The sequence below is a fragment of the Nicotiana sylvestris genome, chromosome 9 (assembly GCF_000393655.2).
Source record: "Nicotiana sylvestris chromosome 9, ASM39365v2, whole genome shotgun sequence".
NCBI lineage: Eukaryota > Viridiplantae > Streptophyta > Magnoliopsida > Solanales > Solanaceae > Nicotiana > Nicotiana sylvestris.
The window spans coordinates 37,567,328-37,639,416 of NC_091065.1; the positions used below are offsets into that span (position 1 = coordinate 37,567,328).

General features: G+C 38.3%; 1 protein-coding gene and 1 pseudogene across 1 annotated transcript; one reads left to right on the forward strand and one right to left on the reverse strand.

Moving 5' to 3' along the window:
- Positions 1 to 33,370: 33,370 nt before the first annotated feature.
- LOC104243816 (syntaxin-132-like) lies at positions 33,371 to 52,052 on the forward strand. The gene is made up of 13 exons (XM_009799077.2): positions 33,371 to 33,510; positions 36,960 to 37,079; positions 37,245 to 37,301; positions 40,041 to 40,089; positions 46,585 to 46,673; positions 46,790 to 46,863; positions 47,541 to 47,583; positions 47,664 to 47,724; positions 47,813 to 47,838; positions 47,932 to 48,009; positions 50,194 to 50,274; positions 50,969 to 51,034; positions 51,352 to 52,052. Exons 1-13 carry the CDS (start codon positions 33,493 to 33,495, stop codon positions 51,523 to 51,525), a joined length of 936 nt encoding a protein of 311 aa, XP_009797379.1. The 5' UTR covers positions 33,371 to 33,492; the 3' UTR covers positions 51,526 to 52,052.
- LOC138876920 (uncharacterized mitochondrial protein AtMg00810-like) lies at positions 41,845 to 42,874 on the reverse strand (annotated as a pseudogene).
- Positions 52,053 to 72,089: the final 20,037 nt, after the last annotated feature.

Consider the following 72,089-nt stretch of genomic DNA (forward strand, 5'->3'; position numbering starts at 1 on the left):
CATTCTGTTGTTTTACTTACAGTTTTTTTTATAAATATTGTTAAATTGTGTAAATTTTAGTTTGTAGTTCAATAGAGAATACTTTAGTAAGTTTGTACTTAATTGAAGCTTATGCTGATCTAAAATCGCGATATGTGATTCATTTAAGTGGTATATAGGATGTAACTATAAATCATAGAATATGCAACCATTTAGTATAATTGTTAATTCAAACTCGTTCTCTAGCATGCTTTGAATATGTAGGGTGGATGGCTTTCAAATCTCGCCAAATACAATACAGTTTTACATTCTCGAGTTTCAACTTCGTCAGGCAGTATGTAGGATCATGTTCGAATCCCATTAGTAACATTCTGGTAGTTTAACTCCCTTAATCTAGTTTAAATAAGTTTAGTTAAATTCAACTCAAGAAATGTTTGGAGTAAGTGTAGCGTTTCATGAGCTTGTACGTAATTTTTATCAAATTAAAAGCATGTTCTACGAGGTATAGCATCCTTCATCACGTAAACAACTAATCAGATGATTAACAGGAATCCGGAGTGGGCCAAAGCATGCAATTGAATTAAGCACGTATCCTTTTTCTTCTGTTTTTTTAGAAACAAACATAATAGAAATGTAGTCACTTTAGGATATCCCTTTTAAAAAATAATGAGACGAGCCTCGTCAAATAAAGATGCACGTTGCGGGGCCCTCAATAATTGATAATAGTAAATACTTAGAATCTGGGAGGGACTGTTTAGTGAATTTCACGGTCTTTCCCCAAAAAAAAAAATAACGCGTTAGACTTTTTAGGCGCGAATTAATTAAATTACATTCTTAAATTTGGGTGCGCATTTATGTGACCCAAATTCAAATCTCAACGGAGTCGAAATATGTTAACAACCACGGGCGCATTGATTGTGACGTGGTTCGAGATGCATTTTCACGACGTTGCAATTCTATAAAAATAAATGATAATAAAAGTGGTTTTAAATTCAATAAAAGCACATAAGTCACAACATGCACTTAAATCAGATATTTAGCCATTATAACAATTTAAGCGACCGTGCTAGAACCACGGGATTCGAGGGTGCCTAACACTTTCCCTCGGGTCAACAGAATTCCTTACTTAGAATTTTTGGTTCGCAGACTTCATTTGGAAAAGTCGAAAATTTCCTCGATTTAGGATTCAAGATAAACCGGTGACTTGGGACACCAAAAACCAAACCTTTCCCAAGTGGCGACTCTGAGTTAAATAAATAATCTTATTTCGAATATTGTCACTTAAATTGGAAAAACTCCCCTCGCGTATCTATCCCTCGGGGTAGGCGCGCAAAAAGGAGGTGTGACAGCTCTGGCGACTCCGCTGGGGATTTAAACCCAGAACCTCTGGTTCAGGGTTCAAGAATTCGAGCTTAGAATAATTGTTATATTTGGATTTATTATCTGATCTTTATTACATGTTTTGGCATAACGTGCTAAATGTTGTCTTTTACCGCTTTGATATTATCTGAACTGTATATAAACTGTGCCGAAACCCTTATCTTCTTACCTCCGGGGAGAAGCTCGCTGGTCGAGACTCCCTATTCTGTTAGTGTCAATACCTGAAATAAGAAAGAGGACGGATAAGTTACGAAGCAGGATGGACTTTTGGTTCCCGATAAGTTGCCCCCTCCTCGACTCGAGTTGTCCGCTCGGGTACACAGTCTAGAACATATACCCAGATTATAAACCTAGTATAACGAAACCTCATGTCGGATCCCTAGTAGGAACGATTATCTGCATCATATTGCATTTGACATAGGGGACTCAACACAGGGGTTGGGTCCGTCTAGGACAGACAACCTGAAATGAAAAGACCGTCCTGCTGCATCCCGTTTGTTTTGCGCATCTATTTGCTTCGGATCTGCATGCTGACCGGTTTCCGAAAAATTTTCAAAAAAAAAAAAGAATAGCAGGGTAGGGAGATGATTACTTATTTTTGGAAAAATAAAACCAATGTCCAAGTAATGTCAAAACCTCACCGGAATTTTCTTAAAAAAAAAAGAGAAAAAGAAAAATGAAAACAAAGTTTGTCTTTTAGTTTGATTTATACCTTTTAATCGCTTTCAAAATCCAAAATATATATAATTTTTTTATAAAAAAAAAATTTCATTTGTAGTATCTCTTTAAAAGATTTTCGAAATTTCAAAAAAAATAAAAAAAAAGAAGTTTAAAATGCATAAATATTTCCTTAGTCTCTTTTCAAAAAAAAAATAAAAATAAAAATATATATTCCTCTTTTTCTTTAAAAGATTTTATTTGTTTCCCCTATTTCTGATCAGCCCGAACTACGCCGGTTTGATTCTCATAGGGTGTGAGATACGTAGGCAACTCTCATCGGGTCCAACCTTCCATTTTGCAAAAAATATACAAAAAAAATCTTGAAAAAAAAGAGATCTAGAGTCTAATAAAAGTTTTTTATTTGGCATAATCACCCTAATAAATGTGCAGGATGAGCACGATACAAAACGAACCTTTTTCAATAATGACCAAGATCCCTTTTGAGTTGCGATTATGGTGGAACAACTTAGGCAAGGAGGGGCAAGACAAAGTAAGGAAATATCTGAAAGATCTCCCTGATTTACTAGACGTTCAGCCTCGGGGTGATATTATCAGATCATTGGTCACTTGTTGGGATTCAGCACACAACGTATTTCATTTCTCGGACTTTGAGCTCACCCCGACATTGGAAGAAATAGCGGGATACATCGGAGGTGATGAAGCTCCGTTAAGGTTCAAATACTTTATTGCACCTAGGGCCGTCACGGTACACCAGTTTCTGGATTTCCTAAAAATACCTCGAACGTTCCACCATCCAGATCTTGCCAAAGGATTCTGCAGTCTCCACCTCATATATACTAGATACGGCCACGTGGGCGGATTCAATAAGCCGGATTTCAAATTATGCAGTAGAGGCAACCGACAAAAGTGGGATGAACACAGGCTGTTAGCTTTTATGACAGCCTTTCTGGGTCTTATAGTGTTCCCAAGGAAAGACGGAAACATTGATCTAAAAGTAATTGGGGTCGTCAGTACTTTGCTCACCTAAGATAAAAGTACTCTGGCGCCTATGATTATGGCTGACATTTTTCGGGCTCTCACTGCTTGTCGAGCCAGGGGCAACTTTTTCGAAGGATGTAGCCTACTGTTGCAAATGTGGATGACCGATCATTTATGCCACCGCTCCTCGCTCTTGGGTTACGGTTCTCCCGAGAAAACTTGTATTGGAGAATTCTACACAAGAATCAAAGGGTTCAATCTACCCGAGGGAGTCACAGCATGGACCTCATTTCTCCGAACTCTCACTGCCAACCAAATCTAGTGGACGCTCGGATGGTCGCTCGTTGAGGAAATCATATACATGCCGGCAACCAGGCCCCACTTTCTGTTGATGGGACTTAAAAGCATCCAACCCTATGCACCATATCGGGTTTTGAGGCAACTTGGGAGGTATCAAGTGGTGCCGAAAGATGAAGATCTGAGTACCCAAGTGATTGAAATCAGTCCGGACGGTCATTTCCCCGAAGAAGAAGTTCGCCAAATCTGGAGTGAGTGCCAACATCTGACAGCAAACACTTGTGTGATTGATACAGCAAAAGGGGAAGCTACCCCGGGGTATCACGCTTGGTTTAGAGGTAACCTGTCCTGCGAAAGACCAGCTAAGAGACCTCATCTCAAGGATTTCGTAGAGTCGTCCCAAGGGCAATGGAACTGGTTAGCAAAAGAAAAGGGGTATCGGGCAGAGATCGGTGATTTGAAGCTACAAATTGACAACCTGAAATTCAATAACAGCGTACAAATCGCGGCGAATCTAAGCGAAAAGAATAGATTGATCCAAGAGAATGAAGAACTTAAGGCCCAAATCCAAAAATTGAGATTGGCTCTTGATGAACAACCCAGAAGTCGATCAGACCAGCAGTTGATAAAAGGTTTGAAAAGAGAAGTCAGGGAATGGTGAGATGGTTTAGAAGAATCTGAAAAGGTCATGGCAGAGCTCAAGGCACAGTTGGGTACAAGAGTAGATAAGCATCGCCGATACTTGAACCAATTGAAACGCGACCACGAGAAAACTGTTCCTAAAATGAAGAGAGAGATGGCCACACTTGAGTTTAAAGCAGTTAAGCGGGCCGAGGATTTCCAATTTGAGAGCAGATACTGTTACGACCTGTTGGCCCAAATGAAGACAGAAGTGCGGCAACTGACGAATCAGCATATACAAGATTCTCAGGTTTTGAAAATGTGCAGTGATCAAATAAAACGTTTGCTCATAGAGAAGAAACAAACCAGAGATAGGATCAGGACCATTGCCCACGCCATCATCAGACGATGTCTACGGTGTGAGGACATGACCAGCATTACCGTTCTCTCAGCAGTGATGGGCTATGTCAAGCAGACCATGCATGAGCTGGAGCAACTTGAGAGGGATCTCACACCTAGGACTGCGGCAAGGCCGAACGATGCCCCGTGCGCACCAATTTTCGAAGCCTTAATGTATTCATAGGTCGAGTCTGTATCATAGCATATTCTGTCCGTCTTCTCGCATCAGGGTGCATTAGTCTGTTTGAGTCTATGTTTATTTTCAAGTTTTGTTTTTCAAAAATGTTGCTTGTAATAGATCGTTTCAGTAATAAAATGCGTGTTTCTTTTACATTCATCTGTTTTTGAACTATGTAATGATCTGATTCGCGTGGCATCGTGATACGTAGGCAATCCTCATCGGATCCGGTCACATTTCAACCACAAGAAATTGAAACAGAAACGAAAAAGGGGAAAATAATAATAATAATATAATAAAAGCCTGAAAAGGAAGCCGGAATGACGCATGCTTTCATCGCAAACATGTAGGAATTCACTTAACTGTATAAGTGCATCATGCCCCAATGTGAGATTGCCTATCTGTTATTTGTTTCGGACTAACCGTTCGTTTGTCGTTGAGTCTCTTCAGGTTTTTGGAAAAGGTGGTTGGTTTGGTGAAAGTCTGGCCTCGCACTCATACTTCACGAGGTCGAAAGGGAGTGTTCAATTACCTGTTTTTAAGTCAGGAGGCGGTGCTCACACTTACTTCACAAGGTCAAAGGGAAGTATAGAAATGTCTTCAGAAATTCCTTTGCCGACAATTCCTGTTTCCGAGGAGAGTTCGATCTCGACCATCCTCACACCCGAGTCCGCAACCGCGGAAGAGAATAGAATCCTACGGCTCCGCATGTTGGAAATGCTGGATGACTGGAATAATGGAAAAGAGCCACCAAGTGTCATTCCTGGATTCCCTGAGTTGTTCTCCAGGACAAGCGGGACTTCTAACGTCCCCATAAGCTATCTGACCGCCCCATTCGGATACCCAGCCATTTCGGCCTTCTCTGCTGGATTGCCCTCTGATTCTTATCCCCGGGTGTCGACAACAGATGCAAACACAAACGTCTTTACTACACCACCCTGCCCGATCGCGGCACAACCTGCTACATACAAGCCAAATTTTGACTCATCCTCGTTTACATTCCAAGCACCATCTTTCTCAATGAAACCAACTCGGTTCGTCACTAGCACTCATCCTCCACAGCCTCAGTACGAGTTTGCACCTGTGCAGGATCAGAACCCCAAAATGGCTGAACAAGAAGAGATGGCCAAAAGAATGAGAAGCCTTGAGCAGAGTTTGAAGAACATGCAAGGTTTGAGCGGACAGAAGAGCGTCTCCTACACCGATCTATGCATGTTCCCACACGTACACCTACCAGTGGGTTTCAAGACCCCAAAGTTTGAGAAATACAACGGGCACGGTGACCCTATTGCTCATCTCAAGAAATATTGCAACCAATTGCGGGGAGCCGGCGGAAAAGAGGAGTTGCTAATGGCATATTTCGGGGAAAGTCTGGTGGGAATAGCCTCGGAATGGTATATGGACCAGGACATATCCCGATGGCATATATGGGATGATCTCGCCAGAGATTTTGTGAGACAATTCCAGTATAACATCGACATTGCACCAGACCGAAATTCTCTGTCAAACTTGAAGAAGAAACCTTCAGAAAGCTTCAGAGAATATGCTATTAAGTGGCGCGAGCAGGCGTCGAGGGTGAAGCCTCCCATGGACGAGATAGAAATGGTCACTACTTTTCTCCAGGCTCAAGAGTCCGACTATTTCCAAAACATGATGTCAGCCATGGGAAAGCCTTTCGCAGAAGCGATTAAGATTGGGGAGATGGTGGAGAATGGTCTGAAAACGGGTAGAATTTTGAGTCAGGCAGCCATAAGGGCAACCTCCCAAGCCGTCCAAAGCAGGTCTGGAGGAATGGCGAGAGGAAAGAAAAAGGAAGAAACGGCCATGGCAGCATCAGAAGCAAGGGAATATCGTAATCCCAGGCCCCGTTTTCCAGAAAGGACCCCACAACACTACTACCCCCACCAAACTGTGGCATATGCTCCTCAACCCTACATGGTTATGAACACCCAACCTTATGTCTATCCGCCGCATCAAGCCAATCGAGGCCAAGCTCCACCTCCTAGAAATCAGCCTCCATACCGCAACCACTACAACCCACAGCCTCCTCAAAATAACTTCCGCCCTCAGGAACCACCTAGAAGGCGAACTTTCACGCCCATCGGTGAGCCATACTCTACTTTGTTCCCGAAGCTAGTTCAACTGGGTTTCCTGCAGCCGGTCCCTCAGACAAGGCACAATCCGGCATCACCTTCTTACAAAGCCGGTGTTAGATGCGCCTATCATTCAGGAGCGGAAGGGCACGATATAAATGACTGCTGGGCTTTGAGAAGGGTCGTCGAGAATTTAATAGAGCAAGGGAAAATAGTGCTAAGGGACGAGGAGGTCCTAAATGTGACTAACAATCTGTTGCCTGCTCACAACAACGGGCCGCTAATTGGAATGATCTACGAGGACAAAGAATTTGATCTTGCTTTAAAAGCCATAATCGCCATCGCCGACGCAGGGAAAAGACCTGAAACAACCCCGAAGCTAGAAAAAGGGGAAAAGAAGGTCAGTACTGTGAAGGGCGAGCCTGAAAAGAAGGTGGAGAAAAAGATGGTGCCTGTGAAGAATGGAGTTCTTTATGTCCCGCGAGGTCAAGCAGAGAAGCCGCAGAGTTTCGAAGTCAAAAGGGCAAGGCCAATGTACGTACCAAAAGGGGCCTATGTGGTCCGGGGGACGATTCAACCACCTCGGCTGAATGAGCCAGTGGTTATCGGACGTGTGCCACAGAAGCCGATGACCAACCCGTCCACAGTGCCGTGGAACTATCAAAGAACGTTGGTTACGTACAAAGGTAAAGAAGTCACGGGAGAACTTCCGGAAAATACTTTCATTGGAAGGTATTCGAACACTCAAGAGCTAAACAACGCCACACGGAAACGCTTCCCACCAAAGAAGCCTGTAAGCGTTGAAGAAGCGGAAGTTTTCTTCCAACAAATGAAAATGCCAGACTACGAAGTGGTAGATCAACTGCGCAAGTGCCCCGAGCAAGTGTCCATGCTATCTCTGCTGATGAGGTCAACCGAGCATCAAAAGATCTTACTCAAGACCCTGAACGAAGCATACGTACCAGTTGAAGCCTCAGTTGAACAACTGGAACGGATGACGGAGAGGTTCTTCGCCGTCAACCAGGTCTCTTTCAGCAAGAACGATTTACCCCCAGAGGGAGCGGCTCACAACAAAGCCTTGCATCTAACAGTTAAATGCGAAAACTACTACGTCAAGCGGGTAATGTTGGATGGAGGTTCAGGTGTTGACATTTGTTCGCTCTCCACGCTACAGAGAATGGAAATTGGGACCGGAAGAATCCGCCCCAATAATGTCTGCGTAAGGGCTTTCGACGGCATCAAGAGAGACACCCTGGGGGAAATAGACCTGGTGTTGACCATAGGACCATTCGAGTTTGAAATAACCTTCCAGGTGCTCGACATGGATACATCCTACAATTTTCTCCTCGGCAGACCTTGGATTCATGCGGCAGGAGCTGTGCCTTCCACTCTTCACCAAATGGTGAAGTTTGAGTACGAAGACCGGGAAATTGTGGTCCACGGAGAAGACGAGCAGTCTATTTATCGGGACCCATCCATCCCATATCTTGAACCAAGGGAAGGGAGCGGGCACACGGGCTATCAGGCTTTCGAGATTGTGTTAGCAGAGCAGTATGAAGAGGGAAGGCCTTGCCCCTAACCTTTCCTGTCTAACGCCTCGATCATGGTGGCTAAAGAGATGATCCGGCATGGATTCAGGCCAGGGAAAGGACTCGGACGAACATTGCAAGGAATAACGAAACCCATCACCTTGCCTTCCACCAAGAAACTTTTTGGGATAGGTTTTCAACCCACTCCAGAAGATGAAGAATGGGCAAAGAAAAGGAAGAATGGGGGTGGAAACTGCCTCGGCCACTACCGGATTTATATGAAACTTTCGTCGAATCAAAATACACTGAAGAAGAAGACGATGAGGTTTTCACAGCTGAGGAAATAGAGGAGATATGTGGGGCAATGAGAGAAATGCTCTACGAGGCTCACATGGTTCAACCAGGAGAAGGCACCAGCACCGCCGAAATACTATATATGGGGCAAAACGCCAAACTCCGAAACTGGGAGGCCACGCCATTCCCGACTAGGCAGAAGTCCGGGTAGACCTGTCCTGCCACCTTTCCTGCATCACAAGTTATCTCCAGGATATAACTTGGATGTTTTCTTCTTTTAATTGTTGTTTTGAATTCCTGAGTTTGTAAACATTGTTGTCTTCCAAATTTCAAGAAGAAAAATAAGAAAAAAAAATCATCATTGTTTTCTCATTTTTCCCTTTGTTCTGATTTTGTTATTTTTCCTTTATCTTTTCTTTCAGTTATAATAATGCAGCTTTAAATATGGCATGCTTGCGGACTTCACGCCCAGATCACAACGAGCTATTTAATTGTGAAATAATGAACCCAGAACCAGAATATGATGAAGAAGAGGCTTTTAGGGAAATAAACCGAGAATTGGAACATTTTGAGAATAAACCTAAGCCAAATCTGAATGACACCGAACCGGTTAATTTAGGAACTCCTGAAGAAATCCGGGAGACCAAAATAAGCATTCACATGGACAAGAAAATGCGGGACACGATAATTCAACTCCTTTTTGAGTTTAAAGATATGTTTGCTTGGTCATACGATGACATGCCAGGACTAGGTGTTGATCTAGTGGTTCATAAATTTCCAATTCACCCTGATTGTCCTCCAGTTCAACAAAAGCAACGAAAGTTCAAAACTGAGGTCAGTGACAAGATTAAAGAGGAGATCACCAAGCAGCTGAAAATGGGAGTGATTCGGGTAGTCCAGTATACGACATGGTTGGCAAATGTGGTTCCAGTGCCGAAAAAAGATGGGAAGACTCGGGTATGTGTGGATTATCGAGACCTGAATAGGGCGAGTCCCAAAGACAATTTCCCATTGCCCAACATCCACATCTTTGTTGATAATTGCGCCAAACATGAGATACAATCTTTCGTAGATTGCTACGCTGGGTATCATCAGGTATTGATGGATGAAGAAGACGTCGAGAAAACTGCCTTCACCACGCCTTGGGGCACTTACTGTTATAGGGTCATGCCATTTGGTCTGAAGAATGCTGGGGCTACTTACATGAGGGCCATGACTGCCATTTTTCATGACATGATGCATCAAGAAATAGAGGTGTACGTGGACGACGTGATAGTCAAGTCCAGGACGCAGGATAATCACATCCAAGACTTGAGGAAGTTCTTCGAGAGACTGAGGAAGTACGACTTGAAGCTGAACCCAGCCAAATGTGCTTTCGGAGTCCCATCGGGCAAGCTTTTGGGCTTCATAGTAAGCAGGAGAGGTATCGAATTAGATCCAACAAAGATAAAATCTATCAGGGATCTACCTCCCCCAAGATCGAAGAAAGACGTGATGAGTTTGTTGGGCAGGTTAAACTATACCAGTCGATTTATTGCCCAGCTGACAAGCACGTGTGAGCCCATATTTAAGCTGTTAAGGAAAGATGCGGCGATCAAATGGACGGCTGAGTGTCAAAAAGCTTTCGACAAAGTCAAAGAATATCTTTCAAATCCCCTAGCTTTGGTCCCGCCAGAGCCAGGGAGACCACTGTTCTTGTATCTGACAGTCCTGGAAAATTCTTTCGGTTGCGTCCTCGGGCAACATGACATAACTGGAAAGAAAGAACAAGCGATCTACTACTTGAGCAAGAAATTCACCAGCTACGAGGCCAAGTATACTCTGCTAGAAAGAACGTGTTGCGCTCTGACGTGGGTTTCTCAAAAGCTGAGACATTATCTCCAAGCTCACACTACTTTCCTCATAAGCAGGCTGGATCCTTTGAAGTATATATTTCAGAAACCAATGCCTACTGGAAGACTGGCCAAGTGGCAAATCTTGCTTACTGAATTCGACATAGTCTATGTCACCCGCACGACAATGAAAGCCCAGGCGTTAGCAGATCATTTGGCCGAAAATCCAGTCGATGAGGAATACCAGCCGTTGAATACCTATTTTCCAGACGAAGAAACAAACACCGTAGAAGTGGTCTCGGAGCATGATCATGTTTGGAAGATGTTCTTTGATGGAGCCGAAAATGCCAAAGGTATAGGAATCGGGGCGATTTTGATCTCGCCTTCTGGTCAGCATTATCCAGCCACAGCTAGACTGCGTTTCTTTTGCACAAACAATACAGCTGAGTATGAAGCCTGCATCATGGGCATGCATATGGCGATCGATCAGGATGTCGAAGACTTACTGATTATGGGAGATTCTGACCTGATTATCCGGCAAGCCCAAGGTGAATGGGAAACTCGGGATGTCAAGCTTATTCCTTACCGACAGCACGTGGAGGACCTCGGCAAGCGTTTTAAATCAATAGAGTTCAGGTATATCCCGCGGTATCACAATGAACTAGCGGATGCACTTGCCACCTTAGCTTCGATGCTACCCTACCCAGGCAACGCCCATGTCGATCCCTTGGAAATCCAAATCAGGGAGAGACACGGTTACTGTAACGTAATCGAGACATGATCGTGCATACAGCCATGGTACCATGATATCAAGAGGTTCCTGAAGACACAAGAATACCCCGAGCATGCTACTGGAGATCAAAAGAGAACTATTAGGTGACATGCAAGTGGTTTCTTTTTGAGCGGTGAGTTGTTGTATAAAAGGACCCCGGACCTCAATCTACTAAGATGTGTTGACGCCGAGGAGGCAAGAAGGATCATGCATGAAGTACACGCAGGAGTGTGAAGACCTCACATGAACGGGTATATTTTAGCAAAGAAAATCCTTCGAGCAAGTTATTACTGGATAACCATGGAAAAGGACTGCTTTAGCTTCGTTCGGAAGTGTCATCAGTGTCAGGTGCACGGTGATTTGATTCATGCACCTCCCACGGAATTGCATCACATGTCTGCACCTTGGCCATTTGTTGCCTGGGGCATGGACGTCATTGGCCCGATCGAGCCGAAGGCCTCAAATGGACATAGATTTATACTGGTTGCCATCGACTACTTCACAAAATGGGTAGAGGCTGTCACTCTCAAGTCGGTCACCAAAAAAGCTGTAGTGGATTTTGTACATTCGAATCTTATCTGTCGTTTCGGTATCCCTGCAACTATCATCACAGATAATGCAACGAACTTGAATAGTCACTTGATGGTAGATGTATGCGAGCAGTTCAAAATAACGCATAGGAATTCTACTCCTTATCTGCCCAAGGCCAATGGCGCTGTAGAAGCAGCAAACAAGAACATCAAGAAGATTTTGAGGAAAACGATCCAGAGTTCCTGACAATGGCATGAACAGCTACCCTTTGCATTATTAGGATATCGCACTACTGTACGCACATCAGTGGGGGCAACCCCTTATCTTTTGGTTTATGGGACCGAGGCTGTAATACCAGGAGAGGTAGAAATTCTTTCACTTCGAACCATTGTCGAAGCAGAAATCGAAGACAGCGAGTGGGTTAAGACTCGATTAGAGCAGTTGACTCTGATTGACGAGAAACGAATGACTGCGGTTTGTCACGGGCAGTTGTACCAATGAAGGATGGCCCATGCTTACAACAAGAAAGTCAGACCCAGGAATTTCGAAGTGGGTCAACTGGTATTGAGGCGCATTCTGCCACATCACCAGGAAGCAAAAGGGAAATTTGCTCCAAATTGGAAAGGCCCATACATTATAAGGAAGATATTGCCGAGAGGAGCATTGTATCTAGGTGATATCAAAGGAAATGACCCCGAAACAGCAATAAATGCAGATGCAGTCAAGAGATACTATGTCTGAGTGACACCCCAGCGGTCCTGACACATTTGAAATACTGAAGGTTTTGTTCCCACTACCCCAAACTCTATCAACTCTCTCTACAAGCCTTTAAGCCGGTTACATTTCTTCGGTTACCAAGAAAAAAAAGAAAAAAAAAAGAAAGAAAAAGAAAACAAACAAAATAAAACATTGATCGAGGCCTGAACTACGTCTGACTTGATTCCGAAAGGATACGTAGGCAGCCTCTCTCTGAGGTTCAGTCACACCAACAATAAAATCCCATTTACCCTGAAATTGAAACCGGGGCACGTCAAAACGGCTTAGAAGTCGTAGTATCATCTACTTTTCTTTGCCAAGCACAAGCCCTTCAGATCGATTACCAAAGGTAGCGGGAAGCCAAGAAGCGTCACGAATGGAGGACGGTACACTCCAAATGGAGAGAAATAAAATGAGAGAGTCTTGTCGGTGAAAACCTTCGGGCACCGCGAGGCGACGGGAGTAGAGAAACCAAAATGAGAGAGCTTGTTTAGTAAAAAACTCGCAAAGAGTGCTATCGAGCGACAGCAAGGAGGAAAATGAGAGAGGTTAACTAGCGAAAACCCGCAAAGGGCGCTGTTGGCCGAAAGGATGACTCCACTCCAGGAAGTCTCGGCAAAGTTCCACCGGTTTGGAAACACAGATCCATTTTGGTTCGGGAGGAAATGCAAGTTCATTGAAGGTCAGGCGTCCAGTCCAAAGAACATGTCATGTCCATTTAAAGTCAGCATTGTTTTCCTCAGATAAGTCTTTCTTGTCCCGAAAGGGACACTTCTCTTCTGAAATTTGCTTTCTCCGCTCTTGTTTTTCTTCGAATCCCTTTCATTTTTAACCCTAAGTTCCAGATATACCAGAAAGGCAAGGTGGCAGGATTGGTTTCACGGAATTCCGTTTCGCAAGGGAAATGCCCCTCTTCGTTGGTACGTTTGTCCGAACCTGATGATGGTTCATGATGTTGACTGCATTCTAAGTGAAGTTACGAAAACAAAAATATATATAAAAAAAAAGAGAAGAAAATCCCCACAGACTTCCCCTTTGTACAAAGCCTCCCTTTGTAAAAATTCCCCAAAGAGTCCTCCCCAACAAAATCCCCACAGATTTTCCCTTTGTACAGATCCCCACAGGGCCTCCCTTTGTAAAAAAAAAATCCCCAGCAAATCCGCTTTGTAAAATTCCCCAGCGAGCCTGCCCCAACAAATCCCCGGCAAGTCCGTTTTGTAAAAAATCCCCACAGAACCGCTTTTAGACAAATCCTCACAGAGTTTCCCTTGTGCAAACCCCCACAGAGTCTCCACAATAAAATCCCCATTGAAAATCCCCAAGCAAAACGGGGTGGAAAAAACCAAAGCCTTACAAGGCAAATCATCACAGAATCTGGAAATGCAAGCTTGAGCCGTCTAAAAGGGTTTCGCCATTTGAATCCAATCAATGGCAAAGTTTCTCAACAGAAATAAGGACGCAACAAAATAACCGGAACAATCAAGGTCACCGAACTAACCGCCATTTCCGAGCTAACAATTGTTCTTTGTTTGAAAAGTTGAAACAAGTATAATCCAAGACAACCGTGCAAGAAGCAGGTGTCACCCAAAGAAGAAAGTACATGAGTACAAGAAACAGTTTGGCAATAAGGAATCCACTCGAAAGGTAAGTTTCCATGAAATTCTCTTTTACCTTTTACTAAAACAAGAAAATTCAAAAAAGGGGGTCAGTTAGTATCCTCGTACTTTTCCATTAAGTCAGCATCAGGGCTCCAACCCTGAACTGAACTTTTTTTTCATTTAGCCAGCATTAGGGCTCCAATCCTGAACTGAACTTTTTTTTCATTTAGCCAGCATTAGGGCTCCAACCCTGAACTGAGCATTGTTAGTTAATATCCTCGAACTTTTCCATTAAGTCAGCATCAGGGCTCCAACCCTGAACTGAACTTTTTTTCATTTAGTCAGCATTAAGGCTCCAACCCTAAACTGAACTTTTCCCCAGTTAGTCAGCATTAGGGCTCCAACCCTAAACTAAACTTTTTCCCTTTAGTCAGCATTAGGGCTCCAACCCTAAACTGAACTTTTTCCCAGCTAGTCAGCATTAGGGCTCCAACCCTAAACTGAACTTTTTCCCTTTAGTCAGCATTAGGGCCCCAACCCTAAACTGAACTTTTTCCCTTTAGTCAGCATTAGGGCTCCAACCCTAAACTGAACTTTTCCCCAGTTAGTCAGCATTAGGGCTCCAACCCTAAACTGAACTTTTCCCCAGTTAGTCAGCATTAGGGCTCCAACCCTAAACTGAACTTTTTCTAGTTAGTCAGCATTAGGGATCCAACCCTAAACTGAACTTTTTCCCTTTAGTCAGCATTAGGGCTCCAACCCTAAACTGAACTTTTTCCCTTTAGCCAGCATTAGGGCTTCAACCCTGAACTGAGCATTGTTTGTTAGTCAGCATTGGGGTTCCAACCCTGAACTGAACTTTTCCATTCAGTCAGCATCAGGGCTTCAACCCTGAACTGAACTCTTTCCATTTAGCCAACATTAGGGCTTCAACCCTGAACTGAGCATTGTCTGTTAGTCAGCATTGGGGTTCCAACCCTGAACTGAACTTTTCCATTCAGTCAGCATCAGGGCTTCAACCCTGAACTGAACTCTTTCCATTTAGCCAGCATTAGGGCTTCAACCCTGAACTGAGCATTGTCTGTTAGTCAGCATTGGGGTTCCAACCCTGAACTGAACTTTTCCATTCAGTCAGCATCAAGGCTTCAACCCTGAACTGAACTTTTTCCATTTAGCCAGCATTAGGGCTTCAACCCTGAACTGAGCATTGTCTGTTAGTCAGCATTGGGGTTCCAACCCTGAACTAAACTTTTCCATTTAGTCAGCATCAGGGCTCCAACCCTGAACTGAACTTTTTCCATTTAGCCAACATTAGGGCCCCAACCCTGAACTGAGCATTGTCTGTTAGTCAGCATTGGGGTTCCAACCCTGAACTGAACTTTTCCATTTAGTCAGCATCAGGGCTCCAACCCTGAACTGAACTCTTTCCATTTAGCCAGGATTAGGGCTCCAACCCTGAACTGAGCGCTTTTTCGTTTATCCAGCATTAGGGCTCCAACCCTAAACTGAGCATTCTTACCTTGTGGCAATATTAGTGATCCAATCCCCGAGTTGGCATTTTGTAGACTGAAATTTTCCAATTCCTTCATCAATTCTATAAACTTCCTGGCAATTAACTCACAAAATTTTCCTAGTGAAACTAGGGCAGAAAATTTCGTTCATTTGTTTTTCCCCGCAGGTCTAACCTCGAGGCACATAGATCGAGACGACCCACGAGATGAGTCTCAACCCAGAATAAAGAAAAGAAGAAAAAGAAAAAAAAGAAGATGTTCCGAGATACTTGGAGAAACGAAGGACGGATCGCCCCAAGATTCGATCAATGTCCCGAGTTCTACCTATCCCCTCTCACTCAATATCGCAGAAATAAACAGGCGCCTACAACTTGCAAGCATCAGGATTCGGATCGAAGTCTACAAGCAGAATCAGCTAAGACCCAAGATCAAGTTGCAAAAGAATCATAGATAGGAATCTTGTAACTAGCAGTTGACAAGCATAAGCAATTAGTTCAGTTTCAATTTTCTTTTGGTTGTAATAAGGCGGTCAGTAAAGCAACTGTGGCAATAGCGACAGCAGTAACAGCAAGCATTGCAATCCCATGGTAGTCCCAGCTACCAAAGTTTCTCGAACTACATTGACCTGATTCCTGTTTAGCCCAGGATATGTAGGAAATCTTTGAAGCGAAGATTCGGTCAAATCTTTCAAAAATGTGCTTCACACGGAGTGTTCCAATAGGCAAAAATTGCTCATATCCGCTCACTTTATCTTTGCATGAAAACTCTTCGTGTTTCCGAACAAAGAGGGGCAGCTGTGAGCACGTGATTTTTGTTTTCGCGACAATCACTCCAAAAGAAACAAAAATAATAGCAATTGGTCTTGCTGTACAGTTATTTTTGGATTTTTACGTGGCATTTTTGTTAGTTATTTGTTATCTTATCCATTTTTATTTTATCAAACACAAAAATGTGTGTCGTGTATAGTTGAACCATAATCCGGTTATTAAAAGAAAAATCACAAAATATGCATCTTTTGCCCTGTTTTTTTTGCCTTGGTTTGATTTTACCTATTTTTAATATTTTAATATGTGTGTAATAATTGCTTTAAGTGTTAATTAATGAGGTTTAATTTTGTTTAATTAGGGTTTTGTGTTTTAAAATCAGAAATGAAAGAAAAGGGTGCAATTTGGTTTAAAATAGATTTGGGCTGGTTTCCTATTTAAAAATCTGAGGCCCAAAAAAGCAGCCCAAGCAACCGGTCCAGCAGACCCATCTCCAGGTCTCCAAACTACGTAGTTTGACACCAAAACTACATCGTTTCAGGGGGCAACCCATCTCAGCCGTTCAAGCCACCCTGATCTAACGGCCCTCATCATATCCCCCGTACCCACATACAAACCCGACCCGTTCAACCCCGAACCAACCCGACCCCAATACTAAACCAAACGACACCGTTTGGATTAACCCTTGAATCCAGGCCGTTGATCTCGAGTGATCTAACGGCCAAGACCCAACCATTCACCCCGTATAAAAGCCTCCATATCATACCCTGCCCCCTATCCAAGACCCCCTGCCCTTAGGTCGTCTCCTTCACAGACCCAAACCCTCGGAACCCTAGAGCCGCCCCCCTTTCCTCTCACCAAGAACCCGACGGCAAGGACGCCGGTGACCACCACCTTAACACCATAGGACCACCTCACCACCCTGAACATAGATCTGTTGTCCTTTTGCCTCGAATCAAACCCTAGGTTCTCGAATCTTCATTTGAAGATTCGAGCAAAACTCGATCTACACCAAACCACCCCAGGTTCATACCGGGCACTCCCCTGATCTCCCTCGTGACCAAACCATGCTCGGTCTGGTCCGAATCCAACCATGGAAACACAAATCCCAAATCTGCCCCTTAGGAACCCTAGAAGTTCTTGAGCCCGATCTGTGTCCGTTTGAACTAAATGATTAGGGTCTAATGGACCTTAATCGAAGTGTTCTCAGTAGAGAACACTTCGATTAAAGTCCGTTCAACCCCAAGAAAGGTCGATTCAAATCCGAGCTAAGGCTTTCTGATTTTTCAAGGCTTTAAGGTAATTTTTGTTTTCTTTTTCTTTATCAGTTCATCTTGTCTGTTGTAATTGAATGTCTGTTCATATGTCCAAATGTTTTGTTTAATTTATGTTTTGAATTTTTGTCGGCTGTGTTGTCCACCTTGCCCGGACCTCTGTATTTTAGTCAAGTTTCTCTTCATTTATTGATCGTGTGTATGTGTGTAAGCTGTACAATCAATTGAATTTAAATTTGGTTGATTAATTAGCCCCAGTACAACCTTGTTCAGTCAGTCCAATTTGAATCACACGTTGATACTGTTAGATTTTTGATCATTGGCTTCGATTATATGTGTTACAACTAGTATAGTCGATTCGATATACGACGCCAATTAGTTTAGCTTTGAATGATAATAATCTGATTCATGTTATGGTTTTTGTGTGAGGTTCTGTCTGAATCCAACTAGGAACTAAGTATAGCTATTTGTGGATTTGAATCAGAAACATTTATAGTTTAGTTTGTGGGTTTCAGTTTAGCTTGAGTTCTGAATTGATAGCATGTGCACTATAGTGCTTTAATAATTAGAGCAAATGGGACAGCATGGGCTATCAGGCCACCTTCAGGCTGCCCATACCTTGGTTTTAATTTAAATAAGATGATAAAGGGCTGTCAGGGAATCTCATGGGAAGGGTTCTACTTTTAAAAGATGAGTGGAAAAACAGCAGGCCACATGGGAGGGGATCTGAATAGGTTTTACAGACTGTAAAGGGCCTGGTACTAGGCTATAAAAGAGAGGGAGGCATAGAGAAATACACATATATACACTGGGAGGGACACAGACAAAACACATACAGACATATACACAGAGAGAGACCACAAAAAACAGGCATATACAGATATACATTGAGAGAGGATATATACAGGAGAGAGATAGAGAGCAAGAGATAGAAAACATACAGATAAAATCAGAAACTGTTCTTCCTACTGTTGTTTGGATTTCACTTGTCTCAACCTGTTTAATCAATACTGATTCTTCCAAGTCCTAACTGAAGTTACTGGTTGTGTGTTGCATTAGTTTATTCCTGGATTTGGTCTGTCTGAGTTCTGATCCTACGCTACTGGTTATTGCTGTCATTTGCTACTTTTTCCATCGGCTATAACTGCATTCTGCACTGGAACTTGTTCTGCTGTTACTTGTTTGTCATTGCTGCTGTGTTGCTTTGTTGTTGCTGCTATCTTGTTGCTGCTGCTGTTGATTTTCCCTATCTTCTTCCTCTTCTCCTTTGCATTTTCAGCATCTCAGGTACACATTTCGAGTCCCACATTGGTGTAACTGATGTAACGATGAAAAGTATGAATTGAAAGATCTGAAGGAATTATGATCATTCTGTTGTTTTACTTACAGTTTTTTTTATAAATATTGTTAAATTGTGTAAATTTTAGTTTGTAGTTCAATAGAGAATACTTTAGTAAGTTTGTACTTAATTGAAGCTTATGCTGATCTAAAATCGCGATATGTGATTCATTTAAGTGGTATACAGGATGTAACTATAAATCATAGAATATGCAACCATTTAGTATAATTGTTAATTCAAACTCGTTCTCTAGCATCGCTTTATCTTTGCACGAAAACCCTTCGTGTCTTCGGGCAAAGAGGGGCAGCTGTAAGCACGTGATTTTTGCCCTATATGAGAATTACTCCCAAAAAATTCAAAAATAAAATAATTTTTCTTGGTGTGCAATTTTTGTGATATTTTGTGTAACTATTTGTATGTTTGTCTATGCATGTTTATTTGTTAAATTAATAAAAAAATACAAAAATAGGCATCTTTTGCATTTTTAGCATTTAATGTCCAAATGAACAATTTTATGCTTAATTATTACTTAATTGTGCGTTAATTGTTATTGGAAGTTAATTTGCGCTTTTATAACTTAATTTAGTTCTTAATAATAATTTAAGTACTTTTATAATTTAGTTTTAGAAAAATAAAAGAAGAAAAGAGAACAAAAATACAAAGAAAAATCGGATTGGGCCACTTCTTCAATTTCAAACCACAGGCCCAAATAATTGCCCAACTTTCCCCATGACCCGGTCCGTTTCAAACCGGGTCGATCCGGTCCGCTCCATTAACCCAACACCCCTTCTTCATTTTTGTCCAACACAAAACAAAACCAAAAAAATAAAAAATAAAAAGTGAATTATCACTATTAATAGTTTTATTTTTGTTTTTTTTATATATAAAAAAAAATCCGAAAATATTTTATTTTATTTATTTTAAAAATATATATATATATATATATATAGTAATTTCGGAAATGATTTTAAAAAAATAAAAAATAAAAAAATAAAAAAAAGTAAAAGAATGTAGAAAATTTAAAAAAAAGTAAAAAGTTTTAAAAAATTTAAAAGTAAAATAAGGTTGGAATTAAAAAATAAATATAAAGGTATCTGAAAATTTAAAAAATTTAAAGTAATTGAAAGTAGCATTTTTAAAAGAAAAAGAAAAGATAGTGGTTTGTTTTTTAAAGAAAAGTTAAATAAAGTGAGATTCTCTTTTAAAAAAATAAAAAGTGGGATTTTAAATAAGATAAAGTAATTAAAGTTGGAATTTTAAAAATAAAAGTAAATAAAGGTGGGATTTCTTTTTCTAAAAAAATAAAAGCAATTTGTAAGTGGGATTTCTTTTAATTAAAAAAATAATAAAATAATAAAAAACAAATCTGAAAATTTCGAAAATTTTGCTATAAATAGAAGAGAAAATTTAGGAAGAAGGTGGAAAAAAAGAGGAAAAACTAGATAGAGAGAAGAAAAAAAGAGGGGGCGGAGTGAGAAGTATACACCCGATATACATTCTGGATACACTGAATATACAGGGGCAGAATTCATTTTGGAGAGTTTTGAAGTTGAAAAAGAATAGTTACTGCTTCATTGCCTCGCTTAAGATCTGAAATAGTCAGAACCTTCCTGCCTTTTACTTCTTCTCTATACTTGGAGTCGTTTATAGTCTCCTGGGTTTTCTGCTATTCCTACTGTACTGGTTTGCGGTGTTGCTGAATCTGCTGTTGCTGTGTTATTACTGCTGTTGACTTCTCCTTCTTTTGTTCTTGTACTGCTGTTTCCAGGTACACATTTGTACAATCTCGGCTTGAAGCAAAAAATGAAATATTAATCAGGCTTTGTTCCTGTTGAATTCCTCCTGTTTAGATTTGTGGTTGAATATAATTTTTCTTTCTTCGTATAAAGATGTAGTTGAATGATTAATGAATAATGAGGTTGCATATGTATACTTTCTTCATCTAATAATGTTAGTTTAAATTAATCGGAGAATAATTAATCTGTTTTGATATTATGGTCAATCTCATGTTCTAGTATTATTGAATAACAGAATATAAAATGAAAGCAGTTTTTTTTTGTACAAACTCGATCGCAATTTTCCATTCGCATTAGCCGTAAACTAATAACTAATAAGTTACGTTTTTCAGCATGTAAATAATTAAGAGATTTTCTTTTATTTTAGAGACGAACTTAATAGAAAATATAGTCATTGTAGGTTTATCCTTTAAAAATAAAAATGAGACGAGCCTCGCCAAATAAAACGTATAGATTGCGGGGCCCTCACAAAATGTATGGTTTAATTAGAATTCGGAAGGACCGTTTAGCGAATTTCACGGTCTTCCCCAAAATAATAACGCGATAATCTCTTTAGGCGCGTGTTTAATATTTTACTTTCTTAAGCCTGGGTGTGCATTTCATGCGACCCGAATCCAAATCCCAAAACATCAAATAAAACGTGTTCCGGATTGTGGGTGCATTTCATGTGACGCAGTCCAAAGACGTGTTTTAAGCGATGTTCACATTTCTTTTTAAAAACAATAATAATAAAGCGGTTAAAAGATAAAATTTGCACATAAGTTCATATTTGTATAAAATCAGATAATCAAGCCGAATATAACAGTTGAGCGACCGTGCTAGAACCACGGAACTCGGGAATGCCTAACACCTTCTCCCGGGTTAACAGAATTCCTTATCCGGATTTCTGGTACGCAGACTGTAATATGGAGTCATTCTTTTCCTCGATTCGGGATTAAAATTGGTGACTTGAGACACCCTAAATCTCCCAAGTGGCGACTCTGAAATAAATAAACCAATCCCGTTTCGATTGTCCTTTAATTGGAAAAACTCCCTTGCACCCTCGCGGGTATGTAAAAAGGAGGTGTGACACAATACAGTTTTACATTCTCGAGTTTCAACTTCGTCAGGCAGTATGTAGGATCATGTTCGAATCCTATTAGTAACATTCTGGTAGTTTAACTCCCTTAATCTAGTTTAAATAAGTTTCGTTAAATTCAACTCAAGAAATGTTTGGAGTAAGTGTAGCGTTTCATGAGCTTGTACGTAATTTTTATCAAATTAAAAGCATGTTCTACGAGGTATAGCATCCTTCATCACGTAAACAACTAATCAGATGATTAACAGGAATCCGGAGTGGGCCAAAGCATGCAATTGAATTAAGCACGTATCCTTTTTCTTCTGTTTTTTTAGAGACAAACATAATAGAAATATAGTCACTGTAGGTTTATCCTTTTAAATAAAAATGAGACGAGCCTCGACAAACAAAAATGCACAAGCTGCGGGGCCCTCTAAATGTATATATTAAAATACTTAGAATTCGGGACAGGCCGTTTAGCGAATTTTACGGCCTTCCCAAAATAACAATACGCTAGTTGCTTTAGGCGCACCTTTAATAATTTAACCTTCTTAAACACGGGTGCACATTGATGTGACCCAAATCCGAATCTCAACGGAGTCAAAATGTGTCGACGACCACGGGTGCATTGATTGTGACGTGGTTCGAGATGCATTTTCACGACGTTGCAATTCTATAAAAATAAATGATAATAATAAAAGCGGTTTAAACTTAATAAAAGCACATAAGTCACAACATGTATTTAAATCAGATATTTAGCCATTATAACAATTTAAGCGACCGTGCTAGAACCACGGGATTCGAGGGTGCCTAACACCTTCCCTCGGGTCAACAGAATTCCTTACTTAGAATTTCTGGTTCGCAGACTTCATTTGGAAAAGTCGAAAATTTCCTCGATTTGGGATTCAAGATAAACCGGTGACTTGGGACACCAAAAACCAAACCTTTCCCAAGTGGCGACTCTGAATTAAATAAATAATCCCATTTCGAATATTGTCACTTAAATTGGAAAAACTCCCCTCGCGCATCTATCCCTCGGGGTAGGCGCGCAAAAAGGAGGTGTGACAAATGGTGAGTCAAAGAAACTGTGTGCCTTTGAAAAACAAAAATGCTCTCCTCTCTCTACCTCCTACAACTCAGAATCTCCATACTGGCCCCTCCAATGAACAATCCCATGGAAACACATTCCACCCCATGCACATTTCCAAACAACGAACCACCTGATCTCAGCACTATGCAAATTGATGAGTCTCACCCAAATACCCAACCAAAATCCTTTTTACATACACTTCTATCCACATCACCAGTTCCCCCTTCTCTACACCAATCTCACTATGCCACCACTGACCTTGATCTCAGCGATGAAAATGACACGACTTATGATTTGGAAAGTTTTGTCCCATTATCTTCAAGTGACAAAACAAGACTTTATTCACCATGGAAATACTCGGTCATAGTTAAGGTTTTTGGACTAAAAGTAGGCCATTAATTGCTTAGACAAAAAATATTCGCGCAATGGAAACCAACAGAGGAGGTCCCCTTAATCGACCTAGGCTCCGACTTCTTCCTACTCAAATTCCAAAAGGAAGAAAACATGCTTCATGCACTACATGATGGACCATGATTTATTTTAAACCATTTCTTATCGGTGAGAAGATGGGAACCGAAATTCCTTGCTTCTGAGGCACAACTAACCTATTCCGCAATTTGGATTCGCTTACCAGAACTTCCCACTGAATTTTATGATATTGAAATTCTTCAGAAATTGGGAAACAAAGTAGGTAAGCACCTTAAAATAGATGTCTGCACCTCCGCCACTACTCGAGGGCATTATGCCCGCATCTGTGTAGAAGTGCCTCTTAACAAGCCCCTAAAATCACACATTTATATTGGAACTCATAGGCAAACCATCTTGTACGAGGGACTTAATTTGCTATGCGTCCAATGTAGTCGTCTAGGCCACAACAAAAAATAGTGCACCCATCAAATTCCACCTCTTAACTTAGCTACCTCCTTCACAAATTCACTACCATCCACCCCCACAATTCCCCCAGCTAACACTCCTCATCCCCACACATCTGAACATGAATGGAAATTAGTTACTTTCCCACCAAAAACCTTGTCCAAATTAATCATGCAAAAACTACCTAAGGATGGATCTCCATCCAGTTTCGCCGGAGCTCAGCCATAAGGCAAGCAACAGCCAGCACACGCCCGAGGTACGTCTTCTAACCCTAACACACCCTCCATACAGGCCAATAGAGTCAGTGGAAAAGACTCTCATACCCCTAATAATATTCCCCTTAATAATATGTTTCATGGTCTTCATCCAAACGACTCCCTGCATGCCCATCAGCTCGACGAGCCCCACATATTGGGCCAGCCAATACCATTTTTACGCAGGCCCCTAGCAGCCCAGGCCCTTCTCCAAGTAGTAAACCAAACCATGCCCACTCCTTCCCCCCTAACACTTCTGACGCAGATGCCACGTGTACAGACATGCACATGTAACATGTTGACCTCAATGCCACTAAACATGCTCTCCCCATTACACCTAATAGCACCTCCCCCACATCCATGACACTTCAGGGACCTACTATAGAGACCCAAATCATATCATATTTTACCAAATCTAATAACAATCATGACCCTGCAAATTCACCCCCACACTAAACAGACTTGCCCCAATCCAATCAAACCCAAGCCCATGCAAATCTAGAACTCAATATAGACCTCTCTCATACGGACAATCCCCAAAGCCCACTCCCAAACCCACCGTCTAGTACCACCAATCTACTACCTCAGAGTCCACAATCAGCACCAACTCCCACAACTCACTCTCACACGTTACATAGCAATCCCTCTTCAATTCAAAATGCCACGACTAACTCCTCACACTCCACAAAATTATACTCCTCGACTGAGGCCCTCACTCACACCAACCTCTCCACAACAACTCAATCCCCTCCCATATCATCGTCTTCCTCCACCCCGTCCTTTACTAATGAATCCAAACTCATGCTTCTTCACAACCCAAACTCCATATGCAGCAAACAACCCCAACTCCTGGCTCGAACTAGCCCTCCAAGATCACGGACTCATATTCACCTTGAATGTGAACAACCAAGAAATCACCATAATCCTAAACAACCCACCGAACCTAGCTTAGATTGTGACAGAAGGGATGAGTGTGGCGACGGACATCTTTGGCCAGTACCATTGGTCTATGATGCCACAAACAAGCTTAGCCTCATACCAAACTCTACCTCCACTTATCCCTTAATGGGAAACTCCTCCACAGTTCCCATACATGTTCAATCTTTCATTCTACCCTCCTACTCCATTAGTCCATCCCACACCACGGATCCAAACTTATGTGCTCCCACTACTACCACTGCTTCCACAATCTCCAACGGGGCCTCACGATCTCAATATACTGTCCCTAGAGATATCTCCTCCAGCCTCTCCCAATCACAACGCACAAAACGAAATCTTCCTCCAGGAAATAGCTCAAGCCATTATCAACTTCAGGGAGACAAGGCCAGACCCTGTTTGGCTCAGTGGGATCAAAGTCTTAATCCTCAAAGAGGAGTACGCAAAAAGGCTCATTCTCATCTGTCCTCCAAATCTACGCTACTGCTCTATAAGAATAAGACCAACAATCAACCCAGATGTGGGGAAATATTCCCTAGTTATCACTCCATCCCTACTGCCTCTACTTACAAACCGGTCTACCATGGAGGTTCAACAGATACCCCCCCTCCAGTAATTCCATGATGAACTTCATCGTTTGGAACTGTAGGGAGTACAATCTCCTGAGTTTCATCGTAACTCCCGCTCCATGCTAGATTACTACCGTCCAACTTTGGTCGTGCTCGTAGAAACCCATATCACTAACTACTACCACATTCGAGATGATTTCAAATTCACCCATATGGATGAAGTACTTGCTGAAGGGCATGCAAGAGGAATAGCTCTCTTTTGGTCCAGTGATACCCTCACAGTTGACACAATTGCAATGATACAATAGGAGGTCCACTGCATGGTCCAGGTAACTCTCCAACAACATAAGTGGATGTTTTTTGCTATTTATGCAAGCCCACATGCACACAACTGCACTGTTTTACGGGACAATTTACGTTGTATATATGACCACTATAAAGGTCCATGGTTATTAGCTGGAGATTTTAATGAAATTATCATTAGTTCAGAAAAATTTGGTGGCAAAATTATTAATCTTAATAGATCAAATCAATTCCTTCAATGCTTAAATTATTGTCAAATCATTGATCTAGGCTTTAAAGGTAGTCGCTATACTTGGACTGATAAGCGTAAATGTGGTTTCACTATTCTTGAACGTTTGGATAGATGCATGGCAAATTTTGAATGGAACACTTTATTTCCAAATGCCCTAGTCACTCACTTACCATGCACACACTCGGACCATTGCCCTCTTCTATTAAATCTGCTAGGGTAGTCATCACCAAGTACCAAACCCTTTCGTTTTGAATCAATCTGGACTTCTCACCCAGACTTACGCCCTATGATAAATGCTATATGGCAACAATAAATATCTCTACTGCCTTCTAAAAATGTTTTCAAATCACTGCTTCTGCTTGGAATCGTAACACTTTTGGTAATATCTTCAAAAGAAAGAACAAACTACTTCCTCGTTTAACGGGCCTCCAATCCTCCATACACTATTTCACTAGTACGTTCCTACAAAACCTAGAAAGAGACCTTATCCAGAAGTATAACTTGAGTCTCCAACTTGAGGAAGACCTATGAAAATTAAAATCTAGGATCAATTGGATTAATGAAGGAAACGCAAATACTAAATTCTTCCACCAATCAACTTTAAATTGTCGCAGACGTAATCGCATTACAGCTCTCCAGGATACAGTGGGTAATTGGTGCTATGATACCCCCACTATTCAATCGACCTTCATTAAATTCTTCTCTAACTTATTCACCACTGAATCCACAGTCCCCCCTAAAGCACTTCTTTTTTACCAATACAATGTGCTACCCCCATCCCCCCTGCAGCCTCCCAGTTGGCAAGACCACTTGACGACCTTGCAATCACTCAAGGCATCCACTCCTTTCATCCATTCAAAGCACCTGGCCCAGATGGTCTCCATCCCTACTTCTATCAGGAATACTGGCCTGAGATTTCACACTCAGTTGTCACCTTTTGTAAACAAGTTTTTTCACAAGGACGTATTCCTGACAAAATCAACACTACCTACTTTTGTCTTATTCCCAAACAACATCATGCAGCTCAAGTCACCCATTATCGACCCATAAGCCTCTATAACACTATCTACAAAATTATCACAAAAATTATCGTTAATCGTATCAAGTCCTATTTACCAAATATTATCAGTCCAACTCAAGCTAGTTTCCTAAAAGGGCATCGGGCAGCAAATAATGCTATTATGGTCCAGGAAATCATGAACAAATTCAAAAATAAAACTAATAGTACCCTTTATATACTTCTTAAATTGGATCTCGAAAAAGCCTTCGATAGATTAGAGTGGTCTTTCATTAGACACATCCTTACTTATTTTAACTTCCCACCTTCCTTCATCTCTCTCATCATGTCTTGTATATCCACTTCTTCCATTTTCATTCTATTCAATGGATCGCCAACTCAATACTTCCTACCCTCTAGAGGTATAAGGTAAGGAAACCCCCTTTCCCCATACCTATTCATATTATGCATGGAAATGCTAACTCGCTCCATTGACCGTGCAGTCGATTACAAGCAGTGGTCCCCCATAACTCTTTCCAGATCAGGTCCCCGCATTTACCACCTACTTTTTGCGGACGACATAATATTCACCTCTAAACTAACCACAAATTCATGCCACTTCATTATTGACACTTTCAATAACTTCACCAATTTAACTGGTCAAAGGATCAATTTTCACAAGTCAAAAAAAAATTTCTCAAAAAATTGTCCACTCCATCAAAAAAACTTTGTCCTCAACTCTTTCAATATGTCCGAAGGGAAATCTTTTGGTTGGTCCCTGGGATTCCCCATTTTCCTTAGGCGACCCCTAAAAACGGACTTCCAACACATCTTAGATAATTTTAAATTAAGGCTTGCCGGGTGGAAGACCCAATGCCTTACTATAGCAGGTCGAACCACCCTTATCAAATCAACGCTCAACTCTCTACCTAATCATACCATGCAATATATCTCCCTCCCTCACAATATCATCACCCAACTCGATAGATACCAAAAACGTTTCCTATGGGGCTTCACATCTCAGAAAAATAAGATGCACCTCATTAAATGGGACACAGTTACACTACCTAAAACCCAAGGCGGCCTTGGAATTCAAAACCTCCCCACAAAGAATAAAGCACTCCTAGCTAATCTAGCATGGAGACTTTTTAAGGATCCATCACTCTTTTTAGGCATCCATTCTCCTAACCACTAGTCTTACTTCTAAAAAGACCTCCTTTATTTGGAAAAACATCCAACATGGCTGGCACCATTTCCAATTAGGGGCTAAATGGGTAGTCTCATCGGGCAATCATATTAACTTCTGAGATGATAATTGGATTGACCATCAGACCTCACTTAGATCACAACTTGCAGGCCCCCTACCACTTCAAGAGTCTCAGTAGAAGGTTAGTTACTATATCCACGACAATAATTGGGATCTAACCATATTACCATTTCAGCTTCCTGGACCCTACTTCTTAAAATGCTCAGTATTTACCTACCTCAATACCCTACTCATCCTGATTCCCTTATATGGAGTCTCACTCCATCTGGGCAATTTACCGTCCAATCTTGCTATCATGATTTAATACCACATACACCTCCTTCAAGCAATACCTGGATTTGGAAACTACCTACACCACCAAAAATTAGGTACTTCCTTTGGATATGTAGCCACAACAAACTCCCCACAAATGCTTATTTAGCTCACCTAAACATTATCACTAATCTCCTATGCTTCTACTGTTTTAGAGGCAAGGAGACTATCACACATATCCTCTTCGAATGCACTGCCTCCACCTCCTTATGGGCACACCTAGGTCTTACCTCCCTTATAACCTCCATATCCTCTTCGAATGCACTGCCTCCACCTCCTTATGGGCACACCTAGGTCTTACCTCCCTTATAACCTCTCTTAAAGACAGTAACATTCCTTTAATGTAGCTAATCAAAATGCTGATCGCTCAATACACACACCACACCCCTTACAATATTACTCCACCTACATTAATTCCCTGCTGTCTATGGGGTATCTGGATCCAAAGAAATCATAATATTTTCAACCATAAACGTAACCTAGTGCCCTTTCATCAAATAATTACTCGAGCCGCGGAATATCAATTCCTTACATTACCAAAACACAAGCACAAACCCTACGCTCCCCTTTATATCAAATGGCAACCTCCAAACCCACACCACTACCAATTTAACACTGATGGAGCTGCTAGGTCTCCAGGTTTTAATGGCATAGGGGATGTCATCCGTTCACCTGAAGGGGATTGGCTTTTGGGATTTGCAAAGCACACAGAGTTTGGTAATAACATACAAATGGAATTACTTGTCTTACTCCATGGATTACGCTTAGCCCTACAACATGGATACCTCCCATTGGAAATCAACATAGATGCTAAGGAGGTAATCACCTTGCTTCAATCTGACAACCCTCACTATACTAATTTGCTTACTGATTGCAAGTTGTTGCTCAAGCAGCTGGATGATCCACTTATGCAACATGTTTACAGAGAGGCAAATATGGTAGCTGATGGATTAGCACACTACGGCACGCAACTAGCAAGTAGTGATGGCTTGCAACTTTTGATACACCACCACCTTTTGTTCACCATCTTTTCCATGCAAACAGAGAAGGGACAGTATGCAGGAGACTTGTCAACCCTTGCATTTTTGAAAACCATGTTACCCCAAACGTAAATCCATGCACAAACATGCTCCCCGTTCCCGTATCTAGTAACCACCTAGCTAGTAGTTGTATTGATCCTAGTAATCAACTAGATAATAGACTAAGTAATGATCCACCTGTGGATCACGGTAGTACTGTAGCTAATAGTTTCAATGCTGATTCACCTATGGATCATAGGTTAATAATAACTAATCGTGTACCATCAGCTCACACTAGTGCACGAGCACATTGTCCTCTGTAAAGCTTTAATAGTAGTAATGAAGTAATCTTTTAAGACTAAAAAAAAATGCTGAGTCAATCATATAGTTAGATAGAGAACTAAAGTATTTGAAGACAATGCGGTCTCCATCAGTCTCATTCCGAATATATAAGAACTTTTGAAGTATTACTTTTTTTTTTCCGATTTACGTCACTTATTTATTTTATAACTATCCAATTTCTTTTTTGTTGAACAATAATGTTTTCAAATTTTTTTGCAGGTGACATGGCAGACAGCAGAAAGTTTCTCAGACACTTTAACCTCCCTAAATAAAAATCGAGCAAGTAGCAAGAATAAAAATTATATAATTACAACTTCGAAAATTTATACGAAATTCGCTCTTTTGATTAAATGAAGAAAACAAATGTTATAATTGCAATAGTTCTTTATTATATAAAAACAACATATTGGGATGCTTTTCCAAATCGAGAAGTGTTAGTTGGCTAATCCCAAGTAAATTTTCATATATTCGGTACAATCTATCTCTCAAACCTAACAATTCTTGTAAAACGCAGAACTTACGTATACTTAATTTGTTAATTTTTAATTTAGTTTTTTTATTTCACTTTAAAATTTGTACATTACATATGGTATGCAACCGAGCAAGTACACCTTACTTTCGAAAAATATTTGGACAGAATATCATGATGTTTACGCGTAGGTTCAATCACAAAAGGGAAAATGACCAAAGTATTTATATCTATATTATATTAAAAACACGAAGGTCCTTAGCAAAACGTTGTTTGCCTTTTTTACCTTTTAAAAACAAAATTTACATTGGATAAAATTATAAAATCAAAAATTTTCCTTATATTTAGGAATTCTAAATAAATAAAAAATCTAATATAATTTAGTGTTTGATATCTTCTCCTAATAAAGATACAATATATTAAGATATAAAAGAATACAAAAAGTAGGAAAGATTTTTGTTGGTTTCCAACAAGGAAACTTCACGTTTTATGTGGTATTTTTTTTCTTTGTCCTTGTTTAATCAAAAAGACCAATTTTTCTTTTCATATGATTTATTTGTTGTTTTTAAAATTTAAATCATAAGTATTTTATTAGAAGCTTGGTTGTTATATTCGTTAAAATTTACTATGGCGTTAAGTTTTGAAATAGTAATTATTGTTTAAAAAATAGTAATCATTAATTTGTGATAAGAAACTAATTATCATAATTTAATTTACAAAAGTACCTAAATTACCTCAATGCATATGTTAAAATAAAATAGATGGAAAATGACTTTTATTTTTGGTCAAACAAAAACTAATATTATTACTGAGAAATTTTGCTACATAATTTAACTTTTCAAAACAAGAATTAGTTAGTAAATTCATCTTGTAGCTAATAGGATTTTTTTATAATATATAGCTGATTCTGTCACTAAGTAGGATTAGCGATAAATTTTATTATTTAACTACATAATTTATCTATCGTTAATTTTTCTTCTCTTTGTAGTTAACTTGTCTTAGAATACATGGTACCTATATGACTATTTTGATACGAAATTAATATAAAAGAACGAGATACATAATAACACTAAACTTTCAATTATCTTGGTTGTTGTCGTGCTTAGATAGAACATCCACTATTTTTTGTTACTAAGTAGGCTCAATATTTGTCATATTCAAGAGCTTATATTTTTAAAAATCTTATTGTTAAGGGCTTATATTTTTTATAATTTTATACGGATCGATAGAAGGTACATGCGCATCGCGCTTATCCTAGCACGGAGACCCTTAGCGAAATGTCGTTCGCCTTTTTTACCCTTTAATATAGATTTTATATTGGTTATAATTATAATTTAATTATTCTACTAATATTTAGGACTTAAAAGTCAACTAAATTTTGGTCATTAAATCTTCTCTTATTCGGACTACATATATAGAAACTCAATTTTAGGAATTTAACACCAAATAAAAATTTACTTATAAATCCTTTCCTTAAATAAATTATGTAAAGTAATTATGACATTTTCACACGTGCATTAGACAAAATGTGTATAAACGTGTTAGAAATCTACTAATAAAATTTTAGATCTAATTTTAGGTCTTCAAAAGTTAAAGATTACTAATAATATGTAAACCAAACTTAAACATACTAGGTTGTGTATGAAAATATATATAAATAAGATTAATACGACATGCTTACGTTTTGAAAATAATAGTAGTATTTTTAATTTGAAGTAATAAGTACTATAATGTACTTTAAGTTAATTATTTGAATTAGTTGAATATATATTGTAAATTTATACACATATTGAATTAAAAACCGATTACAATACTCGAAAAGTAAAACATATATAAGATAAATTTATATATTGAAATTAATTAAAATAAATTATATACATTTATTCATAAGTATTTTAAGGTAGTAGTTAAAATAGCTAAAAGAAAACATAGTGAGCGAAAGGTATAAATTGATATTCCTCATTGAATTAGCTATACAAAATCAATATTCTTTGTTGAAATAAATTTACACATTTATTTTAATTTAAAAATAATATTTATATAATTTTTAAAAAGTTTTATACTCATTTAGATAGGTTACACGCGCAATGCGCGTACCGTAAAACTAGTAAAGGAAAAAACACGTACTACTAATACTAATTATAATAATACTTTAAAAAAGTTTAATTTGTATTATGTGATTTATAAAGTAATAAATAAATAAATTTCATACTAAATATTCTTCCTTTCACTTTGTTTTGTTTGACATAGTTTTACACTTTTACTTAACACAAAATTAATAATGAAAAGAGGTTGTCGAAATTTATGGTCTTAAATATATTACATATTGTGTGTAGTTATAATTTTTTTAATTAATATCAAAGTATGCTATTCTTTTGAATTAATTAATAAAAAACAGTGGGAAGTAATTTATGTAAGATAGTACTCCGTATTAGTTTATATGTTTTGGCACCAAGTTAAAATATTTTAAAATTTATGGTCCTAAAAGTTTACTGTGAGTCCATTTGGCTTAGCTGATTTAGAGTAACTGATAAGCATTATATGCTGAAAAGCACTTTTAGGTGCTGAAGCTGATTTAAAAAATAAGCAGTTACGTATTTGGATAAAAGTGCTGAAATTAATAATAAGCAGCTGAAGAATTGGGTATACAAAGAGTTTTGTTTTAAAAAAAAGTATTTTAGGGATAGAATAGTAAATATTTTGGTCAAACCTAAAGTGCTTATAAGCTGAAATTTGATAACTTAGGGGACACCAACTTATGTCTTTTGGCTTATTTTTGGCTTATAAACACTTAACTTATAAGTACTTTTAATTTTAAACGCGTAGATAAGCCAAAAAGTGTTTATAAGCCAGTTTGATCAGCTTATAAGCTTAGCCAAATATCCTCCGTATAAAAGTTTTGTGAAACAAGAGTATTTGTGTGGTTATAAAAATTGTATTTAAATAAAAAATTAAATTTAAATTATTTATAAATAGATTTTTTTTTTTGAACTAATAAGGAAAAGTACGTCCCACTGTCTCTGTCTATCTCCTTTGTCACATAAGCTGTTTTGAACAGGACAACAGCAAAGCACATTCTCTCTGTTATTTCTCTCTCTCTAAAATTCTCACTGACGCAAAACCTGAAAGAGAGAGAGTCAAGAAAAGATCTCTCCTCAGTCTCCATCGCCATGAACGACCTTTTAAATGTAAGTTTCTTTTGCCCCTTTACATCAATTTATTAATTTCTTTGGCTGCTGAAAATTACATAAAAATGTTAGGAAAAAAGGACATTACTTTCTTCACCCTTTTGAGTTTTTTCTTTCTTTCCATCTTTCACAAGCTTAATTTGTCAAATATTGCTGTCTTGTCAGCAAAGTTGCTATTTTGTTCTGCTTAATTTGATATGAAGAAAACGTTTTGTTAGTGAGCTTTATGGTTTGTTAATAAAGGAATTCTATTTGTAGGAAGCAATATATGATCACTTGTAGTTGATGGGTAAGCCAAAGATGGGAATTAGGCTGCATAAAGTGACATCTGGGATTGTGACAATTGTTAAATATTGGACTTTCTTAGCTACTGTGAATGAAGTTGATCTCTAAAAGTTATGCAGCAACAATTTTCTTGATTTGTTTCTTTTTTCTTGCTTGATTTGATTTGGAGAAAAAGCGTTTAGTATGGACTTGATGGTGGATGATGTATTTTGTCTGTAATGGATTTGTAATGTGCTAAGCATTCTATGACATTTAGCATCGTGGCAATTGTTGAAGCTGCATTGTCGTCCTCTTTTGGCTACTATGATTAAGCTATTTTAAATGGAAGACAAATTCCTTGTTTCCCCCTTCCTTTTCTACTACATTACTTGCCTTGTAGAATTGGTTAAGCAAAGAATGCAAGTTTTAGTATGTCTCCTAACAAAATGCTGCTTCAAGATTCAATATAACAAAGAAAGTAAAAAGGAGACTCCTTTTGGCTTCACTGGGCGGGAAAGATATCCAAAGTCTCATTTAAACATGTTTATTGAGGGACAAGGCTCATATTTTAGCTTGATATTATGGAAACAGAAGTCTTAATCATTGATGTCGTCTTAAGTTTTATGAAGTATATATGCATGCCTCTTTTACTGACCACCACCCAAGGGGTGGCCTAACGTTCAATGAAGTTGTAATGGACGATAGCGATCAGGGTTCAAATCCCAGCAGAATTTTCCATTTGTTAAGCCTTGGTAGTTAGACTTATCCTATATCTTTGGTGGTGGGAGGTAGCGGATACCCGGAGATCCAGATTGGAAGAGGTGTACAAGCTAGTCCCAACACTACTGTTGTAAGAAATGTTTCTTTAGCTAATGCTGATATATCATCATTATAACCATTTTACTGGATGAAAGCTCCTTGGAGAATCCTGTTGGCATGAAGAGCTATAGGTTTCAACAACCCCACATCAGATCCATTTTGCTTATGAAAAAAGTCTGAATCTCAGTTTTGATGCAGAAATTAATTGGTTATGTGACCTATGGTTAAAGTTTCAGTTTATAAATGGTATATACTCTCCTAGCTTGTGCGGGACACTTGTAAATTTCTTTTCTTTCTCACTGTTAATATCAAAAACTCTCTTTTGCTAATGCTTTGCTTGTCTGTCCAATTAATAAAATATGTGGTAGAATCAAAACTTTTATCTTGTCATGTCTAAGTACTTATTAAATACTTATCTTGGGATTATTCCTTTGTCTTTCTTCAATAATGATTTCATGGCCATATTCGATGTATGTCGTGCTATTCTTCTTCTTCTATACCTTAGAGTAGTTTTGTGCCTTTTGGTATTACTAGTATTTTTACCAATCAATTGCACTTTAATCCCATACTAGTTGAGATGACTATACAAATCATCTTATATATTTCATTCTATCTAAGGCTCAAAACCAGAGGGTTCTTCATAGTTAAATTAAACTATATTTATATTAGCTACTGTGAATGAAGTTGATTTCTAAACGTTATGCAGCAATTTGTTGGTTTGCTATTGTTTTTCTGCTTGGTTTGATTTGGAGAAAAATGTTTAGCATGGACTTGACCGTTAAATAATGTATTTGTCAATAATGGATTTGTAAATGTGCTAAGCGTTCTATGACATTTAGCATCCGGCAATTTTTGAAGCTGCATTGTCGTCCTCTTGTAACTACTGTGATTCAGCTAATTTTAAATGTAGGTTAGGAAGGCGAGTTCCTTGTTTTACCCTTCCCTTTCTATTATATTACTTGCCTTTTTGAATTGGGTACGCAAAGAACTGCAAATCTTAGTGTGGCTCCTAAAAAAATGCTGTTTCAACATGACAAAGAAAGTAAAAAGAGGATTTCTTTTTGGCTTCACTGGCCGGGAAAGACATCCAAAGTCTCACTTAAACATGTTTATTGAGGGACAAGGCTCATACTTTAGCTTGATATTCTCCTTATGGAAACATAAGGCTTAATCATTTATATCCTCTTAAGTTTTATGAAATATATATGCATGCGTCTTTGTACTGGCCAATACCCAAGGGGTGGCCTATCGTTCAATGAAGTTGTAATGGGCAATAGAGATCAGGATTCAAATCCCAGCAGAGGCAAAAAATGTTAGGTGATTTCTTCCATTTGTTAACCCTTGGTAGTTGGATTTATCCTATATGTTTGGTGGTGGGAGGTAGCAGATACCCGGAGTATTAGAAGAGGTGTGCAAGCTAGTCCAAACACTACTTTCGAAAGAAAAAAAGTTTGTATTGACCATAACGTTGCTAATGCTGATGTATCATCGTTATAACCATTTTACTGAATTGACCAAAGTGAGAAGCAAAAATATTCTGATAAAGACGTTCCTCGACGAAAGCTCATTAGGGAATCCTTTTGGCATGAACAGCTATAGGTTTCAACAACCCCACAGATCAGACCATTTTTGCTTATGCAAAAAGTTTGAATCTCAGTCTTGATGCAGAAATTACTTGGTTTTGTGACCTATGGTTATAGTTTCAGTTAATAAATGGTATATACTCTCCTAGCTTGTGTGGGACACCTGTAAATTGTTTTCCTTCTCACTGTTAGTATCAAATATTCTCTTTTGCTATAGAATTTTACAAATGCTTTGCTTGTCTGTCCAATTAATAAGATATGTGGTAGAAATAAAACCTTTATCTTGTCATGTTTAAGTACTTATTAATACTTATCCCGGGATTATTTCTTTCTCTTTCTTCAATAATTATTTCATGGCCATATTGGATGTATGCTGTACTATACTTCTTTGAGACCTTAGAATAGTTCTCTGCCCTTTGGTATTACTAGTATTTTTACCGATCAATTGCACCTTAATCCCATAATTAGTTTAGATGACTATATGAATCATCTATATATATTCCATTCTATGTAGGCTCAAAATTCAGAGGATTTATCATAGTTAAACTATATTCACGTCGGTTATCAACCTATAGTGACCCAAGTACTTTACTCAGGTTTGGAACTGGTTTTGCTTGTCACAGAAAAGTAATTTTTTTCCTTTAAAATATTGCTGGTATTGATCAAATCCCAGAAGAATGTCATTTTAAGTATTCCTTATAAAGTTCTACATTCTTCTGATTTGTGCTTGTAAAGAAAAAAAAAGTTGTTTTTCGTTATGTAACTGTTTGATTTGTCTTGTAGGATGGTTTTGATACCTATGAGGCCCCTAGGAATCAAAATGATAGACATGGAGATATTGAAATGGGAATACAAAGACCAATGGACTCTGGGGAGCTAGGTCTTGATGATTTCTTTAAGCAGGTTTGCTGCAAAATCTTGTTAGATGTTATCTCGGAAAATTAACAGTGTGATAATTATGTTTTCTCCTCTTCCTTTCCTCAATTACTTCCCCTCCCACGTGTTGAAGTTGATCTCCTGAAAATTTCGTGCTTCCTCCTTTTCTTGCCTCTTTTTTGATGTTGCTAGGTTCACCAAATTGAGAAGCAGTATGAGAAGTTGGAAAAGCTCCTCAAGAAGCTTCAGGTATAAATGCCCTTCGATTCTACTATGTGCCATCCTTTTGTAAATCTAAATCAGTTTTATTGCAATCGTAGCATGCGATGATTGGCATGTAATTTTTGAAGGTTGCATTTAAGTTTTCTTTATTTTATCTGATTCATGCATAGGTAATGAGGATGCAAGGATTAAACCAAATTGTTGGACAACTGTACTAATTTTGATTTTGATTGAACTAAGCTTGTGGAACTGCTTTAGATGATAGAGGGAATCCCGAAAGCGACAAACCATACAGTTTTACTGAGCAATTAATTTTGGTGTAATTGACACAACTTTGAGAGGTTGGGGTGTCCATATCAACTATATAGGAGTGATTGAGAATTAGAAACAGAAGGACAGGGCACAATAGTATGGGAAGAAGGTGGTAAAGTCCATGTGTTTCACTCCCGTGGCAGGTACCAATCACTAGTAACTCAATCCTGCAGCATGAAAAAATTAGAAGAATGTCACTGAATAATATAGTGTTCGAGTTAGTTGACATATTGAAACCAAATTGAAAAGCCGTTAGGGCAAATACAAACATAAGATTATGGCACAGAAGGAATAAGGTTGGCAATGCTATAGTAGTGAGTTCAGTTCTGTCTCCAAGTATGTTGAAGGCGGTGACACAGAACAAGCAATATGAGATTATGAGTAAATAGTTTGGAAATGCAAGAGATATAATCAGAGGCACTAAGTTGAAGACTCATGGGAGTTTTGAAGCTCCTCAAATTCCTTGATTACTTAACCTCTCACTCTACATTTTCTAGATTGAGCTACATTAGCTATAGTTCGTGGTTGAGCAACATTAGCCTTAGATGATTGTGGTATGCCATAGAGAAAATAACACAATCTCGAGTATGTCCTACTCGTTGCAATATGTCTGTGCCCCCTTTGGACAAGCACTTAGGGATTAAGGTGAAGAGACCATTGGAGGAGTTGGAGTAGATGGAACTTTCGCTAATGAGGTGGTAGAAGAGATTTAGAGAAGATTCTTGAAGAGATTGTATATTGTAAGAATTGTATCACAACCGAATACAACTCTAGCATTTTCATAGTCAGTCCAAAAATAGAAAGAAAGAGCACCATAAAAATTTGCAGGGTATCAATAGAACAATGTCTCTTAACCCTTATTTATGTATAATACAATAAACCCTTCTCTCTCTATATGTATGTATGTATATATATATATATATAGTTCTATATATAGTTGTAGTAGGTTAGCCATGTATACATATTTGAGTTACCCAAAATATCCTTACTATTTCTTGCTATCTCATTACATGTATGGACCTTTTTGTCTTTTCGTCAAAATTTCCCCTAATTTCCCTTCTTCTTTTGCCGATAGAGAACTGTTTAGTTCCCCTCTCTTTCTTCAGACTTTCAATTGCAATTGAAGAGTATTTGCTTGAAATTGAATTGAGCATTGAGTAATCAAAAGCTTTTGTCCTAGTACAACTGCCACTGTAGCCTAATTCTCATCATTCCACAACGTATTCCGTAAAGCCCTCTCTATTTTCATTCTTAGTAAATAATAACAAATACCCAAATTGTTATCATTTTGGTCTTTCCGAACGACATCAGTGGGTTTTCTTCAACGGAGATGGAGATTTTTGTGCAAAGCCACCAATAATATTGAAAAGAAATGGTTTAAGGTTGAATCTTTGGAACAGCAGGAGAGAACGACAAGAGCGATTTTACTACATACGCTATTTTCTACCCTTTTGCCCTGCGTTCTCCTTGGATCCAGCGTTGGAGATACCGGAAAATCTGAAAATATAACTTTCTATATCTTCGAGAAAATTGGAGCGGATTATTGTGAAAATTTATAGAATTAATCTACGGTACAAACAGATTCATCTCATCTTAATTTGCCTCCAACTTTTTTGGTTACCATGTGATTTTTTCTTCAAGACAGCAATAGGAATTTTAGAGAGGAAATGGAGGATTGGCTGAGTGGGAATGCAGAGAAAAAAGGGGATTTTGGTGAAAGACAAAAAAGTCCCTAAATTTAATGTGATGTCAATAAATAGTAAGGGTATTTTGGGTAACTCAAATATGTATACATTGCTAACATACTACAACTATGTAGTATGTTAGCAAAACCCTTATTTATGTATACAATACAATAAGCCCTTCTGTCTCTACATATATAGCTCCCATTGACAGTAGGACACTCTTTCCTAAACCCACCAATTATAGGATATGTTCGAACCCCTCTATCGTTGAATTGCAGTAATTACATAATACTCAATCCAAATCAACAATTTAAAAGGCACCGGGCTTCGTTACTACAACTTCACTTTCCCAGTTAAAAGTATTTGAGTTGGTTTATCAGCAGCATCGTGTGTAAGAAATAAGGTTGATCTGATTTTAGCTTTGTTTTTTTTTGGGGGGGGGGGACACCTTGCTTCAAGTGCATATAATGTGATTCCCTTTTCCACATAATGAGGAGCTCTTCTATGTTAGTAATTCACAAAATTCATTCTCTTTGCTTGTACTAAAACCCACTTAAGGGGGTTGAAAAGGTAATTCCAAGAAGTGTACGTCGACTTGTAGGTTAGTTGATGTAAGATATAGGAACATAAGGTAGTTACCAAAAGGACAAAAACAAAGACATAGGGACCAAAGGAGCTCAGAAGATCCATATATGATCTTAATTGTTTCCTTAAATATTTAATTGTTAAGAATAAAGAACCTCAAGATCTTTTCCAATGCTCTTCACAGGATGCTCATGAGGAATCAAAGGCTGTCACAAAAGCTGCTGCTATGAAAGGTAATCTATTTTCTTGTGCTTATACTGTGTGGCATGTGCTGGAAGAATTTGATTTGCATGACTGATGTGTTATTCACTCATCGTAGGTGCCCTATAAGCTAGTTCAACTAAGAGTGGAGTAAGAAACCTATCATATGATACCTGAATTAATAGTTGAAGTGTTAAAGGTGGTTTAGTTTATAAAGGCTGCATCAAGGTCCACCGATAAAAACATATGATTATTTTATCTTCATCTAAACCTGGCAGTAAAAGTTTTTCTATTATGTAGGAATAGTTCAACTTGTTGAGAAGATTTTTTTTTTTTTTGAGAAAGGTTCAACTTGTATAAATGAATACGATAACATATACCAAATATGGACCTACTTCCTTTTGTTTTTCAGTTAGGAAAAGTAGATAATAAATATGAATAAAATAAAAAATGCAGAGGCTTCTGTTAACATTTTTTTGGGTTTCCCTACTCAATTATATTCCAACAGCTGATTCTCAGTTTACATACGTCCCCAAGTGTTTAATCACTTTATAGATGGGAGAATGATCAAACTTAAATCAACTAGTCAGTTTTTGCAGAAAGCTATGTTCTGAGTGTGCTTTTTTATTTGTAGGAATATGAATACTTTTCTTTTCTTTTGGTTAAACCATCCGGTGTCCAGAATCCGTTGGCCGACTAATCCGGCCGCACAGTAGAAAGCCTACTATGGGGGGTCTTGGTGCCCCCTACCAAGACTCCGTTCTCAGGCTCGAACCTAAGATTAAGGGTGGAGGAACCTTTACCATTCCACCACACCCGTTAGTGACGAATGGATATTTTTTATTTTTCTAAAGAATTATAAAATATAAGATGTTTAATAAACAAGCTTCTATTAGTTGGACATAGACCAATGACAAACATCACGTGCAAAAGTTTTGCCTATAGACTTAGAAATGAATGACATATGACAAAGATGAGATAAAAACATATTGGGATGATGACAATGATGATAACTTAAAAAGGTGTAAATAGAATGAGAATTATGATTAGAAAGAGTAACATTTTAAAAATGTGCTAAAGGACTATAGGAAGGAGAAAGGTCCTTTGTAGGAGGAAGGATCTAGTTCTAGGCATGAATCTTTTAGGCCTGATGTAGGCATTGTCGACGATGATAAGTCAAGAGTCTTGGAGTTGTGGTAGAACATTTAAGAGAGATAATATTATCCCCAAGAAATAGGTAAAACCGCAAATAATGTTCCACCTTGTTGGTCATAGCACCCGTATTTGAACGCTTACTATTACTGCTCTTCTCAGGTTCACCTCTTTTGGATGCCCTGCTTCTTGTTTGAAGTTATTTGTTTATCACAGTTTAAGCCCCCCTCAGTCACTATCATAGTTGACCCTTTCTTTCAGATCCTCACTTCTATGAGCAGATCACTCTCCTCGGGAGTTCTCTCCTTGACTACACCCTCCTCGGCTTTGTTACCCAAACACTCATCCTGAGCAATCTCTTCAATGCTATCTAAAACCCTTGAATCACTGAATTGAGGGACAAAGACCTAACCCCTACTTTATTTAAATAACTAAGATAAAGTCTAAGACCGACATTCCCATCCGCCCTTACACAGGGCCCCACCTTTAGGGCTGTGTGAATGCACGGGAGAAAAATCTTATTGATTATCTAAAGTGTTGTACAATGCCCTATTTCTATATAGTGATAACATAATACTAGGTATGTACTTCCTGATGTGGGACCCTATACATGATTAACTAATTGACGCTCCCCCTCAAGCTGGTGCATATAAATCATATGTACCGAGCTTGTTACAGATGTTACTAATACGAGAACCAGTAGGAGATTTAGTGAAAATATCTACTAGTTGATCATTCGACTTCACAAACTTTATAACAATATCTCTTGAGAGTATCTTTTCTCTGACAAAGTGACAGTCGATCTCAATGTGTTTAGTCCTCTCATGGAACACCAGATTTGGTGCAATATGAAGAGCAACTTGATTATCACACACCAATTCCATCTTGCTGATTCTCCGAACTTCAACTCCTTGAGCAACTGCTTGACCCAAACTAGCTCACACGTTGCCATAGCCATGGCCCGATATTCTGCTTCGGCGCTAGATCGAGCAACTACATTCTGTTTCTTGCTCTTCCAAGAGACCAAATTACCTCCTACTAGAACACAATATCCAGATGTAGAACGCCTATCGGAAGGTGATCCTGCCCAATCAACATTTGTGTATCCAACAATCTGCTCGTGGCCTCGATTCTTGAATAGTAATCTTTTGCCTAGAACTGGCTTTATATACTGAAGAATGCGAACAACTACATCCCAGTGACTATCACAGGGAGAATCCATAAACTGACTTACAACACTCACCGGAAAAGAAATGTCAGGCCTAGTCGATGTGAGGTAATTCAATTTGCCAACCAACCTCCTATATCTCGTAGATCTCTAAGAGGCTCCCCCTGTCCAGGCAGAAGCTTAGCATTCGGATCCATAGGAGTGTCAACAGGTCTGCAGCCCATCATTCCAGTCTCCTCAAGAATGTCTAAGGCATACTTCCGCTGTGAAATAACAATACCTGAGCTAGATTGAGCGACCTCAATAACTAGAAAATACTTCAATCTGCCCAGATCCTTAGTCTGGAAGTGCTGAAAGAGATGCTGCTTCAGATTAGTAATACCACACTGATCATTGCCAGTAATAACAATATCATCAACATAAACCACCAGATAAATACACAGATTAAGAGCAGAATGCCGATAAAACACAAAGTGATTAGCTTCACTACGAGTCATGCCGAAATCCCGAATAATAGTGCTTAACTTACCAAACCAAGCTCGAGGGGACTGTTTCAAACCATATAGTGACCTGCGCAATCGGCATACAAGACCACTAGACCCCCCTGAGCAACAAAGCCAGGTGGTTGCTCCATATAAACTTCTTCCTCAAGATCACCGTGGAGAAAAACATTCTTAATGTCTAACTGATAAAGAGGCCAATGACGTACAACAACTATGGACAAAAAGAGACAAACATATGCTACTTTAGCCACAGGAGAGTAAGTGTCACTATAATCAAGCCCAAAAATCTGAGTGTATCCTTTTTCAACAAGACGAGCCTTAAGCTGATCAACCTGGCCATCCGGGCCGACTTTGACTGCATAAACCCAACGACAACCAACAACAGACTTACCTGAAGGAAGGGGAACAAGCTCCCAAGTGCCACTTGCATGTACAGCAGACATCTCGTCAATCGTAGTTTGTCTCCATCTTGGATGAAATAGTGTCTCACCTGTAGACTTAGGGATAGAAACAGTGGACAAAGATGATATAAAAGCATAATGAGGTGATGACAGACGATAATAACTTAAAATGACATAATGAAGATTAGGATTAAGAGTGGATCGTACACCTTTGCGGAGTGCAATTGGTTGACTGAGAAGAGACAAGTCCGCAGTAGGTGCAGAATCTGATGCAGGACGTGAATCACTTGGGCCTGATGTTGAACGTGGACGGTGATGATAAGTCAAGAGTGGTGGAGTTGCAGATGGTTAAACTGGACTAGGTATATAAGTGGTAGAACTGGAGCTATAGGTGGTGGAGCTGGAGTTGTAGAGGAAGATGAATGGGAGATAGTGACTGAATCTCCAAAAGATGAAACTGGTAGCACCTCAGAAATATCTAAGTGATTACCTGGGCCTGTGAAGTATGATTGGGTTTCAAAGAAGGTAACATCAGTGGACATAAGATACCGGTTGAGGTTAGGAGAATAGCATCGATACCCCTTTTGCGTTCTCGAGTAACCCAGGAATACGCACTTAAGAGCACGAAGAGCTAACTTATCTTTTTCTGGAGTAAGGTTATGAACAAAACACGTGCTTCCAAAGACACTGGGTGGAAAAGAGAACAAAGGTAAGTGGGGAAACATGATAGAGAATGAAACTTAATTTTGGATAGCTGAAGATGACATACGATTAATAAGATAGCAAGATGTAAGAACTGCATCCCCCAAAAATGCAATAGAATATGAGATTGTATGAGTAGGGTACGAGCAATTTCAATAAGATGTCTATTCTTTCTTTCAGCTTCCCCATTTTATTGAGATGTGTACGGACAAGATGTTTGATGAATAATCCTATGAGAGTTCATAAACTGCTGAAATGGGGAAGACAAATACTCTAGGGCATTATCACTACGAAATGTGCAGATATATACCTCAAATTGATTTTGAATTTCAGCGTGGAAGGTCTGGAAAATAGAAAACAACTCAGATCGATTTTTCATCAAAAATATACAAGTGCACCTGGAATAATCATCAATGAAACTGACAAAGTAGCAGAATTCTAAAGTAGAACTGACCCGATTAGGACCCCAAACATCTGAATGGACTAAAGTAAAATGTGACTCTGCTCGATTATCAAGACGCCGAAGGAAATGGGAGCGGGTATGCTTACCGAGCTGACATGATTCACGCTCTAGTGGACAAGTGAGATAAACCAGGTACCATTTTTTGATGTTTTGACAAACTGGGATGTCCCAACCAACCGTTTATGTAATAAATCTGGTGAATCGGTAACAGGACAAGTTGAAGGAAGACAAGATGTGAGTCCATGTGATTTTATAAGGATAATGTAATAAAGTCCATATGATTCACGCCCGGTACCAATGATTCGCCCTGTACTACGTTTTTGTATAAAAACAAAGTCATCAAGAAATAAAACAGAACATTTAAGTGATTTGGCTAAGCGACTAATGACTATGAGATTAAAAAGACTACGGGGAACATAAAGAACTGAATCTAAAGGTAAGGAAGGAAGTGGGCTTGCTTGACCTATTCCAGTTGCCATGATTTGAGACTCGTTGGCCATTGTGACTGTTGGGAGAGATTGAGAACATGAAATAGTAGTGAAAAGAGATTTGTTACCAGAAATATGATGAGATGCACCTGAATCAATGACTCAAGACTCAGAGGTTGAAGATTGAGAGACACAAGTCAAGCAACTATCTGTTTGAACAACGGAAGCTATCCCTGAAAATGTCTGTTTACATACTTTGTACTGAAGGAACTTAATATAATCCGATAAAAAAACCATCTGGATTGGATGCAATGCATTGGATCCAACGGATTGTGAGTTAAAGGCTTCTAATACAAATGCCATTATAATATTGCGCCGGAAAAAGCAGAAATTTTCTGGGAATTACTATTCTCACCGGAAAACTCACTCTTCAAGCCGGAAAAATATAAAAGTGGTCGGAATTTGATTTTAATTGGATGGGTAGGCTCGAATTTGCGAGGAGAAGAGACTGTTCTGAAGAAATTTTCCCAAAATTTGGCCGAAAATAGCCTCACGCGCTAACTCGTGGACGTCGGAACTTCGCCGAAAAAATTCTTCCGGCGGCGCTTGAGAGTGCGTGGGTCCGTTTCCGCCGGAGAATTTTTTGAGGCTTGGTCGCCGAGCTCTGATCTACTTCCTGGTGTTTGGTTTTTGCACAACACTGACAGATAGTATGGTTCTTGTGGACAGGAGAACTAATGGGTTGAATTATTTTTCCTAGGGGTTAAGTTATTGACAAAGCATAGCATTTTTCATAGAAGAACTAAACTTCCTATTTGGGGCTATGGTTCTGGTCCTAGAGTCTGCCAAATCTTGTATGGGGTGAAATTGGAGGCATTATTCGACCACTAATAAGCTAGAAAACTGGAAAGAACCTCGTTGCCGGAACTTGGGAATTAAGACAACGTGATGCCACACTTATCTCTAGTTGCTGTGTGGCTTCTCATATTGTGCTTGTAAGAAGGGCCCAATTTTTGTGATAGTGTTATGCTTAATATGCACAAAGACAAAGACACCTGGGATAACTTTCATGGCTGTCAACAATTACACAGTGACACTATTTTTTCTCTTAGAGGTCACTAATTAATGCACAATGATTAATTTATCACTTAGCTCTGATACCTTGTGAGGAATAAGAGATACTGGAGAAAGAATCGAGAGATTGCCTGAAGGTAGATGTCTTACGTTTCGTATGTTCACGCTCCACAATGCACTTTTATTACATTTTTCGATGGGGGAACAATTATATACACTTTTATATATGACATGTCAAGTCTAATCTATTTACACAAGCGATCAACGAGAGTAGTGCTTTGTCCTAATTATTGAAAGATATAGGTTCTATTTTGTGTTGAAAGATCTTTTAAGTTATAACAAATAAGGAGCAACAACTGGAGGAGGAATAAGTTGCACTGAGGGGGTGTTTGGATTGGCTTAAAAGTTGGTCAAACCAGCTTAAAAGCACTTTTTTCTTACGTCTACTTTTTCTATTTGTTTGGAAAAATCGTCTTTGTTTGCTTCTCTTACTCATGTATAAAACATGTAAATAATTATTTTTAAGTAGGCATTCCTAAGTGATGGGATTGTATATGTCTTCTCTTACTCATGTTCAAAACGTGTTTATAATTATTTTTAAGTAGGCATTCCTAAGTGATGAGATTGTATATGCAGCAATTAAGCAGCGAATGGAAAAAGATGTTGATGAAGTTAGCAAAGTAGCTCGATTCATCAAATTAAAGATTGAGGAACTTGACAAAGAAGTGAGTAAGATTAGATGCTTTCGTCTCGCCTTATCCCAAAAAAAAAATTCTTTCATCTCTCGGTTCTAATACTTTTGTGTTTTCTTATGGCTATGATCTATTTTCTTACATTGTAGAATCTGGCAAATAGAAGCAAACCAGGATGTGGTAAAGGATCAGCTGTTGACAGATCAAGAACGGCAACAACAGTGTAATTTTGAGTCCTTACATATCCTTTGTCTACTCAATAGTTGTTTCTTTTCTGATATGGTCACACCTTGGTGTTATTTTGACATTCTTGGGTGGGTATCTCTGAATAACTTATTTAAATGGATGAAATAATGTCTGCTGGCATAAAACTATGTATTGGGTCAGACAGTGGATAAGTTTGAGGATAGAATTAGATTGTTGCCATGCATTTGTCGGTAAAACTGCATGCTATGCTCTTTTTCTCTTTGAAGTACAGTTATCGCATACTACTTAAAAGTCTAATTGCTCTATTACCAATACACAATCAAATGTTCTTTCTTTGCTTCTTCTTAGCAACATATTCGCAGGTTGGCTTTTGCCTTGTCAAGAGTGCATATCTGACTTACACGAACATCACCTTTTGACTCAAACTACAAAAGTAATGACCAATTTATATGCTCGTAAAGAAGCAAATGTGAGTTCTTTTTTTTTTTTGAGAAGAAGCAAATGTGAGTTCTTAAAACACAGAAATCAGTATCTTACAGTTTGTCATAGTGCTTAATGTGTCAGAAAAAATGAAGCAGAGTAATTATGCCTTTTATCATGCTTCCCTTCTGTTCCAACAATTCAGATTCTCAGTTATTCGCCTATTACACATATGGTCAATGAGTGAACTCGGCCTGTTATCTTTGATTGCAGTTCATTGAAAAAAAAGTTCAAAGATAAAATGTCCGAGTTTCAGGTATGTCAGCTGCATTAGAAATGGCTCTCTCTTCTGGGGTTTGCTTGCTTTTCAATTTTGCTGATAAAATATGCTTACAGACATTACGAGAGAACATCCACCAAGAATATCGTGAGGTTGTTGAAAGGCGTGTATACACAGGTGTTAAGAACTCCTAGATTTGAATTTCTGTATCAGTTACGTAAGGATTTTCATAATTGTAACTATTTGCTTTTGGTGTGTATGACAGTGACGGGCAATCGAGCTGATGAAGAGGTGAAGCTATGTAGTACTTTTGAATTCTTGAAAATGCTAGTAATGCTTTTTGTGCACATCTAATTTTCCCCCTTTATTTTCCACTTCACGCAGACAATTGATCGGTTGATAGAGACTGGGGACAGTGAGCAGATATTCCAGAAAGCTATTCGAGAACAAGGGCGAGGACAGGTATGAACCTGCTCAGCTGTTTATACTATCCTCTTCGTCAGTAGCTTCACAGTGGTGTCCTAGTGTTAATTCACATATGACGAAGGTTCAAGATATCATGCTTTAACTAGCGTTTTCTAAATGGATTGGGGCATATGATGGTTATGCTTGTAAAGTTGACCACTCTAGGTTTCTGTTTGAATTTCCTGGGTTATGGTCAATTAGGACCTCCCTATACCATCTACTGCTGTTTGAGTTCTGTTCATTTACATATAATCGGATATTTAAGTAGGTTTTCATGAGTAACATCCTTGAGGGCCCTGATGCTTTCTCTCTCCCCTCCCACCAATTCTTACCATGTCAGCAGTTTATTGATACAGGAATAGTTTCACAGTTTTAGCAAGAAGGAAAAAAGATTGAGCTGATTGGTAAGATAGGATTGGGGAATAATTTTTTTTTGGTTCGGTAATGGAATCAATAACTTCCCAGGGGAAGCCTCTTGCCCCTCTGTTAAGCAGCCGTAATATTTTCTTACCATCAAATAATTCAAATAAAATAATTTCTTACCTTCGTATCTGTATCCGTACATATAACTCTCACACCCCTTGTTACGCAAGTCATCCCTATGAGAGGAAGTTTTAAGCACCCGGGGTCGGTAATCCAAGGTAATGAGGAGATTGACGATGATGTCACACATCATATTGGTGCGGGGTGGATGAAATGGAGGTTCGCATTTGGTGTTTTGTGTGACGAGAATGTGCCATCAAGATTTAAAGGTAAGTTCTACAGAGTGGTGGTTAGACCGACTATGTTGTATGGGGTGGAGTGTTGGCCAGTAAAGAACTCCCATGTCCAGAAGATGCGAGTAGCAGAAATGAGGATGCTGAGATGGACATGTGGGCATCCTAGGAGATAATAGATTAAGGTGGGAGTGGCCTCTGTGGTGGACAAGATGCGGGAAGCTAGCTTGAGATGGTACGGGCATGTGAGGAGGCACACATATGCCCCAATGAGCAGGTATGAGAGGATAACTATGGTGGGCTTGAGGAGAGGTAGAGGTAGAGGTAGGCCAAAAAAGTATTGGGGGAGGTGATTAAGAAGGACATGACGCTACTGCAGCATACCAAGGACATGACCCTTGATAGGAGGACATGGAGGTCGAGAATTAGAGTAGAAGATTAGTAGGTAGTCAAACATTTCTATGTCCCATACCAGTAGTATTAGTAGTATTTTCATATTTTCTTATTCTTAGATTTCTGTTTCTTTCGCTTCGATCATCTTATCATCTTATCTTAATGTTGTTACTATTTGTTGTTACTGCTTATTTTCTTCTGTCCTTGATCCAAGGGTCTATCAGAAACCTCTTTACCTTCGCAAGGTACACACTACCCTCCCCAGACCCCACTTGTGGGATTACACTAAGTTTATTGTTATTGTTGTTTCAATTCCATTTATATTTTCCTTTCTCTCGGATGCTATGCTGTACTCTCCCTGTGAAAACAAAAGAAAAGAAAATTATTTTTTTCTTTCTCACTTGTTGGAACCATCATAAAGGAATAGACTCATTCAAAAACCTTAAAAATAGGAGGGATGATTTGACTTGGGTAGAATAAGAAACAAGGAGTGATTTCCACACTGCTGTAGCATCTTATACTGTCAACCCTTTCACAAAATTTCTAAGCAGGATAATTTGCCTAATTGACTAAGGTCTCTTTAACCCTCAGGCTGCTATTGCCAGACCAGTGTCATGTGCTTGAAGTAGTATAGCAGCAGATTACTGATCAAAAACAGTAAAGTAATACATCGTAATCGAACCACATTTTCTGCTACATATATGTAAAACTGTTGCTGGGTCAAAAGATGTAGGGGTTAGAGAGGTAGGCAATTAGTTACAACTGCATGCAGAAGTAAACATCAGATAGCAGTGGGAGGGAGTTATTTGGTTGGTCATCGGTGAGGCTTCAAAACATAGCATTATTTTGGTAATATGTCATATTTTGGCCACCGGTCTTCATATATAATCAATTGTAACGATAAGCAGTTGCTCTTCCTTGCTGGACAAATTTTTATTTTTCCCTCTTCATTATTTCATTGGAATGAAGTTATGCAAACTGTAGCCTTTATCCCTCTTGCTCTGTTATCTAGCAGTTTAGTTTCACCAACTACGACGCTAATGTGCCACTTGTCAATGTTACTGTTTTGCAGATAATGGATACCCTAGCAGAAATTCAAGAGCGTCATGATGCAGTCAGAGAGCTAGAGAGGAAGCTTCTTGAGTTGCAACAGGTATGACAAGTGTCCCTATGACGAGGGACAGAATAACAGCAAAATTTGCTCGAAAATCCCTCATTGTCAAGAAAGGGGGGAAAGAGAAGGGACAAGGAACACAGGAAAGTAGATGAAAAATTAGAATTATTTTTGTTCAATTCTGTTGAAAATATAATTAAGTAATAAATGGTATACCTTCTCTAACAGCTTAAGTTTTTGGATGAGATGGTTACACAATTCAACGTGTATTAGAGAAAACTGAGGTCCTGGTTTCAAGTCTCAGCGCAACGCATTATTGAAAGGACCACATTGCTTAACTTTAAAAAGAATCAAGCCTTCACGTAAAGGGCACATGCTAAGAATATAATTAATTAAATAAAAATGTACCCTCTCTAACAGCTTAAGCTTTTAGAAGAGATGGTCACAAAATTCAACATATTTAATTTTATATCATCTAACTGTGGACTAAACATGAGTTCAGAGTGCTTAACATGGTCCCTCCTACCATATGTTTCCGATATCATCTGTGTTCAGTATAACGTCATTGTTTATTCACTCCCAATGATATAAAATCATTGAAGTGAAGCAGTTCCATAGTTATCTGGAAGGTGACAGGCATTGTTGGAAGTGATGATGCCATTATGGCCTGATAGAAAAGAGGAAAAACAGGCAGTGATATCCGGTTTGAAATTCATTGTTTTCTTTAATGCAGATATTCTTGGATATGGCAGTGTTGGTTGATGCTCAAGGGGACATGCTTGACAATATAGAATCACAGGTACTGAAATTCATTATCTTGTATGACTACTCTGATACAGATCCTTTTTTTCTTTTTTCTTTTTTCTCTTGCATTTTATATTTTCTCTATCTTTTTGTTTCATTTCCTCATTGCTTGACATTCCAATTGAAATTCATTACCTAGTATGACCCTCACCCTGGTACCTACTCTTTCTTCTTTTGCATATCTTAAATCTTCTGTCTTTTTATTTTTTTTTCCTCATTGCTTGACAATCCAATTAAAATGCATTATTCTTGTATGAATCCTACCCTATGTTTATGTTTTCTTTCCTCATTGCTTGAGAATCCAAATTTCAGGTTTCAGCTGCAGTAGACCATGTGCAATCAGGGAATACTGCTCTACAAAAGGCAAAGTCACTACAAAGGAACTCAAGAAAATGGATGTGCATCGCCATCATCATCCTTCTGATAATCGTTGCAGTCATCGTTGTTGGCGTGCTCAAGCCATGGAATAGCAACAAGGGGGCTTGACTCTTTCTCCCACACAAGCAATGTGCAAAATACAACTGCAAGTTAATGAGTTCTATCTCTGCACACACTTGGTCAATTACAGCCTTTTCTCGGTTTTGTGCATGCTGAACCTGAAACTGTCTGTACCTCAAAATTTGAGTTAGAAACAGTCACTGGAAATGTGTTATTAATTCTTTACAGATCTGTTTCTGTTTTTGGGTTAGCGGGACTAGGAAGTGGTTAGTGTAACGTCAATCCATACTACACAAACTCATCTCACCATAGCCAAGATAAGTTGCATGGTGGTAGAGAAAGTTTTACCATTTGCAGGTGGTGTCGTTGCAAGTGATTGTGTGTTGCTTGGTTGTGATGGTCACACAGTGCAAACTCCAGCAAGCTGTGGAAATGTGCTGAGGATCAAGATTCTCATCTCTGTTGTCTTTCATATAAAATTTGTTCTGTGTACTTTGCTTGTCTGTGATGTCATATAAAATATGTTACAATACGTTTGTTCTATTCGATCGACTAAAAGAAGTCATTATGGCTAATTGAGTTGGTACTGCCACCATTTACAAACAACCCCTCATCCCGGTGCTCAGTGTCACATGAATAAGCCTTGCTGACGAACTTATTGTGGTTCTATCCTTACTACTTTTAATTATGGTTAGTATTGTAGGGATGGCAAGTGGTGTGGGCGGTGCAAGATTCTGCCTTCCCACAAATTTTCAACCTGCCCTTCCCTGAATTTATACCCGTCCACCCGCCCCGCTAAATTTTGTTTCTTCTTCAATTTGCCTCATATTTAATTTAATTTCTTTTTGAAATGGCTGCTAGGCTTCTTGGTGATTTCTTACATTCTTGCATATATCCTGCAAATTAACCATGGAGTAGCAACTTGTTAAATAAAAATATCACGTCACATGGATATCATCAAGAAAATCACCCTCAAACCATCACTTAAACATCATCAAGAATGACATCCTTATTTTGCCACATGCGCATGATCAAGAAATATCATCCTTATTTTGCCACATGCGCATGATCAAGATCGCCACCTGTGCAAACTCGAGAATGCCACCCTTGATTCGCCAAATGTGCATAACAATAATCACAATCACACGACAAAGACCTCGTGCCAACACCCAATCAATCCGCTCAATATGTCCCTATGTGTCATAATCAACACAAAGCAATATGCCAAATTTCCATCAAAGATATGAGCCCATAATTTTGTCAACAAGATGCACAAGGACATGACAATAATAAAAAAATGTGGATGTGTGTTGAACATGTAAAGCATGAGTACGGCTAAATCAATTGTAGAAATCAAGTTCGTGTAGTCACAAAGTGATTAAGCATGTTTATATAAAGCATATAATCAAATTAAGGCATATTAATAGCCTTAGGTCAATCCAGTCATAAACCACATCACGTACACATTACTTTTCACTTAACACAAAAAGACAAATAAGACCAAATCCTAAGGAGTTTTCGTTCACACAAGGTTATGCAAGATACTTACCCTAATAAGCACAAATCAATCCTCTAATATAACCTTTCCTCTAAAAAAATACCTCCGCCCGACTCAAATCTAGCCAAAATAACTCAATAACATCAAACAATGCTATAAGAATGAATTCCAATCAATAACGTCCAATCTTTGCCCAATCCCCAAAGTTAACAAAAAGTCAACCCCATGCCCACACAGTCAAAACCTAAGTCAAAGGGTAGATCCCAACTACCCATAACCACACAAGTCTAAATATATGATTAGATTCCGAAATCAAGTCCAAATCGACCCTCAAATTCCCAATTTTTATTTCTCAAAATATAGTCAAAACCCCCCTAAAATCTTTCCAAATTCCATGATTTAGGTGTAAAAATACATAGAAAATCAAGATATAATATCAAAATCAAGTAAAAATTATTTACCTAATTGTCTTGTGTGAAAATCCTCTTCAAAAATCGGTCCTCTCTAAGTCTAGGGCTCAAAATATGACAAAATGGGTCCAAGTCCCGAAATCCCTTCTAAATGTTAAGTTGCGGAGATCGCAATTGCAACCGGGGGTTCACAATTATGAGCCTTGCAAATGTGATAAATGGCTCGCAAAAGCAAATTGAATCCCTCCGCTTGTGATATTGCAACTGCGACAATGAAGATCCCAAATGTGACCAAGTGTCGCAAATGCGGACCCCTTTGCAATTGCGGATTTGCAAATGCAAAGATGGCATTTACTGCCCCAACAACGCAAATGCTAGGTTTGAGGCACCATCAAAACTGAAGCTTCACCAAACTAGTCCGAAATCAATCTGCTCCTTGGGTACCACACCAAACATCCACACAAGTATATAAATCTCATACGAACTCACTCGCAAGATCAGAATATCAAAATAACATCCGATATCACGAATTAAATACCAAAACGCATCATGCAAGCCTTGAGACTCAAGAACTTTAATATTCACAAACACGTGTCCGATTCCTACCAAATCAACTCGAATGAGACCAATTTTTACACACATGTTCGAAATGATAAAATGAACCTATTCCATATCCCGGAACAACAATCCAAATCCTATAGTCTTAAAGTCAACCCATGGTCAAACTTATGAAATTTCTAAACCTTCAAATTGCCAACCTTCGGTAAAAGAGCCAAATCATCCTAGGAACCTCCAGATCTAAATACGGGTATACGCCTAAGTACAAAATCACCATACAAACCTATTGGAACCATCAAAACAAGAATCTGAGATCGTTAACACAAAAGTCAAACCTTGGTCAACTTCCATAACTTAAGCTTCTAACAATGGAACTAAGTGTTCCAATTCACTCTGAAGCCTTCCCGTAACCAACAACCATCCCCCCTCCCCAAGTTACAAAACAACAACTAATCATGCGAAAATCATCAAATGGATAAACAGTGCTCAAATTCACAAAACGACCGGCCGAGTCGTTACATTCTTCCTCTCCTAAATAAAATTTTATCCTCGAACGAGTTTATAGTCATACTTGAAGTGCCAAAAAGATAAGGATATCTTCTCCACGTATCATGCTCGGTCTTCCACTGCTCCTCCTCGACTAATTGACCTCTCCACTGCACCTTCACTGATGTAATATCTTTAGACCCTTCCGAACCTGTCGATCCAAAATGGCTGCCGGCTCCTCCTCATAAGCCAGATTTCCATCTAACTGTATTGTGCTGAAGTCCAAAACATAGGAATTATCTTCATTATATCTCGGAAGCATAGAAACATGGAATACCATATGAACTCTCAAAACACTAGGAGGCAAAGCAAGTCTATAAGAACCTTCGCCAACTCTCTCCAGCAACTCAAAAGGTCCAATCAACCTCGATCTCAACATGCCCTTATTCCTGAACTTCATCATACCCTCCATGGGTGAAACTCTAAGAAGAACCTTCTCTCCCTCTATGAAAACCACTTCACGAATCTTTTAATCTGCATAACTCTTCTGTCTGGACTGAGCTGTGCGAAACCTTTCCTGAATCAACTTCACCTTCTTCAAAGCATCATGAACCAAGTATATGCCCAATAACCTAGCCTCTTCGGGCTCGAACCATCTAATCGGAGAACGACATCGCCTCTCATTTAATACCTCATATGGAGCTATCTGGATACTAGACTGATAGCCGTTGTTGTGGGCGAACTCCGCTAGAGGTAGAAATTGGTCCCACTGGTCTCCGAAATCAATAGCGCATGCCCTAAACATATCCTCCAAGATCTGAATGGTCCACTCAGATTGTCGGTCCACTTAGAGCCCATTTGGTGAAGCTGCCAAAAACTATTTATTTTTAAAAAGTACTTTTGTTCAAAAGTGCTTTTCGAAGAAGTACTCTTACAAAGTAGCAGTTTGTGTTTGGCCAATTCATTTGAGTAATGCATTTTGTAAGCAAATTATGTTTGGCCAATCTTTCCAAAAAAGTACTTTTGAATATCAAATTACAAAAAAGGACATTAAAGATTCAGGTTGTAATTAGTATTATTTAAAATAGGTATGAATTTAAATATTTATTATAAAGAAATTCAACTAAAATATAAAACATAAAGTAACAATATAAACTAAAAATTCAATTAATATAAATATAGCTATAAAGAAATAATATTGGCTACATGGTATTACTTATCATTTATATTTACATAATGATATAAATATGTCAAAATACATCATTCAATAAAAATTGAAAATCTACTCATATAAATCACTATTTAAAAAAAGAGATCTATTTATAATAGAGAGAATATTCCAAAGAGGAATAGGAGAAAGAGAACAAAAAATGATGAAAATAAAAAAGAGAAGAAAGGTATGGTAGAAAAAACAAGGAAACGAAAAAATTTAAATTAATTGGATAATTTAAAAAATATAAATTTATTGAAAGGATATTTTTGTCTTGAATAAATTGATTTTCTGCTTCTGCTTCTTAGAAGAATCTAAAATTCATAGCTTTTTCATAAAAGCTAAAAAACTGCTTCTGCTGCTGCTCAAAAGCTTCTTTTATCTTGGCCAAAAATCTCAATATTTTCAAGAAGTACTTTTTTGAGCAAAAAAGTGCTTTTGATCTCCAAGAAACTTGGCCAAACAGGCTTTCAACCTGCATGCTCAACTCACGTTGGATCGCCCTCCAAAAGTATGAAGTAAACAGAGTAAATCGGTCTAAGATGATCGAAACAGGTACATGCGAACAATCTCCCTGATATAGATCCTAGCCAATTGATCCGAAGTGTAGGAAGTCATGAACGAAATGAAATGCGCCGACTTGATCAAGGTCCGTGAAAATCCTACCACAAAGTCCATGGTAATGTGCTTTCACTCCTACTCCAGTATATCAATCTTCTGAAGGAAACCACCAGGTTTCTGATCCTCATACTTGGCCTGTTGGCAATTCAAACACCTAAAAATATGCCTAACAATGTCCATCATCCTCCTCCCACTAATAATGCTGCTTTAAGTTGCGATACACCTTCATAGCACCTGGATGAATGGAATATCGCGAACTACGAGTTTCCTAAAGAATCAACTCCCTCAAGCCTTTGACATTAGGAACACAAACTTGACCCTGAAGTCGCGACACACCATCATCACCGATGGTCACCTCCTTAGAATCAATATGCTGCACCTTGTCCTTAAGGACAATCAAGTGGGGATCATCATACTGGCGAGCTTTAATTCACTCAAACAAAGATAATCGAGATAAAACATAAGCAAGGACTCTGCTCGGCTCCGAAATATCCAATCTCACCAACTTGTTGGCCAACACCTGAACATCCATAGCTAAAGGCTTCTTCCCAACTGGAATGAAAGCTAGGCTCCCCATACTCGCTGCCTTCCTACCCAAGGCATCTGCAACTACATTGGCTTTCCTCGGATGATAAAGAATGGTGGTATCATAATCCTCCAACAACTCCAACCCTCTCTGCTGCCTCAAATTCAAATCTTTCATTTTAAACAGATGCTGGAGACTCCGATGATCTATATATACCTCACAAGATACGCCATATAAGTAATGCCTCCAAATCTTGAGCGCGTGCACAATAGATTCTAACTCCAAATCATGCACCGAATAATTCTTCTCATGAGAAGTCAGCTGACGCGAAGCATAGGCTATCATCCTACCATCATGCATCAACACACACTTGAGGCCAACACGTGAAGCATCACAATAAATTGTATATGATCCCGATCCCAAAGGCAAAACCAAAACTGTAGCTATAGTCAAGGCATTCTTGAGCTTCTGAAAGCTCTCCTTACACTCGCCTGACCACCTCAATGGAGAACCCTTCTGAGTTAACTTAGTCAATAGGGATGCAATAGATAAAAAACGCTCCACAAAGTGGAGATAATACCCCACCAAACCTAGGAAACTCCTAATTTCTATAGCGGTAAAAGGTTTGGGCCAACTATAAGCTGCTCATTTTTCTTCAGATCCACCTTAATTCCGTCACTCGACACCACTTGGCCAAAGAATGCCACTGAATCCAACCATACACTTAGATAACTTGACATATAACTTCTTTTCCCTTAGCACCTGGTGCACTATCCTCAAATGCTGCTTGCGCTCCTCCCTACTACGGGAATACACCATGATATCATTAATGGACATAATGAAAAATAGTCTGTATATGGTTGTAACTGTTATGAAATATAACTCAAAGTAGCAATATGGAACAAGGAAATAAAAGCAATTTAGTAAAACATGAACAAGAAATAGAGATAGAGAGAAGGAAGAGATTTTCTTATTCAATTGTGTGTATTTTCCTATCTATTACAAGGCCTTTATATAGGCATGAAAAGTGAAGAAAATATGTCATGGAATATGTCATTGAACATAGAAAATATGTCATTAAGCATTTGAAATGAAGATTATGGAGGAAGAGTAGACATCCACCATAATATGATAATTATCATAACACTCCCCCTTGGATGTCCATAAATAATGTGCCTCGTTAAAACCTTATTAGGAAAAAACCCTATGGGAAAAAAATCCTAATGAAGGAAAAAGAGTACATATATTTAGAAATACGCCTTTTGGTTGCCTCATTAAAAATCTTGCAAGGAAAACCCGGTGGGACAAAACCTTGTAAGGAAAAAAGAGTACACCGTATATTAACTCCCTCTGATGAGAGCATCAGTTCACATCCTTCAGCCTTCGCATCCCAATCTTGTACACTAGTTTCTTGAAGGTTGACATCAGTAGAGATTTGTTGAACAAATCAACCATATTATCACTTGAATGAATCTGTTGCACATTGATATCACCGTTCTTTTAAAGATCATGTGTGAAAAATAACTTTGGTGAAATGTGCTTTGTCTTATCTCCTTTTATGAATCATCCCTTCAATTGGGCTGTGCATGCTGCATTGTCTTCATACAAAATTATGGGTAGTTTGTCACACTTCAAACCACATTTGTCTCGATAAAATATATTATAGACCTCAACCAAATACATTCTCGACTTGCTTCATGAATAGAAATTATCTCAGCATGATTAGAAGAAGTAGCCACGATTGATTACTTAGTCGATCGCCAAGATATGACAGTGCCTCCACATGTAAACACATAGCATGTTTGAGATCAAGCCTTGTGTGTGTCAGATAAATACTCTACATCGGCATAACCAACAAGATCGGGATTGCAATCATTGCCATAAAATAAGCCCACATTTGTAGTCCCTTTTAGATAACACAATATGTGTTTGATTTCACTCCAATGTCTCCTTGTAGGAGCATAGCTATATCTTGTTAAGACATTAACTGAAAATGTTGTGTCATGCCTTTTAGTGTTAGCAAGATACATTAGTGCATCAATTGCACTAAGATATGATACTTCAGGACCAATAAGTTCTTCATTATTTTCATGAGGTCGAAATGGATCTTTATTTATATCGAGTGATCTCACAACCATCGGGGTACTAAATGGATGTACTTTATCCATATAAAATTGCTTTAAAATCTTTTCAGTGTATGCTGAGTGATTGATAAAAATTTCATCTTTCATATACTCAATCTGTAGACCAAGACAAAATTTTGTCTTTCCAAGATCTTTCATTTTAAATTCTTTCTTTAAATAGTTTACTGCTTTAGGAAGCTACCTGGGAGTTGTAATGATATTTGAATCAACAACATACACAAAGATTATAACAAATTCAAATCCAGATCTTTTTATAAAGATACAAGGACAAATTAAATCATTCTTGTACCCTTCTTTCAATAGGTACTCACACAGGCGATTATACCACATGCGCCTTGATTGTTTCAATCCGTATAAGGATTTTTGAAGCTTTATTTAATAAATTTCTTGGAAACATTAATATGCTTCAGAACAATTTTAATCCTTCAATGATTTCCATTATACGCATATCAAGTTTTCATGTATTGCCATATTAAAACATGAAATAATTATATCCACCATAAGAGAACATGTCTCCATATAATCAATGTGAGGATATTTACTAATTTTCTTGTGTCACAAGTCGTCTTTATGTCTATCGACTTGAACGTTTTGCACAAGAACACATTTATACCTCCATTGGCTTTATACTTTCAGGTGTTGGGACTATCCACCCAACTTCATATTTTTTCAAGTGAAGTTAATTTTCATTGCGTATTTTTCATTTGGCCAATCATTTATCTGTCCAAATTTCATGACAGATTTGAGCTCAAGATCCTCGCCAATATTAATAATATTGAGCGATACATTATGTTAACAATATCGTCGACGATCATTTTATATCGGTTCAATTATTACACAATAAAGACATAACTTATTGAGATCTCTTTATCTCATTATTTTCAGGTACCCGAGAAGTGTTATGTCGTGGTGCTCTTCTAGAGCACTTGCCTCCTTATTATGACCATCTTGAACATTTGCCATTCTCCTTCTTCAAGTACTTTTATCTTTGGAACCGATTGGTCTGTTACGTTTCATGCGTGCCATAGACTCTGTCCCTCATGGAATATATTCTATTTGGAGCATTAATAGCTAAAATATGATATTTAGCTTTGGGTCAGCAAATGCGTCTGGCAATAATTTATAAATTAATTATCACTTGAACTTCAAGTTCATATTTTCTTGTACGAGGATCTATATGTATTCATAATAATTTATTTCATGTATCACTTTCTCAGCTATCCATTTTCTCCCCCTAATGTTGGGATCACCAACACATTTTCCAACCTTTTTTGGGAACTCATCTTTGTGCATTTTGGTAGCATAGTTAAATCATATAGCACATTCATATTTCTATATAGAAATTATTTGGTTCCTGACCCTGAACCGATTGTGATAGGGAGAAATTTTCATAACTTGGCTAGATGCGTACAAGTGCTGGTGTATATTAAATAATACATCTCTTACCAAATTTCATTTTTGGGAGTTTTGTTCTCATAACCAATGATTTAGCTATAATTGTAAGCATACAATTTTCGATAAACCAACTTGGATTTAAACCAGTATTATCAAGATAAATCATCATAATTTATATTCTGGAACTGTGCTCTAATAATTTGAGCAAGGAGTCTTGCAAAAGTCAAATTGCAAGTTGATAACAAATGCACATATGACCATAGAATAGATGCATCTATTAAAATCATATAATAGCAAACGGTCCACATGGCAGGTGACTGGGCCCATATATTTATTACCTTTTATTCGTTCTAGAAATCAAGGTATTCAATCCCAACCTTAACTGGTATATCATGAGAATAAGCAACACAAGAGAATTCTTGAAGAACTTCTATTCTTCAATATATGTCAATGTAATTCTTAATTAATTTTTTGCATCATAATTGAATCGGGATGGTTAACCGGTCATGCCAACTACTTTAGTTTACTTGTGGCATATAATTCCAGCATCATGCTTATATCTGTGTAGTACAAATAGAAAGAAAATCGAGTATTCTTTCATATTTACCAGGTATGATTATAGAAATATGAAGATATTCAATTTTCCTTTCATTTATAGTCTCAATATGCCAATCACTTTGACTTGTACATTTGAAATTCAAAAATCTTCTTTGAGACTTTACAATATCAATGTCATGAATAATTTTATTCATCCGGATAGTAACAAATTAGTTTTTCCGGAGCTCTTAACAACTTTTGTACTACAAGATCTTTTATCATACCATTCATATGGTAAATGTCTCCTTCACTGAGAAAATTATATCATAATAAATTGTCATGGTCAAAATTATAATAAGAAAAATCATTTCTTGCTTTAATTTTACCTTTAATAATTTTTTATAAGGCATGCCAAAATATTTTGGCGTATCACATGTACGAGACCAATGACATATTCATGTAACCACACAATAATATTTATTCTCTTTATTTCACTCAAACCTCCCTTAAAGGTGAGTTGTGTGCTATTCATCTAATCATGCCTTGCATGTCTTTATTCATTACTTTTATCACATATTACCACATTTACATTTAGGAATGGGTCAACATTCTCAATGCTTATCAAAAGTCACATTCTCTTCAAGGAATGGATCATAATGAGCGATGCGCTTCATACCAATTTGATGGTAAACATTGCCTTCGCATTTTGAATGACTATTTTGAGACCCTTATTGTTCTCCTTTTATAATCATTGTGATGATTATAATTATTTGGAACGCTCACGTTCATTGTTCAACCACTTGTCTTCATTTAGACTTATTATGCACTGCTACCACATTCACTTCAAGAATAGAGCTAATCAAGTGGGACAATTTTCATGCCTTTTCATGAAAAATATATTAGTTTTCTTTAGTCATCATTATATCATCAATATGGTACATTGAGACTCAAACCCAATGTCTTACCAATATAAAGGCATGTTAGGCCATAATAAATTAGGACTCAAACCCAACTCTTATCATTATGGAGCATCAGGAGTTGATCCCGATGTCTTACCCTCAATCAATAGCATAATAGGCTAAACAATATTGAGATTCATTCTCAAGCCTTAATTTCAATCACATGCCAATAAAGTTGTAAACAACTAATTTGCAACTTAACAAATCAAATTTGTTTTCTTAAATAAGTATACAAATCTCAAATCAGCGTAAAGCTTTATCAATTATTTGTAGCATCTATATGAAATACAACCGTTTGTAGTCAGAATATTTCTTCTAAATTCTATTAGAGTTTAATTGGATCATAAAATCATTGTCATAATATTTATTGAGCCTCTCTAAAAAATATTGTTGTTTTCAGGGTATACCCTACCTATTGGATTTGATTTAACGCCATGACTTTCCTTCACTCAATTCAACCAAGCAATTAGTGAATAAATTTATCAAAAGTACAACATATAGGTAACAACACATATATAGTACTAATATATAAATTCAGCATTTATATTACCTGAAAAGTGACATTATAGGTAACAACTTACCAGTTGTAGCTTATGCATCATTCACATAAAATACTTGAAAATGGTAAGTCAGTAGCAAGCATCAAGTAGATCATGGATACTCGAAAATACCTCTTCTAGTAGTCATACTAATCACTGTTTTCTTTCAAATGATACGACCATAAATGTCACAACCCAAACCCCAAACCCAGTTGTGATGACGCCTCTCGTGAAGACAAGGACAGCTAGTCTAACACAATTCGTCCTTTTAAGCAGTTAAATAACAAGGTATTGCTTTCGGAGAGCCATCATAAAAGAGCAAGCTATTCAATAGGGGAACAGGTCCATAAGAAGGTATTGCTTCCTGAGTACCAGCTTCCCTTTGAACTGGTTAATAAAAGTACTCCTACCCCGCTCTGAGAGACGTTCCATTGCTACAAAATCAGATTTGGTCCTGATAGAAGCACTTGATGAGTTTGTACCAATCAATTTACTTGCAATCATGATAGATCATATGCAGAAGGTGACAAATTTTAAGGGTGTCAATCATGGGTTACCTTATGGCTTTCTCCTCACTCAAGTGTTCAGATTCTATAAGGTTCCCTTGGAAAATCCCAGAGTGGTCACACGCAAGCAGACCTTCTCTAAGATGACTCTAGAAGAATGTGAATGTATAGAAAAAGTTGGTGGAAGCATCTCGACCATTTCTCAGCTGATAAACGCTCAAAATACAGCCTCTGAGGAAATAAGAAGGCTGAAGGCTCAAAATGCCATACTGGAAACTCAGCTTAGCCAAGCAGCTAAGGGACCTGATTCTGTACATGAGGATGTTGCCTGATTGAGAAAGGAAAATGAGAGACTTCGGGCTCAACTACTTGAAGAACAACTAGCTGCAAATGCTAGACTGGACCTGGTTCTCAAAACCATTGTTGTCTTTTCCTCCAAGCCTCCTTCCTTTAGTGCTCCCTAGGATCCTCCCTAGTGTTAAGCTATTTTTGCTCCAACTTCCTGTGGCTACTGTTTTACTTGTGTTTACTTGTTTTTGTGATGGCATGTTGAACTTAACCATTACTGCTCCTGTATTTCTCAGTACAATATAAACATTAATAAAATAGCTCCCCTTTCTTTGCGTGTACAATATTGTGCTCCTCCGGCTTCTCTTTTCTGTCATGTTGTGTGCACATATGTGGCATGAACTAGCTGTGCCAGACTTCTTTATGCTTATTATCTGCTTGTTCTCTTCGACACACTTGTTCTTTTTAATGATGCCAAAAGGGGAAAAAGAAGCGAATGCTGTTGTTGGGTAATATTATGCTTGAAAAGAAGCGAATGCTGTTGTAGGGGGTCTAAGATTGAGGGGAAACTGGTATCTTATCTGGTTAATTTTGATCCAAACAATTGCTTTCCATGGCTAAGTTTGTCATTATCAAAAAGAGGAAAATTGATGGGTTTTCAATGTCTTAGCCTTATGCTTCCTATGTTTTGATGATCTAATAAACTTATTGTGAAGAACCAGATAGAGAATCTGTTCCACATAATACATTTCATATGAACTTGTCAGCAAATGGACAAATGACCACAAAGAGAAACACAACAAGGACCTGGTGACCTGGCCCCTTAGGGTTCTCTGACAGAAGTACAGGTCAAGTACACAACTGGAACATAGCAGAAGAAAGTGACCATCGGGCAAGCAACTGTTACAGAAGAGGAACACAACCAAGACCTGGTCCGTTGGTGTGTCCTGATAGAAGTACAAAGTTCACTATCCAGTTGGAACACAACTACCCAGAAGTGGCTGTGCAGACAATGCAACAGTCACTTCTCACTGGGAAGAAGTACACCAAGAGTTGACATCACTATCTATTGTGATATCTTTTGTGATAAAACAACCTGGTGCAAGACACACCATCACTTGTACATTCAGTGATATTCTCTCAAGAAGAAAAAGCATTCATCCGACATTGAAGTCACTGGTGTGTCAAGAACAAGAAGATAACTCCACTAAGGATCAGTTTCCAAACATCTCTTATATACATCCATAGTTGAGTTGTAATCTTGTTGATTGTTCTACATTGTAATTCCTAGTTTGCTTTCTCAGAAGCGTTGTCTTAAGAACAAACCAAATTCGTAAACTTTAGAGTTTATGTTAGACTAGGAATAGTCATAAGTTAAATCCTCTGTAACTAGGAGAGTAGAGAGTGGCTTGTGGTGGTTGCATCATAAGTTAGTTTGAAGTCTTTGCAATAGGGTGTTTGCAAAGTGGCTTGTAATAGGTAGATTACAAGTTAGTTGAGTTAAAAGCCTATAAGAGTAGGTCGTGGTTTTTTGATCCCCTTGTGTGGGATTTTTCCACGTAGAAGATCTCTTACCTTTTTTACATTCAGTCTTTACTGCATTCTACTTATCAGTCTCATAGAGGACCAGGTACTCTACAGTTTGGTGAACTTATATAAGTTATCACCTGGCCAAACTCCCAAACATACTTATGAAGTAAGCTAGAGTCTCCCAAAGATCTGGAGTAGAAATAGTCCCCTTAGGTTCCTAGCGAGTCCTACCTGCTCAACATGATCAAGTTTCTTCTCCTCAATTGGAGCTACTGGTGGCTCCACAACTGCTGCTCTAGCTGCAGCGTGTGGCTTGCCTCGGACCCTACGCTGGCCCCTACCTCTTGCAGCTCTAATAGGGGGCGCTGGTGCTTGCTCAATTGATCCTGCAGAACGTGTCCTCACTATCTGTGAGAGAATAGAAGAGTAAAGGTTCAAACTTGGGAATAAGAAAATCTGCATGATAAAGAATGAAAGAAAGTGATGTTTCCTAATATCTCGGTAACCTCTCGAAGATAAGTACAAATGTCTCCGTTTGGATCCGCAAATTTCTACAAAACTTGCTCGTGACTCGTAGAACCTATGAACCTAGAGCTCTGATACCAACTTATCCCGACCCAAATCCCACCAAAGGGGTCGTGATGGCACCTAACCTCTGAGACTGGGTAAGCCAAACACCGTAATAGCGTTAAATCATCAAAACATGATATAATAAGACTGAATTTAATATATATAATCCCAAAAATGGAAATATACAATACAACTCTCCAAAACTAGGTAGTACAGAGTCATGAACTCTAAACTGAATACATAAAGGAGTCTTAAGTACAATACTATTTGAATGTGAAAATAATAGTATCAACATAAGGGATGGGACTCCAAGGGACTGTGATGGTCATTAAACACTATCTCGAACCCTCGAAATCAGTGTATGCACTTACTCCCTAGGTCTGCTGCCTCCAACAACCGTCTGCACAAAAATATGCAAAGTGTAGTATGTGTACATCATAATCGGTATCCAGTAAGTGTCAAAACTAACCTCGGTGAAGTAGTGACGAAGGTCAAGTCATGTGATACGATCTAGTCAAAGAACCTGCACAATATATCAATAACTAGAAGCAAGAATGTATAACAGAATACAACACCACAATCTCATAAAAACATGTGATAAAAACTCAACGTAGGAAATTGTTGACAATAAATCATCAAAAACAGAGGCATATACTAGCATGTCATATACAACTTGCAACTTGTTGAAATATATGATGAAGTATAAAGAAAACATATACATGATAAAAAATATCACCCCCATTTCATCACATGAATATCATTAAGAAAATCACCCTCAAACTATCATAGAAACATCATCAAGAATGACATCCTTATTTCATCACATGGCAATAATCAAGAAATGTTATCCTTATTCCACCACATGAGCATAATCAAGATCACCACCCTTATTTCACCACATGTGCAAACCCAAGAATGCCACCTTGATTTGCCACACATGCATAACAATAATCATAATCGCATAGCGAAGATATCATACCAACACCCAATCAATCCACCCAACATGTCCATATGTGCCATAATCAACACAAAGCAATATGCCAAATTTACATTAAAGATATGGGCCTATAATTTATCAATAAGATGAACAAGTACACGACAATAATACGAAAAATATGGATGGATGTTCAACATATAATGCATGACTACGGTTAAATCAATTGTAGCAATCAAGTTCATGTAGTCACAAAGTGATTAATCATGCTTTATATAAAGAATATCATCAAATTAAGGCATATTAATAATCTAAGGTCTAATACGGTCATAAACCACACATAGTACATGTGTATATGCTTGTCACCTCGCGTACACGTCGCTTTTCACATAACACAAATAGGAAAATAAGGCAAAATCCCAAGGGGTTTTTCTCACACAAAGTTAGGCAAGATACTTACCTCAATAAGCACAAATCAATCCTCTAATATAGCCTTTCCTCTAAAATTTACCTCTGCCCAGCTCAAATGTAATAAAAAATAACTTAATAACATCAAACAATGCTATAAGAATCAATTCTAAATAATAAATTCCAAATCTTTGCCCAATTACCAAAAGTTAACAAAAGGTCAACCCGACCCCACGGTCAAAACCCGAGTCAAGGGGTAGATCCTGACTACCAATAACCCTAAGAGTCCATACATATGATTAGATTCCTAAACCGAGTCCAAATCGACTCACAAATTTCTACTTTTTATTTTTTCAAAATATAGTCAAAATTCCTTTCCAAATTCAATGATTTAGGTGTAAAAATCCATGATAAATGAAGATATAATGTCAGAAAAAAGTGAAAATGACTTACCCAATTGGCTTGTGTAAAATCCTCTTCAAAAGTTTCCCTCTCCAAGTGTAGGGCGCAAAATATGAGAAAATAGGTCTAAGTCCTAAAACCCCTTCTAAATGATAAACTGCGGAAGTCGCACGTGTGATCAGGGGTTCATAATTGTGAGAAATGGCTTGCAAAAGCGTACTGAAACCCTCCCCCTCTGATATTGCAAATGCGACCAAGTATCGCAAATGCGGACCTCTCCTTCACAATTGCGGATGTTGTATTTGCGACACCAACTTCATAAATGCGAAGCTAGCTTTCACTGCCCTAACATCATATATGTGATCCCCACTCCGCAAATGCGAGATCTGCAACACAAGAAAAATTAAAGCTTCACCAAACCAGTCTGAAATTAATCTGAAACTAACGCGAGTCTCCTGGGCCCCACACAAAATATCCATACAAGTATATAAACTTCATACGAACTTGCTTGCAAGCTCAAAACATCAAAATAATATCTAATAAGATGAATCGAGCACCAAAACGCATCATGCAAGGTTTGAAACTCAAGAACTTCAATATTCACAACCAATCGTTTGATTCCTACCAAACCAACTCGGAATAAACCAAACTTTGCACACAAATTTCAAATAACAGAACGGAACTATTCCAAGTCCCGAAATAACAATCCAAATACAATAGTCTTAAAGTCAACCTATGGTCAAACTTATGAAATTTCTAACCTTCAAATTGTCAACTTTCGGCAAAAAGAGCCAAATCATCCTAGGAACCTCCAGATCCAAATTCGGAGATACGTCTAAGTCCAAAATTGCCATACAAACCTATTGTAACCATCAAAATATGAATTCGAGGTTGTTAAGGCAAAAGTCAAACCTTGATCAACTCCCATAACTTAAGCTTCCAACAATGGAGCTAAGTGTTTCAATTCATTCAAAAGGCTTTCCAAAACCAAACCAACCACCCCTGAAAGTTATACAAAAATAAGTAAGCACACAGTAAGCAACAAAGGGGATCAAATACATAAAATAATTGTCCGAATTGTTACAACCCTGCCAAGTCCATATGGATTTTGCAATCCCAAGTGACAACTTTCATACTTTGTGTGCATTCTTTAGAGCAAAATGTGCCAATATACAGACTATTGTCGTAAAATAATAAAATTTAGGAGGGGTATGGCTAACTGTGTTATGATGCAAGTAAAAATGAAGCACACTATTTTCAGATTTGGCGTGGTTTAGGTTGTCCCCTCCAAATTACTCGATTGGTAGAATGATCTTCCAGAATGTGACTAAAATCATGTTAGGCATGTATTGGGAAACTTTCCATCCTTAATGGGGGTTCAAGATGTGCAAGGAACTTAATGAAGCTGTGATTATCTTTTGGGATGAGAAATGGGCTGTCTTTCGATTTAGAAACCTGAAAATGACTCCATTGCTTGAAGAATTGGGAATTTTTCTAAGCTTAATTGGGATAGTCTCAGCCTTCTTGTACCTGAGAATCGCTGACCTTGGGGTTTTCTTCGAGCTTTTGGGATAAAAATAAAATATGAACTTGACTGCTTGGAAAAATCTTGGATCTTATTGGATTTCATGTCTGAATAGTTTGGGACTGGTAAGGCATATAGAGAGTTTCATGACAAATTTGCCATAACATCTAGAGATTGGATTAATTGAAGAGTTTTTGCTTTTGTTGTGCATTTTATGAGGCTTATGATCTTCCTGAAACATGAAGGAAAGATTCATACTCGTCTAGCCGTGGTAGTTGAGGTTGTGTCTGAAGGACTTGATGGTCATGCCTATACCATTGTCCTTATGATCTTAGCAGAAAAGTATCGAGCCTTAGACCTTTGCAAGCATGGGGCGAGCTACTTTGAAGGATGTAATCTTTTGTTACAAATATGGTTGATACAACATCATCAGAAAGGCAACTATCGTCAAGAATTCCTACGTCGGCTAATATGTGACTATATAGAAAATCATCATCAGAGCAGAGTGACCTTGACTCTAGATAGGTTCACAAGGCCTACTAGTTCTATGGGATAGGTATACCTCTTCAACGACCTATCAATTGAGCAAGTGCAATGGATGTTCAAATAGTTTCTGAAATAGAATTGGATAGCGCGATACAAGAATGAGACTTATTTGGTTTTGATAGGGCTATATGGCTCCTTATACCCCACTAAGGGTTATGAGGCAGGATAGAAGGAAAAAAGTGATACCACAAGTGGTAGACATGACACGCCACAAATCAAATTTCAAAAGGATAACATGCCACTTAAGTATGAAATTTTGAACATCTGGAACTAAAAAACCATTATGGATGAAAAGAGTATAGAACCTGATAGATACCAAGCTGCACACACATATTACTATCCTTCGTGGCTTGAATATGACATAACAAAGATTGTCAAGCTAGGTGTCAAGCTGAAAGGTAGAATTATATACGAGGACGCAAGAGCACAAGTCCAATACCGAAGGTTGCACAAAAGGATTACTGAGTCTGAGGTTGAACATAAGGAACAACATAATCAAGATATGGAGTCTATAAAAGAATGGAAAGAAATAACAGACAAGTCAGCAAAGACGCTGAAGTACTTGGAACAAGGATTGCAAGAGCCGGAAACAAGTATGAAAAAGCGATTATGGGATTGTCAAGAGATGTGATACGAGGATGGTGGAAAATTAGCCATGTTCTATATGATGATCGACATTCATAATATTGGGGATATGATCATCGGAGTGAAGAAGACAAAGTGTGACGAAGGTTCACTTTAGGTAAAATTGACTAGGAGCATTTTTATTTATTGTTTATGCTAGGTAATAAGGTCTTGAACCATTAGTGATTTTATTTATGTTTTGGAAATATAAAAAAATTGATTAACTCTAAGTTAATAGAATGAAGCATATTCGCACAAGAATTTTCAATTATGTGTCATCTTCGGCCTACCTCGGGCATGAAGAGGTTCCAAAATAAGACGTGTATTGAATGATTTAGATGTTTTCTCTGATATTATTTTAATATTGCAAGCCTTTTATTTTCTTTACTATTTATCTCACTATACTAACTTGATTACCTTTGTCCTTTCTTATTTTTAAGATTACTCCCCTCCCAAAGGTTGATTGTGTATCCTAGCGGTCTCTTTATACCACACCAGATCCAAAGGGCATTCCCCTCCTCCAACTAGCAGTCGCAAAAGAAAAGATAAATGCAAAATAAAATATGCAAGCGGTATGGTTGGTAGGGATAGTGTCCCTATTTCAATATAGGCTGTGGAAACATCAGATATGGGAAGTGTAGCAGGGAAGAATGATTTGGTCATTCGGTTGGAATATAAGATCAAGGAGTTACAAAGTGAACTGGAGCAAGTCTGAAATCTTGCAAACTTATCCCTCACCCTTAACATCCCAGACATCTACCACCAGAACAATGCAAACACCACCAAAGCTCAAGTCCCACTCCAAAATAAGCTACCACCACCAAATCCACCACTACAAGTCTACACTACCACAAGTCCCTCAACATCACTAAAATCCGCAACCACATCACCATCAAACCCATCACTACTACAAATCCCAATACCCCCACAAAATCCTCTATATCCACAATACTCACAGAACACCATTTATCCCTCCATAAGAATACCTCGAATTCCTATCTCCTATATCCACGATCAACCCTAAATATTTGTCAATGATCCTCTATGTACCCGAATCCCTAGAGCTCAACCAGACCAATCCCATCTATGTTGAAACCTTACCCTACAACCCCTAAACAAACCCAATACACATTTTAACCCACTAAAAAAGACTTACTAATCAAGAGTACGGTTGAGAAATTGCAGAAATTTTTTGGGAGGGTCCAAAGTGTTGTAATAGGGAAAGGAATTAAGGGTCTAAGCTACAAAGATCTGTGCATTCAACCTGAGTTGAGCTACCCAAGGGTTATATACCACCAAATTTTAGAATGTTCGATGGTACTAGAGATCTGAAGGCTCACTTAAGGACATACTGTGATATACTTGCGGGAGTAGGGAAGAACGCGCGAATCCACATGAAGCTGTTCATGAGGAGTCTTACCAGGGATGCTTTGTCTTGGTATATTGGGAAGAATAAAAGAAATGGCACAACTGAGTTAGTTGTCTTCTGGTTTAATGGGTAGATTTAGGATAAACACTAAAAATGCACCAGATTTATTTTATATTCAGAACTTGAATAAGAAACCCGCTAAGACATTCGAGAGTATGCTACTAGATAGAGGTCTGAGCCATCAATATGCAACTACCGTTGGATGAAGGGCAAATGGATAAGTTTTTCATATGTGCTCAAGATCCTCAATACTAAGAGAGGTTGATAGTAATTGAGGATAACAAATTTGTCAGTTTGTATGAATCAACCAAATAGTAGAGTACCTGGTCCTGTACAAGATTCTGCCTAAAATGCTAATAAAACAGTATGTAAATAAGGCAGAGGATTTTTTACGTGGAAAAATCCCACACAAGGGGATCAAAAAACCACGACCTACACCTGTAGGCTTTCAACTTCACTAACTTGTAAGGAACCTATTACAAGCCACTTTGCAATGAGGTCCTGTGTTCCCTTAAGATATCTCAATATTCTTTTGGCAGCCTTCAAATGAGATTCTTTGGGATTTGATTGAAACCTCGCACACAGTCCCACACTAAAGGCAATATCAGGTCTGCTGGCAGTGAGATAGAGGAGAGACCCAATAATGCCTCTATACATGGTTTGATTCATAGGAGATCCAGTTTCATCCATGTCCAGTCGAGTGGCAGTAGTAATGGGAGTGTCTATCACCTTTGATGCTTCCATGTCAAACCTCTTCAAAAGCTCCCTGATGTATTTTTGCTGACAAATGGATATACCCTTTGGGGGCTGTTTTACTTGAAGACCCAAAAAGAAGTTCAGTTTCCCTATCATGCTCATTTCAAATTCACTTCCCATGAGTTTTGCAAATTCTTCACACAGAGAATCAGTTGTTGCTCCAAAAATGATATCATTAACATAGACCTGAACAATGAGTAGGTTCCTTCCT

Coding starts and splice junctions, on each gene's coding strand:
- LOC104243816 (XM_009799077.2), top strand. Junction 46,674..46,789: donor TTGAGGAACTTGACAAAGAA/GTGAGTAAGATT, acceptor CTTACATTGTAG/AATCTGGCAAATAGAAGCAA. Junction 47,584..47,663: donor ATAAAATGTCCGAGTTTCAG/GTATGTCAGCTG, acceptor ATATGCTTACAG/ACATTACGAGAGAACATCCA.